This window comes from Dryobates pubescens, chromosome 9 (assembly GCF_014839835.1).
Source record: "Dryobates pubescens isolate bDryPub1 chromosome 9, bDryPub1.pri, whole genome shotgun sequence".
In the NCBI taxonomy this organism is placed as follows: domain Eukaryota; kingdom Metazoa; phylum Chordata; class Aves; order Piciformes; family Picidae; genus Dryobates; species Dryobates pubescens.
The window spans coordinates 19,958,251-20,030,339 of record NC_071620.1 but is presented as its reverse complement, the minus strand read 5'-3'; the positions used below and the strand labels follow the sequence as shown (position 1 = coordinate 20,030,339).

Here is a 72,089-nt window from a genome sequence, read left to right as displayed (position 1 = left end):
AGCTTTTAATGCAAATGCATGGGTAACATCAAAGACACTGAGGAGCTGCTGAAAGAAATAATAATAGAAGAGTAGATCAGTCTCCCAAGTTTTAACTGGCAACTTTTCCCCAGCCAGAGGGCCTGTTCCATTAAAACATGGCAAGTACTTAGCAGCAGAGAAAGAATAAAGAGATTTTTCAAGAGGTGGTTGCCAGATCAACACCACAAGAATTTATTGAGTCTGATAAAGAAATGAGACATCAAGGGTAGAGGGATTTCAGAGTTCTCTGTCCTCCATAATTAGCAGAGAGGAAAAACTGGGCTACAGGAGGATGGCATCCAGGGTAGCTTGCAGGCAGAGGACTGCTGAGGTTGCAGATTAAAGCCCTGATACTTACATTACATCCAGAGTAAGCTATCACAATATCCAACAAGATGAACCAAAGGTCCACCAAAAAAAGTAAAATAAAAGGAAGCATAAAGAAGCTAAACCAGCAGAAAGCTGCAGGTGAAGCCCAAGCCACCAGAGAGATGTTAAACATTTGTGGTGATGAGCTCACCAGATGAGATTCACAAACACAAGTCAATGCCAGCTGACATTTCCTGACATTTACTTGCTTCACTCAACTTTCTGATCTCAGGCTCCAAAATCTTGCACAAACTTTTGTCTTTCATGGTTTCTTATTTTCCTTTTTGGCCTCTTTAAAGACCTGCTTGGTAGAGCCTGATGGGATAAGTCCTGGGAGGGAAGAGAGGCCCAACATGGTGTGGCTCAGTTGGTAGCATGTAAGACCCTTAATGGGAAGCTTGTGAGTTCAAGCCTGCAGTGGGCACTATTGTCCTCCCTACTCTAGTCATGGGGTCTGTGGTGACAGGTTGGACTCGATGATCTTTGAGGTCTCTTCCAACCTTGGTAATACTGAAATACTGAAACATTGCCCAACCTTTCTGTTACTTACATAATACTCAGATAGCACTTGCTTTGATAAATTATTTTAAACCTTTTTACCTATTTATTCTGTGTTGCAAATATTTTCATTTTCATTGAAGATACTGATCTTCAGTTTTCAGTTTGTTTTGATCTTCCTGCTTATTTCAGGCCTTCTCAGGTGACTATACCAACTTCACCAGGGAAGTTGATGAAAATAAAGAAATAGCCCTGTGGCTAAAAAAAATTGTGTGGGTTTTTTTTCCCCACACAAAATCCTTATAAACTTGCCCTGCAGTTAAACTGCTCTGGCAAGCAATAACACTCCATCCACATCTATTATAACAGGAGGATCACCTGCAGTTTTATTGACTGGCAGGAAACAGTCCCAGTCTGTGAAACAATAAAAATCAAATGGAGTACAAATTCTTCCAAGATTGCAGCCTGTAACCTCACAACACCAGAGATGACAGCAGTAAGCCTTTTGTTTTGTTTTGGGTTGGTTTTGTCACTTCACACTCCAAAAGAAATGGTCGCTTTGGAGCCAGAAGGCAATGAGAGGAGCAGCAACAGAGAGGGGATTCTGCCCTTCTGCTGAGAGCCCACCTGCAGCACTGCCTCCAGTTCTGGTGCCCCCAGCACAAGAAGGACATGGAACTGCTGAAGACAGTCCAGAGGAGGCCACAAAGATGATCAGAGGGCTGGAGAACCTCCTTTGTGAAGACAGGCTGGGAAAGTTGGGGTTGTTAAGCCTAGAGAAGAGAACAGAATAAACCAGGTTGGAAAAGACCTTTGAGATCAAGTCCAACCTATCATCCAACACTATCTAATCAACTAAACCATGGCACAGGAAACCTTAGAGCAGCCTTCCAGTACCTGAAGGGAGCTACAAGAAAGCCGGGAAGGGACTTTTTACAAGCGTGATAAGAACGGATTGAAGCTTGAGGAGGGCAGATTTAGATGGAAGGTCAAAAAGAAATTTGGTACAGTGAGGGCGGTGAAACACTGGAAGAGGCTGTCCAGGGAGGCTGTGGATGTCCCCTCCCTTGAAGTGTTCAAGGTCAGGTTGCATGAGGCCTTCAAAAACTTGGTCTAGTGGAAGTCCCTAGCAATAGGCAGGGGATTGGAACTAGATGATCTTTAATTCCTAAACTTCTGGAAGCAAGCCTTCAGTTTCCATTAGGAGAAGTAACTACAGGGGAACAAAAATTCAGACTACCCACCTATTCCCCACCTGCCTTTTTTCAGTGTCCATTTTGAATGGAATAAGTAATGGAATAATAAAAATGCTTTTCAGGGCTTCCTAGATTCATAGAACAGTTTGAGTTGGAAGGACCTTGAAGATCACCTAGTTCCAAGCTTCCTGCCATAGGCAGGGATGCCTTCCACTAGCCCAGGCTGCTCAAGGCCTCATCCAACCTGGCCTTGAACACCTCCAGGTGAGGAAGCATCCACAACCTCCCTGGGCAACCTGTTCTAGCGTCTCCCTACCCTTACTGTCAGGAGTTTCTTCCTCACATTCACCCTAAATCCACTCTCCTCCTTCTACTTTTCTCTTACTTAAAGTCAATACAGTTTAGGATTCTTAACCAGAAAACTTTAGAATGCAGTATAATATGGAGCTGAATCAAAGGTTTAAATATGAATTTAACCATGCAGATGGGATCACTGACATAGTGCAGAGATCCTCCTTGGGAGCCCTTTCTTTTACATTTCAGAGCAGGCATGTTCCACTGCACTTCTTTTTAAGCCCCAGTAAGAGTTTTAAGGGACCTTGACCAGGCAACCAAATAAAAATAACTTGACACTGAAGACAGACTCACTTGTTTCACGCTGTGCATAAAGCAGGCTATCCAATTGCATGGCTGTCCAATTATCACTTGGGGTTTTCTTTTTCAGCCCAGCATGAGTTCAGATTTGAGTTTAGGTTGAGTAAATAGCAGCCTCAAAGAGCAGCTGAACAAGGTATCTTCATTAAAACTTTAGCTACAGAGAGCTTGAGTACTTAGGCCAGGAGGGAAAAAAAATAGGGGAGAGGAGAAAGTAAATGAGGAGCTGAGACTAAGAGGTCCCTTTCATCTAGGCAATGTAACACAAATCTTTTCTATTGTGTATTCTAAGATGTAAATTGGATTCAAGTTGATGTCCACCTGTCTTGAACCAGCAGGGGTTTCTTCCTCCTTTTATCAAAGCATCTTTCTGCCAATTACTGGTGGCTGTACCAGCTGGAGATTTTTCATGTGTGTGCAAGACTCTTACAAACACAAACTCATTAAAAGTAGCTCTTTCACCTTCTGATCCCAGGGAAAAAACTGTCACTGTGAAAAATATCAGGGATCAAGCGATCTGCACTGTTCAGATATATCCTAGAAGACCTAGATCCCATAGCTGGAGGCAAGACCCTCAACCAGCCAAGACACCACACAAAGGAGCTCAGCCCCAGTAAGGAGGCCCAGCCAGCACCCAACACCATCTAATCAATGAAACCATGGCACCAAGTGCTTCATCTAGGCTCTTCTTAAACACCTCCAGTGACAGTGACTACACGACATCCCTGGGCAGCCCTTTCCAATGGCAAATCACTCTTTCTCTGAAAAACTTCTTCCTCACCTTGAGAGAGGATTCTGGTTTGCCCAGGGAGGTGGTTGAGACCCTTTCCCTGGAGATGCTCAAAGTGAGGCTCAACAGGGTTCTGGGCAACCTGATCCAGTTGAGGATGTCCCCACTGACTGCAGAGGGGGTTGGACTGGATGACCTTTGGAGGCCCCTTCCAACCCAGACCATTCTATGTTTCCATAATTCTATGATTCTATGATTATGAAGAACGATGCTGCAGGAAAAAAGACACAAGGAGTGCTAAGCACAGGCCTTAACTTCCCACAGACCTGATTAATCCATGGAGGAGAATGCTTAGCCAGACCTTCAAAGGGAATTGCAGCCATGGCCTTGCACTGCTCTTAATGGGTGAGAACGACAGCTGCTACCTGTGGCCTGCAGCAGAGTCTTCATTCATGTTGTAACCATGCAACAAGGGCAGCATCCCTGCTTCCCTAGGCTCCCCAAGGGAGAAAATTCACTCCTAGAGAACTTTTTTTGCTGTTGTTAAAACTTGTTATTTTGATCTGAAAAGCACAGATTTTCCTGCCAAGCAACATGATAAGTATGGAAAGATTTCATTGTGATAGCCACCATTGTGCTTTCTTTTATGGAGTATGGATGGGTTTGTTCTCTGCTTTGCATGGAGGCAAAGCAAACCATGAACTGCAGTTGTGCATTAGGAAAGATTTATGGAAAAGAAAGTCATTTTTAAATCCCCTCAACTTTAAAGGGTTTACAGGATAAAGATGACTGCCTGGGCTTCCAGCAATCAGTTCTGTTATTAATAATGAAAGCATTCCCATGACTCCAGTTTTCAGGAATTAGTATGATCATGTGAATGTGCTTGCATGAGTTAGGAAGCAGTTCTTCACCATGAGGGTGGTGAGACACTGGAACAGGTGCCATTTGCCCCTGTTATCCCCCCAAATCCCAGAGCACCTGGGCTCTGTTGGAGTCTCCTCCCACCCCAGGTGTAGCCACTTTGCCCTCCCCACCCACTCCCCTTTATAATCCCCCCCAGGAAAGGCAGAAGCTCTAAGCTGAGCCCATCTGGGCTGAGGATCCTCCTCTCATCGCTGGTGAGTGCCCATGGTGCGCACTGGGTGATGGTGGTGGTGACAACAAAGGCCGGGGGGCCTGGTGGCCCCCCGGCTGTTAGGAATAGGATTGATGACTACTCCAATATTAACCATGGATGCTGGCTGGGCCTCCTTACTGGGGCTGAGCTCCTCACTGTGGTGTCTTGGCTGGTTGAGGGTCTTGCTTCTAGCTCTGGGATGAGTGCAAAAATGGTGGGGAGCAGGAGCTGCTTTGGGCAGATGTAGGGGTGGGGTGCAGGAACTGTTTGAGGAAGATAGAGAGGGGGTGGGCAAGGGCACCTCATACTAGATCAGGTCACCCAGAGTCACATCCAGCCTGGCCTTAAAAAATTCCAGGCATGGGGCTTCCACCCTCCAGTTTCCCCAGCCAGCTCCTGCTCCATTCTCCCACAACCTGACCATGGCAAGGGAGGTTGGAACTGGATGATCCTTGAGGATCACCCTTCCAACCCTGACAATTCTGTGATTTCAACTTTCATTTCATTGATCACAAACCAGAAATGACTATAGTTGTTTTGGATTTTCTAGCAGTGGAAAGGAGAAAATAAAAGGAGTTGATTTACTTTGTTTTTCATTTCTTCACAAGCTAAATGACTCCATTCCAAAATCTGGATGCAGGATCATTTGGCACTATATTCTTATGTTCTGTATTTGAAATTAACACTGTAGATCACAGAATGGCTCAGATTGGAAGGGACTTTAAAGATCATCTAATCCCCTTTAAATGAGGAAACCATGTTTGTAGATTGGTTTGGGTTGGAAGAGACCTCAGAGATTATCTACTCCGACCTCCTTGCCATGGGCAGGGACACCTCTGTCAAGGTAGGGCCACATGGAGCCAGCACAAACCCAGAAAGACCCTGTTGTGTCTAGACATGGCCTCCCTCTCCCTGCTTCTTCCTGTAGAAAGTCAGTGTAACATGGGAAAAGGAACAAAGGGGACAGCACTGTGTGTGTCTGGTAAGCACCCTTGCTTCTGGGGTAAGGGCACAGGTCCTGCCTGACCAGGCTTATGTTTCTGCCTTTTATGGCCACAGCCTGGCAGAAACCCTTTTCATTGGGTAATGACATGCTGGCTTTGGTTGCCCTATTGGCCCAATTGGATCTTGGGCAAAATATATATACAGGCTGATTTCTAGTCACCTTGCTTGAACCTACTTGGACCTATCTGGCTTGAAGTTGCCTCAAATGCCCCATCCAGAGCCTAGGAGAAAGCCATGAGCCTTGGAGCCAGAGTCAAGCCTTGCTTCCCCTTGCAACCAGGATTTTGCCATGCCTCAGTTTCCCCAGGACAAAGTGAGTGCCTGTCATGAAGAACACTTTGAAAACCACCTGCTGAAGCCAGACCAGCCTGAGACCTTGTGGCCTTCCTGCTAGCAGTCAGCCGTGCCTGGCACAAGAGAGTGCCCCAAAGCCTCAATACCTAATACACAGCAGCAGCACTCCCCACTTGGGTGAAATCAGCTAATTAATTCATTGCCTCTTTGGCTTAATGGTTCTTGTCAAGTCTTCCCACCCTGCCCCTCCCCCATGGTTAAGCACCATTGTGCTCCCAGGGGTTCTCTTTCTGTTATTTCCTCCTGTTTGCATGAAACTGTTGAAATTGTTGCATTTGCCTAAATGCTGTACATTCCTACTGTAAATATATATTCTAACTGTACATTGAACCTATTTAATGTTTTTGGTAACTCTTCATATTAATAAATATTTTTATTATTATCCATATTTGCCATATCATTTATATACTAAAACAATATTCCTGAACAACCTCTCAACTAGACTCAGCTGTTCAAGGCTTCATCCACCCTAGTCTTGAACAGCCCCAGGGAGGACCAACAACAGCCTTCCTGGGCAGCCTGTTCCAGAGTCTCACCACCCTTGTACTGAACTCTTTCCTCAGCTCCAGTCTAACCTTACTCTGCCTCAGCTTCAAACCATTCCCCCTTGGCCTGTCTCTAGACACACTCAGGAAAAGTCCCTCTGCAGCCTTCCTGGAGGATCCCTCTAGGTACTGGACGGCAGCTCTAAGGTCCCCCTGGAGTCTTCTCTTCTTCAGGCTGAACAACCCTAGCTCCCTCATCCTATTCTCATAGCAGAGGTGTTCCAGCCCTTGCATCATCTGGAATGACATGGACAGTTCTGTGTTGGGGAGATCAGGTGTAGACAAAACGACTTTTGAGGGTCCCTTCAAGCTGATGCAATCTGTGAAACTGGGAGTGAGATAACAAGAACAGGGGGAGGCAGAAGGCAGCAAGAAGTGCCACAGCCTTTAGAAGTTACAAATCATATTTAGAAAGTAGTTAGCACTGTTAGACTGGATTATGTCAGGGCAGTTCCAAGAACAACTTAGTCATATCAGAAATGGGCTACCTGTAGCTGATCCTCCCTGAAAGTAGGGAGATGTATTAGAAGATCTTTCAAGGTCCTGTGATCTTGATTTTGAGTCTGTTTCAGGCATAAATTTTTTGGTTACCAAAAGTTACTTTCCTACATCTGACCTAACTTCTAATTAAAATTGATCTTTGAGTAGCCCAAAGGCATTTCCCCCTGTCAATCACAGATCTCGGCATGACCACAATTCTACCTTTAAAACACATTGTGTCATGCTGAATTCTACATTTAGTTCCTGTCCTAATTTCAAAGCTTGCCACGATGCTTGTTCTTTCTGGTTTTCTGTTTCTGCAGGTTAAGGCTACATGGATTGAAATTCAAAATCTGAGGTTGGAGCTCTTTCATTACAGAACTAAAACCCACTGGTTTGCCATCTTGATTTCCTGTGTTTCCAGGTAGAGAGCTCTCCATTTTGATTTTTCCTGCACTTAAAATATTCAACAAGGGTTTTAACAAGCTGCAGTCATGACTTTGAACATGACTCTGACCATGCCATTACTAGAGGAGCTCTTCTGTTGGAAGAAATGCTACTACTGATCCCAGAAACACAGAGTTATTGAGGCTGGAATAGACCTCTGAGGTCATCGAATCCTGTCTATGACCTAACACCACCACATCAAATAGACATTGCTGTTGATTGCTTTTCCACTTTATGATAAAATTGGGCTAGGAATGTTTTATAGAGTTGAGAACTTGAGGAAAGGGAAGATGACCTGAAAGCCTTTACTTGTTAAATAATTAATCACTCAAATTTGAACCCTCTGGTGTTCCAGACATGAGGAAGAACTTTACTGTAAAGGTGACAGAGCACTGCAACAGGCTCCCCAGAGAGGCTCTGGAGTCTCCTTCTCTTGAGACCTTCTAGACCTGTCTGGCTGCATTTCTGTGCAACCTGCACTAGATTCTATGGTCCTGCTCTGACAGAGGGGTTGGACTCAAGGAGCTCCAGTGGTCCCTTCCAGCCCCTAACAGCCTCTGATCCTGTGATCTGGCAATTCAACAACCAATTTCAGCAGGATATATGTATTTTAGGGTTCCATTGAAGACAGATGAAACTTCTCTTCCTGGCTGAAAGATGCAGCCTCAGTTCCTTCTGTTGACCTTTCACTGTATTTACATGAATGGGATTTTTAACTTTGCAGGAAATGAGGCCCTTGAGAGATCCACTTAATTAGAAGGCATAAATGTGATTGAATTGTGCTATCATTTCTTTGTTAGGAAAAAAGGTCATCCTTCCCACACCTCAGAGTATTACAACAGCCTGCCTTGAACACAGCAGACATCAGTCTAGAAGAGATTCTTTTCTTGATGGTGCTTATGAGCTTCTTTTAGCTACCATCACAACAAGTCAAGAGTGATAAGTGACATATTTTGGGATGCCCTTCTGTCTTAGAATTTGTGTGCTGCTTTTCCCAGCTTGGCCCACTCTTTCCTAGCAACACCTGCCAAAGAATCCTCTATTTCTGGGCAATTTGGTGTTTTCATTGCATTTTTGAGATGAGAAAGAAGCTCTTGATGGACTATTGCAGTTTATTAAATGAAGACTGGTATTAAATCCCCATGCTTTGCACTAATAAAAAGTAAACTGGCTGTGGGAAATTGACTCTGTGACAACAGTTCCCATATTTTTCACAGCGTTTGGGTCCAATGGCTCAGCACATCCCATTTCCCAAGATAAAAAGATCTATAGCATCTGTGGAGGATTCCCAGCAGCATCTGAACTATTAGTAACAGTTCAACTGTTTATGTTGGTTCCCTGATAATAAATACCACCCTGGATGTCCAGAGAAGGGTGCCACCCAAAGCTTACACGTAACAAGAGGGCTGCGCTGGCTGCCCAGTGAATTCATAGATCCATAGAATGGTTTGGGATGGAAGGAACCTTAAAGATCATCTGATTCCAACCCCCTGCTGTGGGCAGGGACACCTCCCACCAGACCACATTGCTCAAGACCTCACCCAACCTGGCCTTGAACACTTCCAGGGAGGGGGCATTCACAACCTTCCTGGGCAACCTGTCAAGAATTTCTTTCTAGTCTTCTAAGTCTCTTCTCTTCAAGCTTCAATCCATTCCCTTTCATCCCTGTGTAAAAAGCCCCTCCCCAGTTTTCTTGTAGGCCCCTTTCAGGTACTGGAAGACCACCTTAAGGTCTCCCTGGAGCCTTCTCCAGGCTGAACAGTCTCAACATACCTTTGAAAATGTTCCTGTTTGTCACCTGGTTTTGGTTTAATTCATCTTTATACTTGACTTTCTGCTCCACTGTCACGAAAACAAATGAAGAACAGTAAGAGCCTCCTGCCTGAGAACCATAAATGAGGCTGTCTTGAATTTCCTGTCTTTGTATTTTAACCCCCCTCCCAGCATTCACCAAGCAAACTAGAGATGTGATTCAAGAAATGTCAGTTTTGTCCATTTCCCCTTTTTGTATGCCTAAAATAATTTTGAGAATTGAACTGTACATAGATTATTTTTTTCCCCACAGATTGCCTTTTTTAAAAGCTTCACCAAATTCTTGATCTTTTAATTTACATAAGAAAAATGATTCAAATCGCTTCAGTATGCCTGCTAAGGAAATAAAGTGTATCGCCACTAGAGGATGCTGATAGTAAACCAACAGAACTTCTTTTCCCGGCTGCGTGTCTTACCTGACTAATTTTTTTGTGCAAAAACTTCTGTTTCAGCATAAAACTTAATGCCAGAAGACAACAGGCCAGAGGTATTTGGTCAAATTTGGTCAGTGAAATACTGAAGAAAAAATATGGAAGTATTAGTTACATTGAGGGAAACAACGATGGTAACGGCTGAGAAGCTTCTTGTGAAATAGAATTCACTTAGTACTGTTTCTCAGAAATTCAAATTCATATTTATGTGGTTATCTGGGGAAAAAAATAAAAGGCCTTCTATTAGTTCTAGTGTCTTGCAGAGTGGGAGGTACAGAGGAGGTAGGAAAATGCAGGAAGAGTTTGCAGGGGGTGAGGGGAATGAAAAATTGAGTTTTATTTCTCCTGGAAATTTTAGTCTTGGAAGCTCTTTAATGCTAAAATTAGGTCAAAATCTAAATAATTGATGTAAGTGAGGGAGATAAAGTTAAGGGTTGTTTTTTTTAATGTTAACACAAAAACTTATCCACAAGGATTCAAGGAAAAAGAATATGGAAAATCTAATTTCTATGTAGTTACAGAATACACCTGGTTGGAAGAGACCTCAAAGGTATCATCCAATCCAACCTCAACCCAGCACTGAAGGGTCAACACTAAACCATGTTCCTGAGCAACAAGTCCACAGGTTGCTTGAACACGCTCAGAGATGGTGACTGGGCATCCCTGGGCAGCCTGTTCTAGGGCTTTTGGGAAGAAATTGTTCCTAAAATCCTACCTAAACCTCACCTGGCCCAACATAAGCCCATTTCCTCTCATCCTATCACTAGTGACTCAGGAGAAGAGACCCCCACCTCACTACAACCTCCTTTCAGAGAGACACAAGGTCTCCCTTGGTCCTTCTTCTCTCCATGCTAAACAACCCTAGTTCCCTCAGCTGCTCCTCACCAGCCTTGTTCTCCAGGCCCTTCACCAGCTTTGTTGCCCTTCTTTGGACCTGCTCCAGCACCTCAATGTCCTTCTTGTAGTGAGTGGCCCAAAACTGAACCCAGTATTTGGGGTGTGGCCTCCAGAGTGTCCAGTAAAGGGGCACAATCACTTTTCTAACTCCTACTGACCACACCATTGCTGATCCAGGCCAGGATGCTGGTGGCCTTCTTGGCCACCTGAGCACACTGCTGCCTCATGTTCAGATGCCAACACCTTTCCTGTTGGCAGCTTTCCAGTCACTCTTGCCCAAGCCTGTAGCACTGCATGGAGTTGTTGTGCCCCAAGGACAGGACCTGGCCCATAGTTTTGTTGAACCTCATACCACTGGCCTCAGCCCATTGATCCAGTCTGTCCAGGTTCCTCTAGAGAACCTCCCTACCTATAGATTTGCATCAGACTGCTTGATTCAAATCAATCTAACAGACCAGAGTGATCAGCAGTGCTTGAGAAGGTGCTATTCACAACTTAGTCACCTTTTTAGGGTGCCCAAAACAAAGCTACACAATTTCCATGTCAGCTAGAAGGTTGGGAAATAAAAATGAGTCATCAAAGATATCTGTGCAGCCCCACTCTCAGAAGGACTTTTTGATAGTTCTGACTAGGACCAGGTTTTGTAGTTAGCCTTAATGAGTGGGGAGCACAATTCTTGACTGGCTGCCAGAAGAAGAAAATGAAGATATACCATGAGAAGTTTTCATTTGAAATTATTACTGTGAGCCTGAGACAGAGTTTCAAAATAAAGGGTGAAAAAGAATTAGAGATGGGAAGGCCATATGTGAAACCTGAAGATCCTGGCAGAAATTAAGGAAAAATTAGAGTGGGAAATTTGTACCAGTAATAGCTGCCAGACCTTGCAAACCTGTGGAGTTTCACAACCAAATCTTACCTAGAAGGTTGTGTCTTTTGCTTAAACTCCTGTTCATACCTGATGGTCATGTAAGAGCTCTTTGATTTTTGAATCAAAGGACTCTTACCTTGATGGTCTGACAGCTTCAGGATACTACACCTAAATTATACCTATTCCACTGCAACTTTCATCCTTCTCCAACATGCTAAATTCACCCCAACTTCAGCTATCTTTTTTTAAGCCACCACATCTGGAGATTTAAGTGAATAAAAACTGCTTGCAGTACATGAAGAGTTTGATTCCTAGTGGCTCTGCCTTGCCAGAGGCTGCAAGGCACAGTTATATAAAGGATGTGTGAAATAATGTCCTCAGCCACCAGTTCAGGCTGCATCTCAGCAGCAGTCTCTCAAAGTTTTAGTGCCATGGCTAAAGTGGTTAAAAGAGAAGAGATTCCAATTTACACAAACTGTTTGAAAATGAAGGGGAAATGTAGCTGAGAATAAAAAAATAATAATAAAATAAAAAATAAAGAAAAGCAAAACAAGCATCAATTGCTTTCTGGTTTTAAAGTTAATGGAGATTTTTCCCAGCAGCCAAGAACAGGAAGCATCATCCCAAACCTTTTCTTCATCCTAGCTCTCTAGAGGAGTGACAAGAAAATACAGAAGTATTTCCAATATGGGATAAAACTTCCTTTTGTTAATGCAGTTTCTGTAAGCAGTTAATATCCCTGAACATATTCACTTAATTAAATGTATTTATTGCTTTAATTTACTCAGTAGAAGCTGGCAAGAATTATTTCATTTACTCTCTAGGCTGCACACCCACACACAACTTTGCTACAAGAATTTCAGATTTAATGTCTGAAACCTGAGATCTTTTTAATTGCAGAGGGTCATGAATATTGTTTCTCCCATTTAACTGGCTCCCACCATCAAAGAAGTGTTGAGGGAAGCAGCTGGGACTGGGAATTTCTCAGGAAAAGCAAAGCAGTGCTAGGGAATTATAGTAATTTACATCTCTGAGTGGTTTGGGGGTAATACAGACCTTTCTAGGAAGCTCCATCCTCTTCAAGTTTGCACACACACAAGAATGGGTTTGGTAGGAAAGGACTTCCAAGGTCACTTAGTCCAATCCCCCTATAGTCAGCAGGGACATCCTCCAGTGGATCAGGTTGCTCAGAGCCTTGTCCAGCCTCACCTTGAACATCTCCAGGGATGGGGCTGCAACTACTTCCCTGGGCAACCTGTTGCAGTGTTCCAGCACCCTCAGAACTTGTGGTGCAGAACTTGTTCCTCACATCCAATCTCTGCTCTTCTCACATTTCAAACCATTGTCCCTCATCCTGTCACTTCAGGCCTTTGGGAACAGTCCCTCTGCATCTTTCTTGTAGCCCCCTTCAAGCACTGGAAGCTGTTATTAGGTCTCCCTAGAGTCTTCTCCATGCTGAACAACCCCAGCTACCTCCAGTCAGAATTGGGGTTTTGAGCTAGATTTTTTCATGTCACAGTCATGATACATTTTCACTTCCACTATTTCAAGGCTACGGCACAAAAACTGTTCTGCTGTTGTGAGCATTTATTGCACAGATACTGCAAAGTCTGTCAACCACTGAAACAGGAATTTGCTTTGTTCTTGAGTATTGCCCTTAGTCTTTAGAAGTGAATTGATCAATGCTGTTCCACTTTACAGTTTGCATACAGAGAGTTTTGAGCTACAAAAATGATGGAGTGGAACATCTTCCTTATGAGGAGAGACTGTGGGAGCTGGGGCTCTTTAGCTTGGAGAAGAGGAGACTAAGCAGTGACCTCAGTAATGTTTATAAAGATGTAAAGGGTGAGGGCCAAGAGGATGGAGCCAGGCTCTGCTCAGTGATGGCCAATGACAGCCCAAGGGGCAATGGTGGAATCTGAGCCATAGGAAGTTCCATGGAAACGTAAGAAAAAACGTTTTCACTGTGAGGGTGACAGAACACTGGATCAGGCTGCTCAGAGGAGTTGTAGAGTCTCCTTCTCTGGAGATATTCAAGACCTGCCTGGATGTGTTCAAGTGTGATCTGGTCTAGGGGATCCTGCTCTGGCAGAGGGGGTAGACTGGATGATCTTTCAAGGTCCCTTCCAGCCCCTGACATTCTACGATTCTGTGATTAGTAGAACTTTCAACAATTTAACTCTGCCCATCCAAAAGGTATTTTAACAGCCTGTTTTGCAGAGCTGTGATACTGCATTTTTGCCTGTACTTTCTAGCAGGGGAAGAAAACTCCTATGAATCCTCAGATAATTTTAAAACATACCTGCTCAAATTCTTCATCCACCTGTAATTTAAAGTACTGGTTTGCAGCTAACAACAAGACAGGCCAGGTTACCTGTAAGTGCCCAATAAATAACTTTATTTCTCCCAGAGTAATACCTTTTACCAAAGAACCTTGAGAAGGAACTTTCAAAGGGTGACCTAGGGTGGATCTCCTCAGGCTGCATTTTGGTCAGTGCATGAGCAGAGCTGCTCCTGAGAAGCTGTGGAGTAACTGACAGAGAATTGAAAATAAAAGCAGCAATTTTTCTTCTCTTTTATGTGAAGTCACAATGGTCTATCAGACCAGAGTGTCTAAAGAGGGCCCATCTTTATTATTATTAGGTTTATCTTCAGACATCTTTTCCCTGTATCCATTCTTGGAGATTTCACTTTTATTTCTTCTCTTTAGGGTATCGTGGAGCTGAAGGTCCCACAAAAGCTTTAGCTAGGTGATCAGGAGGCAGAGGAGGTCTGTGGAAATGTCTCAAATTCTGGATAAAACACTTTCTATTAGGCAACTAAAGCTGAGTCTACCCACTCATGTGGAAGAAGGAGTCTGAAATTCAGAGAGATTTCATAGAGAAGAAGTCACCATTGGTTTAACAGTCTTTAACTGTAGAAAGTAGAGCAGGAGTTTCCTCCTCATGACAAACAAATTCAGAAAGGATGGTTTGAGTCATGGGACAAGACCATGGCTTCTTTAAGACAAGGAATGGTCAACATTTGGTCTACTCAAAGAGAGATTCAATTTTGGGACATGCTCCCTAGGCAAGGTGTTGAAAAGGAGAGATGTTGTACTGAGGGACATGATTCTATGATTCTACAGGATTGCTACTTCCTCCATGAGGAACACAGGTAATGAAGGAGTAGCCACCTCCTATTATTTTCCCAATTGCTCTAAATGAGGCTGGCTAAGGATTCAGGAAATATCTGCTATGGTCTTATGCCAGCACCTGATTGTGAAAGCCTGACTAGATTCAATTACCGACTGTATTTGTCTGCTCTGCCTAACACAACAAAGAAAGGTCACACCCTTGGCCTCATCCTATATGTGGTTTGAGGGCAGTGCTGCATTTCCACATTAAATAGAATTTCACTATTTCTGCTTCCATGTTCTACCCTTATTGGGTGTAGATGTAGGTTGTACTTTCAAAAGTGTGTCACCACATGAAGCATGACTCTTGCTTTAGTGCTATTTTCTTCAAGCCAGTCCTAGGGTTATCTACCCCCAAGCTAGTGTGTTTTTACACATCAGTGCACAATTTTCCACTGCATGGTATTTGTTAACTTGTATTAACAGTGTAAAACATAATTCTCCCAGCCCAGAGCAACAGACCTAGCTAAACCTCAGCCTTATTTTATCTTACTGTGACAATATTAATGACAGAATGCCAGGTTGGAAGGCACCCCAAGGACCCTCTGATCCAACTTTTCTAGGTGGTGGTGTAGTTGAAATGAGATGGCCCAGAGCCCTGTCAGGCTCTCAGTAAGACATTTTAGTTTCACCATATATGAGGAAGTCAGAAATAAACTGTGAAATACTCAAAAGACTTTCCCACTGGTTGCTTTCAGTCTCTCATTGTCTTTCAGAACATATTTTCACAGGTGGGTTTCTTACTTGGACTCAGGTACCTGTGAATATACTGCACCAATTATTGCAGACCTATCTCTCATAGATTCATGGAATGGTTTGGGTTACAAGGTCCAAATCCCCTATCATGGGCAAAGACACCTTCCACTAGACCAAGCTGCTCAAGGCTTCATCCAATCCAGCCTTGAACACCACCAGGGAGGGGGCATCTACAGCCTCCCTGGACAACCTGTTCCAGTGTCTCACCACCCTCACTGGAAAGAATTTCTTCCTAATCTCTTGTCTAAATCTGCCCTTCTCAAGCTTCAATCCATTCCCTCACAGGCTATGATAAGCTCACTAAAAACCAAATCTCCTTTGAGAGCCAGTTGTAATTAACTCCCAGTTTCCAGGGTAATGGAGGAATTAGGTGCCCAAGGGAAAAGCACAGATAAGACAAACCTATGTAAATGAAGTTTAGAGAACACAGGGTCTGTTCACAGCCCATGCAGCCCACTGCCATGTATACAGTGTGTTACTGCTTCCAGTCCTGAGCCAATGTGTGTTAACTGTAACTGAATCACTGAGAAGGTTTATTGCCAAAGATACAAACATGGGAAGATTTCCAGCGTAGCAGGGGGAACTACAATACACTCTGTAATTTTTCAAACATGGGACTTGATGGCATTAATGCACACACACCCCCAAGAAAAAAAAAAATCCTAGAAGAGTGTCCAGAGTCCTCAGATTCTGTGTGGACAGAAGAGGACACACCTGAAGGGATCCACACAGAAGGTAGTAGCCTAATAATGTCTTCTGAAAGAAAGAGAAAATGGATGAACCTTTGCTGTGTCCATTCCCACATAACTGAAAGCAGGATCTTGGCCAGGAGCTTAAAGAATCATAGAATGGCTTAGGTGAGAAGGCACCTCAGAGATCATCTACTTCAACATCCCCACCATGGGCTGGAACACTTCTCAGCTTGATTGCTAGACTTCATTCCTCCAGGCTTCATCCAACCTGGTCTTCAACACCCCCAGGGAGGAGGCATCTACAACTTCCCTGGGCAACCTATTCCAGAGCTTCACCACTCTTGTACTCAAGAATTTCTTCCTCAGATCCAGTCTAACCCTGCTCTCCCTCAGCTTCAAACCTTTCCCCCTTGTCCCGTCTCTAGACACCCTCATGAAAAGTTCCTCTGCAGACTTCCTGAAGGATCCCTTCAGGTACTAGAAGGCAGCTCCAAGGTCCCCATTAACTCTTCTCCAGGCTGAACAAACCCAGCTCTCTCAGCCTATGCTCACAGCAAATGTGCTCCAGCCCTTGGATCATCTTTGTGGCCTCCTCTGAACTCTCTCCAACAGCTCTGTGTGCTCCTGCTGGGGACACCAGAACTGGGCATTAAACGAAGTTAAACCACTTGAAAACTCCAGTTACATGCTTTAGGTCACTTTTAGAGCATGAAAATTAACAAGTCAGCAAAATTCAGATGGAACCTCCTGGTCTTTCTACACCAAAAAGTGATGCTGGAAAATGTGATAATTTCAGGTGTCCTCTAAGAAAAGAATGGATTTTCAAGTGCCTTCTTTTAGATCCTATTGTGTTACAGATTACTGAGCTTGAGCCTTATTAATTCCTTCTCTGAAACTTGTTCCACACTTTCTGCTGTGATCATGTAGCCTTAGGACAAGAGATACTTCTGCATCTGATGATAAGCCCTGGAGATGGTAGTTTCCAGTAAGTAATGTGTCCTGAAATTGAGAGTGATTGGTAGGAAACCCTGGGATGTGTTTTTCTAGTCTAAAAGAAATCTAAGATACAGCCAGATCCAACCTTTGGGGGTGAACTTAGTTAGAGGTTATTTTACTAAAAATTTTATTCTTTCACTGTGTTATTTTCTTCACCTTGCAATAAATCTTTAGAAACCTTACTTACATGAGGAGCTCAGTGTGTGACATGGCTAACACCAAGTCATTGCACAATAACACACCTGATGGATATTTCACACAATCACAAGAATCACAGGATTGTTTGGGTTGGAGAAGAACTCAAAGATCATCCAGTCCAGCTATCAGCCCAATACCACCATGGCCATCAAACCATGTCTCCAGGTGCTATGGTTACTCATTTCTTGAACACCTCTCTAGGCAGCCTGTGCCAATCCCTGACCACTCCTGCAGCAGAGAAATTTTTTCCTAATCTCCAACTTAAACCTCCCCTGGCACAATTTCAGGCTATTTCCTCTCCTTCTATCAGCTGCTACTTACTCTCAGGGAGCTGTAGAGAGCAATGAGATCTCCCCTCAACCTCTGCTTCTCCAGACTAAACAGCCTCAGTTCCTTCAGCTGGTCCTCCCCAGCCCTGTTCTCCAGATCCTTCCCCAGCTTTGTTGCCCTTCTCTGGACCTCTTCTAGCCCCTCAATGTCCTTCTTGGGCTGAGAGGCCCAGAACTGCACCTGGTACTTGAGGTGTGGCCTTAGCAGTACAGGGGCACAATCACTTCCCTATTCCTGCTGGCCACACTGTTGCTGATCCAGGCCAGGATGGAGACTCTCTTGAGTCTCACAGCAGGTCTGCTGCATACAAAACAGGCATTTGAACTTATTAATTTGGGCTAATTAATTCCTTTCATCACATCTGCAACCAACTCCAGAGCCTTCTTCAGCCGTTCTTCACTCCACTTTTATATTTAGAGAGAGAGCTCAAATCCAAATCCAAGCTCCATCTTTTCACTTAAATTTTACCTTTATTACTAAATCTTTTAAGGATTAGTGCCTCTGAAGAAAATTTGAAAATCAGTTCATACATTTTGCAGCACTTGTTTTAACACCATCTTTGCTCACATAAATTTGCATCAAGGATGATACTTCAGCAGAGAAGTAAAAAAACAAAAGAAAACAACCCCCAAAATCCCAATCCCAAACCAAAAACCAGATGGTGTAAGATTTCTAGCTCTGTTTTCAAGAATTCTGAATCTGGCATGTAGTTTCTGTCTGAAAAACGCTGTGGCAGAGGGGAAGAAATTCAGAGTGGAAAAACATTTGGTGTCGCTCTTCTCCAAATGAGATTTTTTTTCACCATCTCATTTTGAAACTTATTTTGGTGCTGTTTTGAAAATAGAGGGATAGCACATTCAGGGAGGTGTTAGGGAAGCATCAGATACTCACAGTCGTAGAACGGTTTGGTTGTAAAGAGACCTTAAAGGTCATCTAGCTCCAATCCCACAGCCATGGGCAGCCACACCATCCACTAGCCCAGGTTGCTCAAGGTCCCATTCCACCTGGTCTTGAATATCCCCAGGGAGGGGGCATCCACAAATGATCCTGTGATTCTTCCCAGGTTTGTGTAATCTGATCTCATGAACTCTACTGTACCCTTACAAACTTTGCACCAGGATGCTAGAAGCTGATTATCCTGGAAGTTATGAGTTTGGACCTTAGAAACGGGTCTTGTGTGGTAACTGCAGTCCATACATACACACAAAATAAACAAGGAAACTGATTCTATTGCATACCTGACTGATGGCAGATGACACCAATCCCATTTGCTCTCCTCCTTCCCTGATGTAATTTGGATGCTATCAGCCTTCATTACAGGAGCTCCTGGTTTTACAGTTGTGACAACTTCTCCTCTGCAAAGTTTCTCACACTGGTTTGATTCTGTCCTGTGGAACTGACAGAATGACCTCAGTGCCCCAGACCACATCATTCTTCTGTTCACACCACCGGATTTTCTTCCTGTCTCCATCCATTCATCTCTTTTGCTGCTGTCTTCCATAAATGACTGAGTCTGTGGTACTTTCTCCAGAAGGCTGCATCTTCCCAGCTCTATTTGGCATTTGTCTTCAACCTACATAAAGCAGAGCATGCTTGAAATCCACAGTTTAACACTTGCACCTGCCATTTCCTCAGGCTTTGATGATGAACCACAGATTTTGAAAATAAATCACTACACATTGAGGTTTCTTCATTGTTTCACAAATGTGTTATCACAGCAGACAGAGCTCTGCCTTTATGAGGCGGGAAGCAAGAAACATTGCACAAGCCAGAGACAAAAGCAGCAGCTCCACTGGAGCAGTGCTGCATGCTACAGCAGTAACTACTAACAGGCCACTGTATTCATCAGGACGGGAGATTCAGGCTGGACATTAGGAGGAAGTTCTTCACCATGAGAGTGGTGAAGCCCTGGAATGGGTTGTCCAGGGAGGTGGTTGAGGCCCCGTCCCTTGGAGGTGTTTAAGACCAGGCTGGATGAGGCTCTGGCCAACCTGATCTAGTGTGAGGTGTCCCTACCCATGGCAGGGGGGTTGGAACTAGATGATCCTTGTGGTCCCTTCCAACCCTGACTGATACTATGATACTATGAAGATGGCTGAGAGGTTGATGTCCCAAAAAGCACCATTTTTAATCCACAGTCCAACTCCCTAGAATCACAGAATCATAGCTCAGGAGCTTATTTACAAGGGATTGTAGTGATAGTTTGCTGGACCTGCAAGATTTCTGCCATATTAAAACCTTTGCTGTGCTTCTCATATTGTAGCAGGCGGCAATTACCAGGACAGGTAAGCAGAGGGAAAGGGAAGGAGGAGACCTGTGTCCCAAAATATAAAACTATGGAAGTGGTGCTTGAAAGAACCAGAACTAGAAGCTAGAGGAGGATAGATTTAGACTGGACATTAGGAAGAAGTTCTTCACCATGAGGGTGGTGAGACACTGGAACAGGTTGCCCAAAGAGGTGGTAGAAGCCTGATCCCTGGAGGTTTTTAAGGCCAGGCTGGACGTGGCTCTGGGCACATGAAAGGGGGGGGTGGAACTAGATAATCTTTGAGGTCCCTTCCAACACTGACAATTCTATGATTTGTCTTTCTCAATGTACTACTTTAAAAAAATAATAATTAAAAAGAGTAGCTAAAACCAAAACTAAACTAACTTGTAGCCAAGTCCTTTGCTTCTGGTTTTGCAGTTAGGCTTCCATATTCTCCCTGAATAAAAGCTGTACAAAGAACCCCATAAAACCCTAACACGGTCTTTGGTGGAAGCAGTTATGAATTATAATTAATAATTATGAAGCATATTCAGAAGTAGATGGAAGGTTTTATGCACACAATCACAGCAGAATACCAACAAGGTAGTTATTAAGGCTTTATTTCACTTGATGTTTTCATTAAGCACTTCAGAGGGAGAGTGCAGCCCAGTGGGTTAGCTAAAGGCCCATTTAATAAAAAATTCTGGGGAAAGTGATCCAAACAGCAAAATTACCTTGCTTCCAAAGAAGGAGTGAGAATAAATCATGCTGAGCAAATATAAGATTTACCAAAACCTTCTATGACCCTTTCCTGATTTGAACCTCATCAAGCCTGGAGAAGAGAAGGCCCCAGGGAGGCCTTAAAGCAGCCTTCCAGTACCTGGAGGGGCCTACAAGAAAGCCAGGAATGGACTTTGCACAAGGGCTTGTACTGATAGGATGAGAGGGAATGGATTGAAGCTTGAGGAGGGCAGATTGAGACTGGAGATTAGGAAGAAATTCTTTGCAGTGAGGGTGGAGAGACACTGGAACAGGTTGCCCAGGGAGGCTGTGGATGTCCCCTTCCTGGAGGTGTCCAAAGCCAGGCTGGATGAGGCCTTGAGCAACCTGGGCTAGAGGGAGGTGTCCCTGCCCATGGCAAGGGGTAGGAACTGGATGATTTTTGAGGTTCCTTTCAGCCCAAACCATGCTATGAGCCAATTAATCTAATACATCCCTATATATTTTTGGGGAGAATGTGACATGTTCCTGATGTAACCGAATGCACAGGCACAGGCAGAGGAGATCCCAGAATCAACAAAGAACCAAGCTGATGGTTAGGGTCTGGTTGGGCTGGTTTGAATCAGAGAGCAGAGAACTGAGTGGAGATTTCAATCAGAATTAGTAATAAAACATGTGGAAGATCAAAGGGGGATGGGAACAGACTCAAATATCTGGGGACTGCTATAATAGCTTTCATTCTAGTGTGTATTGAAAAGGAGCAAGTCAGTTGATAACAAGAAAATATATTCTCATCTTCTTATTGTTGTTGAATATTGCAGTGGGAATAAACTAGGTAAGCCTGTCTCAACCTTCCCATTTTGTGCCATCTTAATATGTCAAAGACAGGAGAATTAAAGGCTTGTCCTTGAATAAATTTCCTCTTCTGCACACACAGAAATGCTGTATCGGTTTCTGTCTCTCTCATTATCTCTTCCAACCATTCTTCACCACAGTCACAAATCTATGGCTAAATGGTATCCTCCATGAGTAATTAAGTTTAACTATCAGGGAAGCTAACATGCCCAGAAATCAAATATTTGATGGGGTGTTTCTTTCCACCTCACACTCAAACAGCCTGTTATAAATGGATGAGACCACAGCTGACTTTTCCTACAAATGCCAAAGCCTTTCCTATGCAATAGCATGAGAATTCTAAGTAGGAAGACATTATCCTTTATGAACTGTTTCACTGCAACATCATAAATCACTCTTCTAAATGATTTCTCTGTGTTGCACCAGCAAAATGCTGAACCTATCAATCCCTCTTGCTTTATGAGTCTCAGGACAGCACAGAGGCGTGAAAGCTGCAGGAGGATGCATTAATCCTTCTGAAAACTCAAGACTCAGCTAATGTGAAGAAGCAACTGTGCCTGACATGGCTCATCTGAAAACCACAATGTGAAGAAGTTGAACAAGAAAGATATTGTTGTTGCATTCTCACAGTGGCATGCTGATGAGCGTCTATCAGGATCTGATCATGCTGGTAAATGCATCTGTGCTGCAGCCTCAAGTGCAGGGGAGACATGGACTGGTTGGAGTGGGTCCACAAAAACGGTCAGAGGGCTGGAGCACTTCTCTGAGGAAAGGCTGAGAGAGAGATGGGGTTGTTCAGCCAGGAGAAAGGAAAGCTCCAGGGAGGTCTCACAGTGACCTTTCTGTGCTTAAAGAGAGCCTAAAAGAAAGATGAGGACAACCTCTGTAGCAGGGCCTATTGTGACAGGACAAAGGGTGATGATTTAAAACTAAAACAGGGGGGATTTAGACTGCATAGAAGGAATAAATTTTTTACAGTGAGGGTTATGAATCACTGGCAGAGGTTGCCCAGAGAGGCTGTAGAAGCCCCATCCCTGGAAATATTAAAGGTCAGGCTAGACATGGCTCTGAGCAGCCTGATCTGGTTAAAGATATGCCTGTTCACTTCAGGGGGGGTGGGCTAGATGACCTTTAAAAGTCCCTTCCAAGCCAAACCAGATTATGATTCTATGATCTTCCTTACTCAATTTCAATGGATTTTGCTCTTTCTGCTAACTGGTAATTGTACACTGCTGTCAGGGCCTACAGGATTTGCAAGCGATGATTAAATCATGGGCTTTAAAATGTTAAAATGAGAGCAGTATGACTAAAATTTAATTAATTATCCCATGAATTCCTTACTATAGGAAAATTATGACAATACATAGATTCATTCACCTGCCAGTAACCTTTTATAGTGACCAGCCTCGAGGTTTTGTGTCAAAAGATGGTTACAGAGGTGATAGAAGGAGATGGATCTGCCACGACAGCACCGCTGCCTGACTGGAGAGTCCTTGTTGAGGTTTCAAGAGCATCCCTGCATTACTTGCTACACCTAAACCGAGTGTAAGTGATAGAAACCAGACTTCTTCAGCTGGTAACTGCTAATACATAGAATACATAGAATACATAGAATAAACCAGGTTGGAAGAGACCTTCAAGATCATCGCGTCCAACCCATCACCAATCCAACACCGCCCAAGCAACTAACCCATGGCACCAAGCACCCTGTCAAGTCTTCTCCTAAAAACCTCCAGTGATGGCGACTCCACCACCTCCCCAGGCAGCCCATTCCAATGTGCAATCACTCTTTCTGTATAGAACTTTTTTCTAACATCCAGCCTGAACCTCCCCTGGCGCAGCCTGAGACTGTGTCCTCTTGGTTAGCATGCTTTTAAAATTGATTTTAAATGTGCCCCTATTTTCCTTCACAGAGCATCCAAGGTTGAGTGAAAGGTTTGGCTTTTAAAAGTTATTATCTTTAACATCCTGAGTGGCGGAATCAGCATTTGGCTGACTGCCAGCCAGCTTCACAAAGCAGCCCCATTGGCATGCATTTCAGTACTAGGAGAATATGAATTTTTCACATTTCCAAGTTTGAAAGAATCATGATCCTGGCACCACTTACCTGAAAGAAAGAGAAGACAGAGCTGGCATCTAGTTTGGTTCATTATGTTCAATAAAATATCAATGAAATAGATAAATAAAGAAATCAATGACACAAACAGAGATTTCTCTTTGTACACCACAAGGTCTGACTGGAGCACTCCACAGCCACAGAAGTGTCTGACATCCCTGGGAGGGCAGCAGCTTTGGTTTGACAGTTTAATTGCCAACTGGCAGAGACAGTCCTTGTGCCTACTGACCAGCAGCAAACTGATAACCTGGTAAAGCAGCTGCCCTTATGATGCTGCCTGTTCCGGCTGCTAAGTGACATAATGAAAATAAAATAGTTTTCATGGTGAAACTTGGAAAACTCTTCATTGATACTCTAATGTCTCTGAAGGCAACGTGCTTTTGATTTTGGTGCAAGCAGAAGGTGGATTGCCTCCATAATTCTTTCCAAGAATACACCACAGTGAAGTAATAAATTCAGCTACAAAAGAGTGTTTATCATTAGACAATTTATAAAACACGCCCTCACTTACTATCCGTGCCCCTCTAGTAAGGGACAAGACTGTCTTAGACTTTTTAGGGGTTTAGGCTATTTTCTTGCCAGGAAAAGCTAAAATTCATAGATTCATAGAATGGGTTGGAAGAGATCTTAAAGATCATTTAGCTCCAACCCCCTGCCATGGGCAGGGACACCTTCCACTCGACCAGGTTGCTCAAGGTCTCATCCAGCCTGGCTTAAACACTGCCAGGGAGGGGGCATCAACAACCTCCCTGAGCAACCTGTTCCAGTGTCTCACCACCCTCCCTCTAAAGAATTTCTTCCTAATATCCAGTCTCAATCTATCCTCCTCAAGCTTCAATCCATTCCCTCTCATTCTATTACTTGTAACAAGTCCCTCCCCAGCTTTCTGGTGGGTCCCTCTGAAATACTGGAAGGCCACTACATATAGTATATATAGAGATGATTGTGCCATACAACTACCTTTTCATACAGAAAGAAGGTTCATCACGGTTTTTCTCTTCTTGCACCACTTCTGATGCACAGCATGGAGAAATGTGCAGTGGAATATCAGAGAGAATGCACTGGGTTGGAAGGGACCTCTAGAAGTCGTCTAGTCCAATACCCCTGTGGTAGGCAGGAACATCCCAAACCAGAACAGGTTGCTCAGAGCCACATCAGGCCTGACCTTGAATGTCTCCAGGTATGGGGCCCCCACCACCTCCCTGGGCAGCCTGTTCCAGTGTCTCACCACCCTCAGAATACAGAACTTCCAACCTAAATCTCCCCTGCTCCAGTTGCAAACCATGGTCCCTTGTCCTGGTGCTGCCTGCCCTTGGAAGAAGCCCCTGCCCAGCTCTCCTGTACCCCCTTTAGGTAATGGAAGGCTGTTCTAAGGTCTCCCTGGAGTCTTTTCTTCTCCAGGCTGAACAGCCCCAATTCTCTCAGCCTGTTCTAGTAGCAGAGGTGCTCCAACCCTTGGGTCCTTTTTGTGGCCTATTCTGGACCCACTCCATATCCAGTTCTTAAAAAGGAAAATGTATTAGCAGCTGCTGCTGGACAGGAGAGCCCCACTATTTGTGTTGTCTTTCCTGCAAGCTGGGAGAAAAGCAGGACAACCCTCCTTTACAGCTAAGAAAATTACTTCCTTTGTCTGTCCTGATCTTTACACTTTCACCTTTTATGCCTGCAGATAATTGGTTTGAAGAGGCTGGGTGACATAACAAGACAAAGGATTTTCTCAGGTTATGAGATGTTGTCTGCATCAGTATTACTGTGATCTGAAGGAGAGAAATAAGAGATTTGAAACAATGCAAGTAGGGTCAGTGCTTGGGTCAGTGCTGTGAGGCAGGCAAAAGCTTCAGCTTGGCTAAGGAGGTGTTGAGAGACAGTTCCAAACCACAGCATGCATTAGAATTAAGAATATATGAAGATCTAGTAATATACTGACTTACAACTCAAGATAGATGAGATTTTAATAATATATAACCCCTAGATATGATAGGAAGGTTTTTAGCACTTGTCACCCTCCAACTCCATCATGAGCATGGATGTTCAAACTTGTAAAAGGTCTGAAGAGGAGAAAAAATTCATCTTCAGTCTTTTTTATTTTTTTTCTTCCCCTCCCCAATATAATTTGTGCATAAAATGAAACTTTATCACCACCAAGCAAAAGCATCTGCTCCCAACAGATCCCTAGAGGAAGGCAAGTCTTGCAGCTGATTACCACATTTTCATAATACCCAACTTCTCAAATTAGAATTTGAGATTGAGAAGAAAAAAACCATAATAATAATAATAATAATAATAATAATAATAATAATAATAATAATAATAATAATAATAATAATAATAATAATAATAATTCTTTCTTCTATTGTGTAAAATAATCTGACTTTTTTTTCTCTGCAATACTATTGACAGGCTGGGGTCCAAACATGAAACATTTTCAGATGAAGTCTTGAAAAAGAACAGATGATTCCCAAGCATTTCTGCCCAGGCGGCTGCAGCCAGAGAATTGTGGACAGCAGGGGAAGAGAGGGGATTCTGCCCCTTTACTCTGCTCTGCTGAGATCTCACCTCCAATCCTGCCTTTAATTCTGGTGTCCCCAGCAGAAGGATGACACAGAACTGCTGGAGTGAGTCCAGAGGAGGCCACAAAGATGATCCAAGGGCTGCAGCACCTCTGCTGTGAGGATAGGCTGAGGGAGCTGGGGTGTTCAGCCTGGAGAAGACCAGAGGGACCTTAAAGGCCCCTTCCAACAGCTGAAGAGATCCTACAGGAAGGCTGCAGAGGGATTTTCATGAGGGTGTCTAGAGAAAGGCCAAGGGGGAAAGGTTTGATGCTGAGGCAGAGCAGGTTTAGACTGGAGCTGAGGAAGTTCTTCAGTACAAGGGTGGTGAGACTCTGGAATAGGCTGTCCAGTAAAGCTGTGGATGCCTCCTCCCTGGGGGTGTTCAGAGCCAGGTTGGATGAAGCCTTGAGCAGCTGATTCTAGTTGAGAGGTGTCCCTACCCATGGTGTGGAGGTTGGAGCTGATGATCTCTGAGGTCCCTTCCAACCGAAGCCATTCAATGATTCTGTGATTCTTTGATCCTCTGATTCTATGATTCTGGCTCTATATGCATGAGACCCCAAGTTTCCTCATACCTCCCAGTCTTGCAGATCCTTCTGACACCCCGTTAGAGTTCAGAAACCAATTATTATGCACTTACTTCTTTTAATTACTTCCCACCATTAAAAAATAAGAAATTGTGGGGCAAAATCCTTTGTGGTTTTCAGGTCCTCTCCTAGAGGAAAAAAACCAAAGACCTTACAGTATTTGACATGCCCTTCAGCATTATACTTTTGGAATAAAATACATCTTCCCTTTATTCCTTATCAAAATCTATTTATAAATTTCCACTGGGAAATAGCTGAGGTTCATAAAGCAAGGAGGAAAAGCACTAATCCATTCATTAGCTGAGTATTTGATCTTTTCCAAGACTATCCAGGACAGGAAAAAAATTAGACTTTGCTATTTTCTCCTACAGTAATATAACCTTTAAGAGAAGAACAACAACAACAAAACCAAAAAAAAACCCTAGAAGTTGTTGTTTTTTTACAGGGCTTTGAACACAGAATCTCTGAAACATCTCCAGAAGCCAGCTATAAAATGCTTCAGAGAAGAAATAGGCATGAAATTCTGAAGCCTAGGTGGTATTTGTATGGATAGTAGAATCAAACTCAGCTACACACACGCACAAAGAATAGGCAAAAACTCTGTGATGTATTGCTGAGAGTTAACTTTATTTGAGATGTCTCCCATCTCATAGAGTCATAGAATAGTTTGAGTTGGAAGGGACGTTAAAGATCATGTAGGTTCCATACTCCTGCCATGGGCAGGGACACCTTCCACTAGACCAGGCTGCTCAAGGCTTCATCCAGCCTGGCCTTGAACACCTCCAGGGAGGGAGCAGCAAAAATCTCCCTGGGCAACCTGTTTCAGTGTCTCACCACCCTCACTGTAAATAATTTCTTCCTAATCTCCAGTGTAAATCTACCTTCCTTGAACTTCAATCCATTCCCTCTCATCCTTTCCCTGCAGGCCTTTGGAAACAGTCTCTCTCCATCCTTCTTGTAGCCCCCTTCAGGTACTGGAAGGCTGCTCTATGGTCTCCCTGGAGACTTCTTCTGCAGGGTGAAAGTGTATTACTTGCATATAAAACCAGAAAGATGAACAAATTTTTCTTCATTTCTTTCATTGTTCGCTTCTTTCTGCCCCCCTTTCCCTGCCCCCCCCCACCCCCCCGCTATTTCTTCACCTCTGCAACCAAACCAACCAAGCTAGAATACAACAATTAGAATCTAAGATTAAATAAACACATCAGTGTGTTTCCATTCAGTTCTAAGGATGAGCAGGTCAGGGTTTCTTCTGCTGCAAACTGCTACACCAAGAATTCTTCCATTTCCTTGGCAGATAAACACCCTGGTGGAAGATCTGCTCTGGCAAGAACAGGAATAAAAAACCTTATTTCAGATTTGTTCTTCCTCCTCTTCCTATCCACTGAAATATTTATACTACACAGATTTGATGTTGGTTCACATACAAATCTCTCTCTCAGAAATGATGTTTTTCAAAGCTTCCAGGGCTGGAAGGAATCTGAAGCATAGCTCAACTTAATTTTAACACAGGTTGTGCCCTAAAAGTACAGAAGAGCTTCATGAAAAATCTGTTAGCTGCTGCAGCTGGGAGCAAACCTTCGCCTTGCTTTCTCTTCTCTTTAATAAATAGATGAAAGTTGCTCTTTCCACAATGCTCAAGAATGTGCTCCTCCTCTAAAATCCTACTGGCCCCAAAATATAGAAACTGGAACTATTAGGTATGATTTCAAGATTTACAATTCCTCATTCCATGCAAAAATTGAAGCACAGCTACGGAGTCAGGCAATGGACTTCTACTGCTCAGTACTGTTCTTGTCCAATCAGAACACAGTTCTAGAATAACCAGAACAGCAAAAGCATAAATGATCTGCCTTAGGATTGTAGATAGTTTGGGGTTGGAAGGGACCATTGGAAATCATCCAGTACAACCCCCTTGCAGGGAGCAGCTACATCTTCAACTAGATCATCAGAGCCCCATCCACCTTGAATGTTTCCAGTGATGGGGTAGCTACCACCTCTCTTGGCAATCTGTTCCAGTGTCTTGCTGCCCTCACTGTAACACATTTTTTCCTCACATCTAGGCTAAATCTACCCTCCTGTAGTTTAAAACCACCATGCCTTGTCATATATCAACAGGCTTTCTTTCTCAGAATGTTTACCCCTGTCTTCCCCTTGAAATACCACAAGGCTGCCATGAGATCTCCCAGGAGCCTTCCCTTCTCTAAGCTGAGGTGTTCCAGCCCTCTGATCATCTTTGTGGCCCTTTAGATGCCCTCCTCACAATGCTGCACTGTCTTTGCACAGCAGAACTACAACTGTTTCTAACATATGGACTTACCCTGGTTTTGCTAACGTACCTACTTAGCACCTAAAACATCCCACAAAAAGGATCTTCATACCTCAAGACTGGCTCTTAGGAAGCAGCTCCTCCTCTTCTTCTTTTTGAACCTTTCCCTCCTGCTTTCTTTTTTTATCTCTCTGGATGCTATTTTAGGAAAGACAGTGAGACACTGATCCCAGTTTACACTCCAAACATTGACTACCTGAAATCATTTCACTGCCTCTGGCCCAGCAATCTGACTGTTAATTCAGCAGTGGGCCTGAGCAGCAAGGCTTCTGTATCTGACAGTGTCTTAGTGTTACTTTTCTGCTCTCACAGCCGTGAAGCTGAGTGGGAAATTATGAAATTCCCAGAAGATCTGTAGAAAAGACCTTGGGGGTGCTGGTGGATGAGAAATTGCTCATGAGCCAACAATGGCATCCTGGGCTGCATCAAAAGCAGCATAGCCAGAGGTGGACAGAGGTGATTCTGTCACTCTGCTGTGCTGAGACCTCACCCAGAGTACTGTGTCTTTAACATCTTTATTGATGATCTGGACGAGGGCATCGAGTCCATCATCAGTAAATTTGCTGACGACACCAAGCTGGGCGCAGGAGTTGATCTGCTGGAGGGTAGAGAGGCTCTGCAGAGGGACCTCGACAGGCTGGGCAGATGGGCAGAGTCCAACGGCATGAGATTTAACACATCCAAGTGCCGGGTTCTGCACATTGGCCACAGCAACCCCATGCAGAGCTACAGGCTGGGGGCAGAGTGGCTGGAGAGCAGTCAGGCTGAGAGGGACCTGGGGGTGCTGGTCGACGGTAGACTGAACATGAGCCTGCAGTGTGCCCAGGCAGCTAAGAGGGCCAATGGCATCCTGGCCTGCATCAGGAACAGTGTGGCCAGCAGGAGCAGGGAGGTCATTCTGCCCCTGTACACTGCACTGGTTAGGCCGCACCTCGAGTACTGTGTCCAGTTCTGGGCCCCTCAGTTTAGGAAGGATGTTGACTTGCTGGAACGAGTCCAGAGAAGAGCAACAAAGTTGGTGAGGGGTTTGGAACATAAGCCCTACGAGGAGAGGCTGAGGGAGCTGGGGTTGCTTAGCCTGGAGAAGAGGAGACTCAGGGGTGACCTTATTACTCTCTACAACTACCTGAAGGGAGGTTGTAGACAGACGGATGTTGGTCTCTTCTCCCAGGCAAGCAGTACCAGAACAAGAGGACACAGTCTCAGGCTGCGCCAGGGGAGATACAGGCTGGATGTTAGAAAAAAGTTCTATACAGAAAGAGTGATTGCACATTGGAATGGGCTGCCTGGGGAGGTGGTGGAGTCACCATCACTGGAGGTTTTTAGGAGAAGACTTGACGGGGTACTTGGTGCTGTGGGTTAGTTGCTTGGGCGGAGTTGGATTGGTTGATGGGTTGGACGCGATGATCTTGAAGGTCTCTTCCAACCTGGTTTATTCTATGTATTCTATGTATTCTATGTCTTGCTCTGGAGCCCCCAGTGCAAGAGGGGCATGGACCTGATGGACGGGGTCCAGAGGAAGGCCACAAAGATGACTAGTGGGCTGGAGCACCTCTACTATGACTTAAAGAACTGGGGCTTTTCAGCCTGGAGCAGAGAAGGCCCCACAGAGACCTTAGAGCTGCATTTCAGTATCTCAAGAGACCTACAGGAACGCTGAGGGACTGTTTAGAAGGGCTTGGAGTGATAGGACGAGGGATAATGGTTTGAAACTGGAGCAGGGTAGATTTAGGTTGGACATCAGGAGGAAGTTCTTCACAGTGAGGGTGGTGAAATACTGGAACAGGCCTCATCCAGTCTGGCCTTGAACACCTCCAGGGAGGGGACATCCATGCCTTCCCTGGGCAAGCTGTTCATGTCTCATCACCCTCACTGTAAAGACTTTCTTCCTAATCTCCAGCCTAAATTTGCCCTCCTCAAGCTTCAATCCATGGCCACTCCTCCTATCACTAAAAGCCCTTGTAAAAAGTCCCCTCCTGGCTTTCTTGTAGCCCTCTTCAGACACTGGAAGGCTGCTCTAAGGTCTCTTTGGAGCCTTCTCTTCTCCAGGCTGAACAGAAGTCAGATACCCAAATGTTACGCTGTCCAAGGCTTGCTTGCTTGTTTGTTTTGAGATTGCCACTAAGTTATAGAAGACGCCACAAACCTTTTTCTGTGAATGAAATTTTTATTTACACACTGTATCCAGAAGCAGATACATAAATCCTTATACAATTATTTTTCAAAAAAATGTGCAAGAAATTACTAGAATTTGTTTGTTTGTTTGTTTACAAACCAAAACACATTAAAATCAATGGACTTTGGATAATTCACTCTGCGGTGTGCTCGGCACAAACAGTGCACACCAGGTCTGAAACAGAGAGAAAGGAAAGGAAAAAAAAATAGAAGTGTAAACTACAGCAATCTGGATTGCAAGTGTTAACTTCATGGCACTCCACCATCACTATAAAACTCCTTTAACCCAACAGGTATTGATACAAAATTCTTTAGGATTTTGTGTTTTCCTTCTCATTATCTTGTGTGGAATTTAGACCACTTTGCAGATAACGCAACGCCACGTTTCCCTCAGTAAGAGCTATCATTTAGCCCGTTGGTTAGTTAGCAACAACGCTCGTATTCAGGTTGGTGGTTTGGTGGTGGTTTGGTTTTTTTTTTTTTTGCAGTCATAAAAGGATTTTAAGAAATTAAATCATTAACTTATCTGTAGCTTAGCTCAAGAGTCGGCAAGTTCAGTAACAGAGAAATGCTTCTCAACAGGATTCATAGCCCATGTATTGCTGGTATGCTGTTTGAAAGTTCGAACTCCAGCTATTCGCCTCGATGAAATGCAGTCAAAATAAATAATAACAATAAAAATAATAATAGTTTTTTAAAAATTAAAAACTCAAAAGGAAAAAAAGAAAAAAAAAAACCACAAACCCTGCAGAGATTTCACTCAGCCCAGCAGTCAATATTCACAGAAAGGAAACTGGCTGTAACACAAACGTGAAGTCAGCTCGTCTGAGAACAAAGTGTTTTAATTAACAATCGCAGCTCTGATCCTTCCGACAGAAAAAGAAGAGATGGTGATGAGATGGCATTCAGTATGTCAACAGCAGGGTAAGTGCTATATCCTTCAGACAGATCAAAGAACACAAATCACTGGCAGTCGTTTTCTTAACACTGGCTTACAACAACAGAAAAAAACCCCAACAAAACAAAACCAACCCAAAAACCCAGAGGAAATTGTGCAAATTGATGATTATTTTTCTCCTGTTTCCAAACACAAGGCGTTGGTTCAACTCTTCCAATTGGCAAATCTCTCAGCAAGGTCAATCATTTCAGATGCTCAGAAAAATAAAGTTTTAATTCCAAGTCACGTTTTCAAATCCTTTTTTCCCCCACACAGCTGCATAACATAAAGAGCAGACCTTTTGAACCTTTCAACTCTTGTGCTGGATAAAGAGCCAGATCACAGGCAGGTAACTTTTATTCCTAGTGTATCTGTTTCTAAAAGGTCCCCAAAATAGCCTGAATCATTTACCTTTTATTTCTCAAGGATACTTTGTTCCTCCAATTTTCATGAATTTTATGAATTCAGAAGTCAACACAATGTTTGTGGCTACTTCCAGAACTTCTAAATTGCCCACTAAATAAATGTTACTGTGTTTCTTTTATGTTTATCTTTAGGATAAGAAAATGCTAAGTATCTTTACATGTTTTCAGTCCTTTTTTTCTGGCTTCCTTCTTCTGGTGGGCCAGCAAACTCAGAATGAAAAAACACTGTGAGGTTCTGCCTAACGAAACCTGCAAAAACAAGATTTGTGTCTACTTAAAGTCTTTTGAGCTTAGTAGAAACATCACCACCAGTTTTTATCTAGAAACAAAGTGCTGTTAGGGTTCACACATCCTAGGCCTCAACCACTTCACCATGTTCCTTTTAAGGAGACTTTATTGTGGGACTTGGAAACATAATGAATCTGATTGATAGAATCATAGAATGGTTTGGGTTGGAAGGGACCAACCAAGGGCATCTAGTCCAACCCCCCTGCAGTCAGCAGGGGCATCCTCAACTAGATCAGGTTGCTCAGAGCCTTGTCAAGCCTCACCTTGAATAGCTCCAGAGATGGGGCTTCAACTACCTCTCTGGGCAACCTGTTTGAGTGCTCCAGCACCCTCGTGGTGCAGAACTTGTTCCTAACATCCAATCTAATCCTGCTCTTCCGTAATTTCAAACCATTTCCCCTTGTCCTATCACTGCAGGCCTCTGGAAACAGTCCCTCTGCAGCCTTCTTGTAGTCCCTTCAGGTCCTGGAAGGCTGTTCTAAGGTCTCCCTGGAGCCTTCTATTCTCCAGGCTGAACAACCACAGCTCCCTCAGCCTGACCTCATAGCAGAGGTGTTCCAGCCTCTTGATCATTTTTGTGGCCCACCACAGGTGAAGAACACAGCAAGGCAGGCAATTAAAAAAAAAAAAACCAAAAACAAACATCAGGAAAAAAAAAGCCAACCAACAACCAAAAAAAAAACCAAAAAAAAAGCCTGGAGAGCTGAACCAAAGCTTAAAATGGGGGTAGAGGGGGAGAAATAAAGCATCAGCAGGTATGAGTGAGCAAACTGAAATTTGTGAAGGCACGGGCAATAAATTCAGCATCTGTGTGGTGTGTTCTTGCACGTTCTTCAGTTCAGCAACAAGACCAGGAATGTTCTAGCTTCAAATGTTGAAGTTTCAATGCAGTGACTGCTAAATTAATGCATGTGGCATAGTATAAGCATGTGTTTAATGCATTCAATTGTGGTGTTAAACAGCAAAGAATTTTTTTTTTTAAATATACTATTAATCTTTCAAAGACTCTAATGCATAGGCCCTCTAGCTTGGATGGGAGGGAGGAAGGGGGGAGAATTTTTCAAATGAAGACAATGCCAGAGGTTTTCTTCCAAAAGCATGTGTCTGAAATGCAGAGAAGTTGGTTTTCTTTTGTCCAGGGAGAGAATCAGAACACTGTACCATATGATACAAAGGTTATTGTGCCTTTCTGAATCAAGTTAGTGATCCTGATTCGGGGGGCGTGGTGGTGTGGAGCTGGAAGGGTTAAGTCAGTAGAGAGGAAAAAAACCCAAACCAAACCAGAATTCACACTTCCATATATATACCTCAATGGCAGAGCCAACAAATTACACATATAGACTGCTCTAGATTTAAGTTTAAAACTTTATTAGGCTGAAGAAGAAATCCTTATTCTCCCGCCCTTAAAAGCAAAGGCAGCTTTGTATCTACCTTTGATTTTCTTTTACTATTATTATTATTTTAAGTAATTTTTTTTTGTTAAACATTATGGTCAAAAAAATAAATTAAAAAAATATAAATTTTGTCTATCAATTCAGGCAACCCAAGATGCAGTGCTACTGCACCACCTTGCAGCAATACTGTATTCATTACTAAAGACTCATTTGGGGGATAAAAGGCAAGATTAAACAAGAAGAAAACAACCTAGTCACGTATCAAAGCTGGACAGCCTCTTCTAACCTGATGGTTAATGACTAGCAACTCCTGTCAGAGATGGAGAAGATGACATGCTAACACAAAGTAGAGGAGCAGAGGCAGACCAGGCAAGCATCCCTCCCAAGCTAGCTATGACTTCTCGAACAAGTAATTCATAGAAATGATAGAACCATGGGGGAAACAAACCAAATGAACCCAAAACACGAAACAAACAGCAAAATGACTTTGCATAAAGAAAATGTTAGTGTAGAACCTGGCCTCCCCACTCAAAGTCTTTTTTTTTTTCCCCTAGGGAAGGTTAGAATACCTGTAAGCTTTTCACATGCCAGAATCTTTGACAGATATCATAAACATTTACTTAATTGATTCAACATTTCATATGTCAAAACACATTTCATGACCGTGAAGGGAAATGTTTTCCTGTGGTCAGAGTATATCCAAACCTCTTTTCCCCACAATTTGAAAGGCTACGACAACAGAGCTTTAGAGACACAATTTTCAACGTCTTCCATCTGAAATGTTATCAAGTCCTGTTCCTTCCTCCCCAAAAGACAACCAAAAAAAAAAAAAAATTAAAATAAAGGACATTAGTGTATTACTACATTTCAGAAATGGAAAAGCAAAAAACAACGCAGAAAATGGACAATAATATGATTCCAAGTGGCTTAAATACAGATGTAGAAATCGCCCTATTAGAAGTTTTACCCCAGCCTTAAAACCTTACAATGGCTTAGCAATGTCTGTTCCCATAATAACAATTCTTAAGTTTTCCTACAAAGCCAGGAAATTCCCACCCCTCAAGTGGAGGTAGGAGGGAATAGGACAGCAAGAAGGGCCCCCGGTAGATTTTCATTATTTAACTGATGGCATTTAACAAACTCCCAATACCACAATTTCCTTACAGGTGCTAGACATTGACTTCCACATACTTCTTCTTTTTTAATAAAGGCCATTTTTGGAAGGACAAAATAATGAGGCAAGAAGAGGGCTGACCCAACCTTCTCAAACACAAGACAACAGAAGGCTTAGGAGATGGGTGGGTTTTCTTCCCAAGGATACACTGCATAACCATGACCTTATCACACAGCTCTGCTTCTACCTTAGGGCACATCTCTATGGAAATTCCTAGTTAGGATACCAGGAAAGCGGTTTTAAAATAGATCTAAATTCCATAATTTAGAATACCAATGGTTTTTATCCACGACCATTTCATTCGAACAGCCTATTTTAAGGGGAGGGGAGAGGAGGGGGGGAAGGGGGAAGAAGAATAATAATCCATTCAACAAGTTTCATTTGACTTTTACTTCTGGTTGAATACACATGAAATGTGCTTTCAATGCATAAAAATCACAGTGGATAGCAGCAAAGGACTTGGGGGGAAAATTAAGGAGAATTTGATCATTCACATTGTGATTAATCTGCACATTGATGAAAGATAGCTAGTTCACACTTTTAAAAAAAAAAAAAAACCAAAACAAAACAAAAACAGAAACTTGAGATCATCCTTTCAAAAAAAAAAAAGCAATTAAAGAACAAAGCCTCCCCCCCCAAATACACAAAAAAAACCCCAACAAACCCCAAACCAAACATAACTCCAAATGCATTACTTTTACAGACCCCTGGAAAACAAAACGAGACCCAAAAATAAACCCCAAAAGAAATATTTTTATGGCAGCAAAAAAGATTTTTGATAATAATAATAAGTCTGTAAACTGTAATTCAATCTCTTTTTTGTTGTTGTTGTCGTCGTCGTCGTTCCCAAAGTGCAAGATGCAAGATTCCCATAAGCTTTCAGTAGTGCTTTTCCTGTAAATAATCCTTCATTTTGTTTGGCAAAGGCAGTTTCTGAATCAGGTCTATCCTGGTGTACTGGCGGATGACAAACCGGCAGAGGTACTGCAAGGAGCGCACCTGCATGAAACGCGACACAGGGTTTGTCAGCCTCACCGGGTAGGTGGCAGAGCCGGGCAGCCGCGATCTGGAGTAGCAAAAAGCTCCGTTTTCAGAGTCCCTGATTGAATGTTCGATTAAGTCAACTATAGATGTATGTCCCTCCACATCTGGTTGTTCGTAAAAGCTAAACCTACCGTTTGAGTGTTCAATTCGAGTGTGAAGAGTTTTGCCGTGGGAACGAAAACTCAAGCTCAGAAGGTAGCGATCGTCGGAACTGTCTCGAACGAGGAAGGAGCCATCAGGCACATTAGCTAATTTTCCCTCTGCCTCCCAGCGGGTGATGGGGCCCCAGTACCAGCCTTGCTTTGCAAGCTTTTTCAGTTCTTCTGTGAGACTTGTCACCACCATAGGACCACTGTTCTGTACAGAATCATAAACTCTTCCAACTCCGGGGGCACTGTTAGGATCGAAATTCAAATGGCAGCGCATACTCTCAGCCACGTGGGCGTCCGTGCCGCTCAAGCCGGTGAAGTTCCTTTGGATTTGATTATTCTGCATTGGAGGTAGCAAAGGTGAGAGCGGAGGGACGTCGCTGTGAGTAACTCTTGGGCTTTGCAACATGACTCCTGTGGTACCAATCAACAAACCGTTCACCGTCTGGTCCACAAAGATCTCTGGTGCAACGACTACATCCTGATCCACCTGGCTCTCTTCCTCGTGGAAAGCACTTCCTCCCACTTGAGAAGAAACCGTTGAAACTTCCATGGGTGAGGAACCATCCAGACAGTAACTACGTGATCCTTCCAAAGGATACATTCCCTCATCTAAAGGCACAGTATACTGAATGTAGTCCTGAGGCATTAATCCGATAACTACAGGCACATGTTCATCGAGATGAAGATGCAAGTCCCCATTCTGAGATTCCGTGGGTTTTAACGTGCTGGTCTGCTCCTGGAACACGCTGTCCGACTGCAAGTCGTGGAAGTCCTTTCGAACGCCATTCAGTGCTGGGCTTGGATTGGAGGAATGGACCAAGGCCTTGACTTTCACTTCCATTTTGATGCAAGTCTCTTCCGAATTTGTAGGACGAAGGGGCCACGGAGTTGGACTGTAATGGTGGTTACGGAGGGAAGTGGATCTCAGAGGTCTTTGAGCTCGCACATCTTTGAAGGTTATTGGAGCAGATGAGGAAGAGAAGGTGTCATCATCTGCAGAGCTTACAGAGGGTGTGCTGCCTTTGCCTTTCTGCTTTTGCTTCGCCGAAAGCCTCCTTTTTAACGTACCCATTAAGCTTTCGCTTTTCGATCTGTTTTTGCCTCCTTTTTCATCTTCGCTATTGACTTCACAGCTAGCCAAATCTTTACCATAGCAGCTGCCAAACAAGGAGTCATCTTTTCCAAAATCACTTAAGGATGGCTGCTGAACCACTACAAAGTCGCTTTCATCTTTACTTTTATTCAAGTTAAAGGACTTGCGAATTGTTTTGAGACTAATTTTCTTCATTCTGACAAGTTCCCAAGTCTGGCTGATCAGCAGTGCTCGTGGTGATGTAGCCCTAACACATGCAGAGCAGCTTCTGCTTCATTTATGTCTTTCAGCCAGCCTCATTTAACTTCAAGAGCCATTTCCTGGAAAGAAATGAAAAAAACCCAATTAATTTCAAAAAAGAGATAGTTTTTTGTTAATTATCCATCATGACTGGGTAGTGAGGTGCATTGAGAAGTCAGGGAGTCGTGGTCAGTGGGAGAGAGTCTAGTTGGAGGCTTGTATCTAGTGGAGTTCCTCAGGGGTCAGTAATGGGACCAGTACTATTCAATGTACGGGACCAGTACTATTCATCAGCAACCTGGGTAAGGGCACAGAGGGCACTGTCATCAAGTTTGCTGAAGACACCAAACTGGGAGCAGTGGCTGACACCCTCCCAGGCTGTGCTGCTGTTCAGCCAGACATAGACAGGCATAGACATAGACAGAGTTGGGTGGAGAGAAAATGAATTAAATACAACAAGGACAAGAGTAGAGACTTGCATCTGGGAAAGAACAGCCCCACGTTGTTGGGCTACTACAGGCTGGGCATGGGCCTGTTGGAGAGCAGTGTAGGGAAAAGGGAGCTGGGGGTCCTGGTGGACAGAAAAATGAGACAGCAGTGTCCCTTTGTGGACAAGAAGGTCCATGGTATGATGTAGTTAGGAGGTCAAGAGAGTTTCTTCTTCCCCTCTACTCTGCCCTGGTGAGGACACATCTGTGTCCAGGCCTGGGCCCCTCAGATCAAGAAGGATGTCAGAGAACTGCTTGAAAGAGACCAGCACAGAGACATAAAGATGCCAAAGGGAGTGGAACATCTCCCTGATGAGGACAGGCTGAGGGAGCTGGGGCTCTTGAGCTTGGAGCAGAGGAGCCTGAGGGGTGACCTCATTCATGTTTATAAAGATGTTCAGGGCAGTGTCAATGATAGGATGCTCAATAATAGGACAAGGGGCAATTGGTGCAAGCTGGAGCAAAAGAGGTTCTATGTGGACATGAGGAAAAGATTTTTTGCTGTGAGGGTGACAGAGCCCTGGAGCAGGCTGCCCAGAGAGGTTGTGGAGGTCTGGAAATATTCAGAACCCACCTGGATGTACTCCTGTGTGACCTACTCTAGGTGACCCTGCTCTGGCAGGGGAGGTTGGACTGGATGATCTTTCAATGTTCCTTCTAAACCCTAACATTCTGTGATTCTGTGGTAAGAGCTTCCCCCTCTCCAAACAAAACAGAAATTGCTGCACTTCAGTAGCAGGCATCAAATAAAAATAAATACAGAGATGACTTGGAAACCAATCAGGCTCCAAAAACTGAAGGTGCTACACGTGGCTTGGAGATTGCCACAACTTCTTCCTGCTTTCAGCCTGCCATTTTTTAAGTAAACACACAGATTACATCATGCTCATGAGCACACTGATATTGATGCACATACAGAACATTTTCAAGCGGAGAAACATCCCTCTCTTTCAGAAGCCTCCTAAAGAATCCCCACAGAAACACAAGACAGCTTCATCCGCTTCTAACTGAGTTGGTCTGGCTAAAAGTTAGTGCTGAGGGAAAACTTCAACCCACCCCACACAACTACCGAAGATACCCATCAGGATTCCTGCACAGAGGTTAAAATCTGCTTAGTTCAGAAAACACAGCATGACAAAGTCATATTCTCTTTACACAGAAAGGCTGAGCAATATTCAAATTGTTACATAACTATAAAGAACTAACTCTAGTGGAAAAAAAAAAGACATTAACAGCAAAGTAACATCTGGGTTTAGCAAGTTCTGGAAGACCCCTCCTGAATTTCTACACAAGAAAAGATGTTTTCCAAACTCTGTTGCAGGCATAGAGGAGGTCAGACCCCAGGCTTTCCTTGCCCAGTACTATTACAGCTTGTTTTCCTCCAGTGCTTGCTGCAAGACTTAAGAGTGCACATCTGCTCGAGTTCCATTTAACCTACCTAGCACATTCCAGAGTCATAGAATCACAGAATCACTATGGCTGGAAAAGACCTTCAAGATTATTGAGTCCAAGCCAACTACCATGACCGCTATACTATATCCTGAAGCACCACATCTACAGCTTTTTGAACACCTCCAGGGATGTTGACTCCACCACCTCCCTGGGCAGCCTGTTCCAACCCCTCACCACTCTTGCAGCAAAGAAATTTTTTGTAATCTCAAACCTAAACCTCCCCTGGCACAACTTCAGCCCATTTCTTCTTGAAACTATTACTGGTTACTTGGGAGAAGACATGCCTCACTCCAACCTCCTTTCAGGTAGTTGTAGAGGGCAATGAGGTCTCCCCTCAGCCTGCACTTCTCCAGACTAGACAACCCCAGCCCCTCAGCTGCATCTCATATGACACCCTCCAAACCTCTCACCAGTGTCATTGTTCTTTTCTAGACCCCCTCCAGGACCTAAATGCCTTTCCTGTCCTGTGGCACCCAGAACTGAACCCAGTACTCAAGCCGCGGCCTCACCAGGGCAGAGTACAGGAGCACCATCACTTCCCCACTCCTGCTGGACATGCTGGTTTTAATCCAGGCCAGGATGCCTCCCACCCCTCCATAAATTTGACTTTTAAGCTTGATTCTTTTTGTTTGTTTGTTTGAACTTTGTTTCAAGTTTTTGTTTGGTTTGGGTTTTTTAATGTTAGACTTTCCAAACCAAGCAGCTCTTAAGAGCAGGCAAGAACAAGAAGTGAAAGAGCAGAGGGAAGTTGTTGTTGCCACAGGAGCAGGGACATCCATCAGTAGCCATTATTCACATACCTCCAAATATGTGTGGTGTTAGTAGTGCAAGCCTGGCTCCAGGCTAAGCATGGCAAACTAGAGGAGGCTAAGAGCCTTTCAAGAAATCTTCCAGGCTTGGGGGACTGTGGGGAAAGCAAAACAGTCCTGATGTGTGCACTTCCCACTTTTCTCCTGTGGTATCACTATGCAAGGACTGAGAAAAACAGTGCCATGAACTGAAATGTCAGTTTTACCAACTAAGCAGGGTGATTTTCCCCAGTAACTGTTCAAAAATAGCATGAAAGCAGGTAAGGAGCATGATTACTACAATCAAACAGCAGTCCACTGACAAACTAAAGACTAAGAACCTACTCCTGCTATAAACCAATAATAAAACCTTTAAAACAGGACCAGTGTTTTATTATGTGCTGATTTCCCACTTTTAATACAACTCCTCAGGTATCAGGAGTCCAAACACCTTAAAAACTCCTTTCACTTACACAATTTGAATGATGCTGTTACACAGAGTTTACCAGACTGAAAACACATCAAAGAGCAATGATATTTAAGAGAATAACAGAAATGTTTGGGGTTGGAAGGGACCTCCAAAGATCATCCAGCCCAACATCACTGCCAAAGCAGAGTTACCTAGAGTAGGTCACACAGAAACACATCCAGGTGGGTTTGGAAAGTCTCTACAAAAGGAGACTCCACAACCTCTCTGGGTAGCCTGCTCCAAGGCTCTGTCACTCTCACAGCAAAAAATCTTTTCCTCAGATCCACATGGAACCTCCTCTGCTCCAGTTTGCACCCATTGCCCCTTGTCCTATCACTGGACATCACTGAGCAAAGCCAGCAGGTCTAGGGAGGTTCTGCTCTGCCCTGGTGAGACCACACCTGCAATACTGTGTCCAGTTTGGGGCTTCCCAGTTCAAGAGACAAGGATCTACTAGCAGAAGTCCAAAGGAGAGCTGTAAGAATGACAGAGGGATGTGACCACCTCTCCTGTGAAGAAAGACTGAGAACCCTGGGGCTGCTTAGTCTGGAGAAGGCTGAGAGGAGATCTGATCAGTGTCTCTAAATATCTGAGGGGTGGGTGTCCAGATGAAGGTGCCAGGCTCTTTGTGGTGGTGCCCAGTAATAGGACAATGGAGATAAGCTGGGGCACAGGAGGTTCTACCTTAATGTGAGGAGAAACTTCTTTGCTGTGACGGCAACAAAGCTGTGGAACAGGCTGCCCAGAGAGGTTGTGGAGCCTCCTTCTCTGGAGAAACTACAAAGCTGCCCAGCCATTGTGATCCTCGGCAACCCGCTGTGGGTGACCCTGCTTTGGGTAAGGGGGCTGGACTGGATGATCTCCAAAGATCCCTTCCAACCCTTAACATTCTGTGATTTTCTGAATATCATCAGTCCTGCATTGCATGCTAAGGAACAGCCTTCAGTACACCACAAACTCTCACACTTTCAAGTGTAAAATTTTCCACTGCCTGCAACGAGAAGAGCTGGAGCAGAAGAGCCCATCATGCCACCTCTTCCTGATACACATTGAAGTGAGCTACACAACTCTTCACAACCCTTGGCACTGCAACAGCTTTGCTACTATTTTGTACAAATGATGGCAGTGCTGAAGTCTCCCACTGCTGTGCTCTTCCAGTGCCATCTGCTGTACAGCAAAGACATTAATAGGATCACCTCTCAGCCTTCTCTTCTCCAGACTAAACAGTCCCAGGTCTCTTAGTCTTTCTTCATAGCAAAGAAATTCAAGTGGATTCTCTACAGCTGATGCCTGTCTCTCCTGAATTGGAGAGCCCAAAACTGGACACAGTATTGCAGGTGTGGTCCCACCAGGGTAAAGAAGGGGGGGGAAGAGAAGCTCCCCAGACCTGAAACTTTAGACATGCCGTTTCTCAACTTAAAACATACACCAGAAGAACAGAAATGATAAACCAGGCTGCTTTCCCATGGTGATTTTTGGGATCACCTTTTCATATTCATGACTAAACATAACTGTGAGAAACAGTTTTGCAGCCCTTCCCAAAAAAAAGGAAAGATACACTTGGCAGACATGTAGCAGCTGAATAGTGCCACTTGAAATTGACCTTTATTGATGTTGGTTTCACTTTCAAAGAGGAAGGAAGAAAACACAGGAAAAGTAACAGGAAGAGAAACCTTCTACCCTATTTCTGCCGAAAATTATAGATGTTTACACAAGATCACCACAGATTTCACTAATACTTGTGATATAAACACTTCTTAAAAATGTTACTGTTCTCCCTAAATGACAAGCTGTTAATTTGTAATCATCACAACGTGAGATTCTCTCTTCTGGAGGAGCAGAAATGGGAAACATAAGCAACGCAGCAGGAGAGCTCTAAAGTCACATTCATAGGAAATAAGATAAAAAAAGAGTTAACCCTAACTTCTATTTTAAACCCCTCACTAGCCACACCAGCCAGCCAACGGGAGGCTTCATAGAACAGGTTTGTAAAATTGGTATCCTGACCAGTAGGCTGTAAACTTCCCATTTTCCCACTTCACAGAATCACAGAATAGTAGGGGCTAGAAGGGACTTCTAGAGATCACCCAGTCCAACTCCCCTGTCAGGGCAGGATCACCTAGGGCAGGCCACAGAGGAACTCATCCAGGTAGATTTTGAGTGTATCCAGAGAAGGAGACTCCACAACCTCTCTGGACAGCCTGCTCCAGGGCTCTGTAACCCTTACACTGAAAGCTTTTCCTTCTGTTCCTGTGGAACCTCCTCTGCTCCACCTCACCCCCATTGCTCCTTGTTCTGTCACTGGATGTCCCTGAACAGAGCATGGCTTCATCCTCCTGACACTGGCATTCACATCTGTATCACTATGAATGAGGTCACCTCTCAGGCTCCTCTGCTCCAAGCTAAAGAGCATCAGCTCCCTAAGCCTGTCTTCAGCAGGAAGATATTCCACTGCCTTCAGCATCCTTGTGGCTCTGTGCTGGACTCTCTCAAGCAGTTCCCTGAGGTCCTTCTTGAACTCAGGGGCCCAGAGCTGGACAAAATATTCCAGATGTGGTCTCACTTTCATTTGTGCTTATCTGACAGACAACCAGCAATACGTCATTGGCTTTTGTTCCTAAAAACCCCATTCACCTGGTATCAAAGATGTCCAAAATCAGAAAAAAAATATATATTCTGTGCAAAATATTTCAAGGTAGTAGAGTTATTTTCAAATTATTCAGGGGAAAAGAAAAAGAAATCTTTTTAAAACCCCTCAATTTTTTATTGGGAACATGCTTTCCTTCAAGCAAGAAATCCACTTTAGGTCTCTAATCTATTCCACTCCTAACGACAGAAAAAATGTTAAAGTAAGATAAATTTGACACAGATTTGTCTAACACACAGAGGGCTGGAAAAAGCCTTCAAAATAAACAGTTTGGTTTGAAAAATCACTGTACAGATAAAGAGGATTCTACTTTTCCACTGGATCAAGCACAGTCCTCTTCTAGGATTGGAGCTGTGCTTGATGCATGATTATCTTTCCTGTTTTTCAGCCTGAATGTAAGGCAGTAACTGCATGCTGATGCTGCTCTGGTACCCTCCACTCTGCCTTGAGCCTCACACTGCTGATGGCTGGACCTGCAGCTTCAAGTAAACCTCAGCTGGGTTCTGACTGCAGCTGAATTACCCTTTAAAAGCATATGACCAGCTAGGATGTTGGAAGTCTTTGCAGCTATCACTCTGACCACGCCGACCGTGCCATTTTCAATAACAATAAAAGCTTTCTTTCATTAAAAGGTAACACTCTGGCCTCTTCATTTAAGCTAAGACGCAGCAATCCCTTATAAAGCAGTTAACCCTCTACATACCCCCAGCATAAGAAGGACATTGAACTGCTGGAGTGGGTCCAGAGGAGGGCCACAAAGATGATCACAGGGCTGGAGAACCTCCCCTATGGGGACAAGCTGAGAGTTGGGGCTGCGCAGCCTGAGAAGAGAAGGCTCTGGGGAGACCTTAGAGCAGCCTTCCAGTACCTGAAGAGGGCCACAAGAAAGCTGGGAAGGGACCTTTTACAAGGGCTTGTAGTGATAGGATACGGGGCAATAGACTGAAACGTGGGGAGGGCAGATTTAGATTGGAGATTAGGAAGAAATTCTTTACAGTGAGGGTGGTGAGACACTGGAACAGGCTGCCCAGAGAGTTTGTTGATCCTTCCTCCATGGAGGTGTTCGAGGCCAGGCTGAATGAGGCCTTGAGCAACCTGGGCTAGGGGAAGGTGTCCCTGCCCATGGAAGGAGGGGTTGGAACTAGATGATCTTCAAGGTCCATTCCAACCCAAACCATTCAATGAGTCTATAACTGGAAGGATTAAGTCAACCCATTTAAGGTCTGAGGGGAAAGAAAGCACAGTGCCTTGATTAAGGAAAAACAAAAATGGAAAGATCTTTCCTACATGGAGAGAAATCTCCAAGCATGCTGAGAAGCAGCAGCAGTTAATAAGGACATTTCTCAGAACCATGGGGAGGAAGGGACTGACTTCTGTTTTGAGACTGTTTTTACCAAATTATCAGAGAGAATGACAATGTGTTTGCTACACAGATACCACGAGGATCCCACCATTCTCCTCCAGACCACACAAACTGGATTGAATGTCAGTACTGCATAATGCTTGCTTTGTATCAAGGCATTCAGTTGCCATGCCCCTCGAAGACACTAAACCAGTTGGTACCTTTAATTTCTAACAGTGGAAAATTGTGACAGAATACAGACACCCTCACTCCTCAGATGTGCAGCCTGAAAGAAATAATCTTTTTTTTTCCCTAGCAATTCACAGATCTTGTTTTGTTGTTTTTTTTATTAAGGGCAGCAACATTTTTCCAAAGTAATAACCATACTAATGCATAGCACCAACACAAATATAAATGTGTACAGATTCATAGAATGGTTTGGGTTGGAAGGGACCTTGAAGATCATCCAGCTCCAACACCCCTGGCATGGGCAGAAATGTCTCTCAATTAGACTTGGTTGCTCAAGGCCTCATCCAGCCTGGTCTTGAACAGAGAGAGTGATTGCCCATTGGAATGGGCTGCCTGGGGAGGTGGTGGAATCACCGTCATTGGTGGTTTTGAGGAGGAGACTTGATGGGGTGCTTGGTGCCATGGGTTAGTTGTTTAGGTGGGTTGGATTGGTTGAGGGGTTGGACACGATGATCTTGAAGGTCTCTTCCAACCCAGTTTATTCTATACTATTCTATACTATTCTATCTCATGGGAGGAAACATCCTACCATTTACCTCCAACCATTAAGACATCACCTATGACTATTAGAAGTTGAAGTGGTTTGTTACTGTGATTTGTTGTTAATTTCTGATTAGCAGTTAAAAGGAGAAAGGTTTAGGTGATGCTTTTTAATAATTATTAAGATCACTAAAAAAAAAAAACAAACCCAAACCATCAAAACCATTTTCTAGGTGTCATATTAATTCAAAATTGGAGAGCCTTCATTCCAGAAATGATGAGTTCCACCAGCAGTTTTGCTTTCTTGAATATTTAAAATATAACCACTAAAATAATCATAGACAACTTCTTTCATTAAGCAAACCCCTTTGTTTTCCCTTCTGAATAATGACATACTCAGAAAAATAGTTTGCTGTCCTTTATCTGAACTATTTATATAGAAAACATAGTAGGCAATTTCATGAAGGTTCAAAGTTCAAGATCTCAGAAGTTGAGAAAAGCCAGAAGAGCTGCCTGAGCAATTCTCTTCACTTTCTTGCTTCACATATGGGACAAGAATGTTTACATTAATTCCACTTTCCACTACCCTTTAAAATGTATGGTCCTATCATTGCCTTACAGTACACTAATTAAACTCCAAATTCCAGAGTTCAGAGACAGAATTATTGGCTTCATTAAGGAATTTTTCTGCTGTCTGTACATCTGACCCTGAAATGTTACTGCACAGGCATTCAGTGTTTTTTATTCAACACTTTGTGAGCTCAACTTTCACTATTTTAGCTGGATTAATAAACTGAATAAAAGGCACCATCAGGCCAAACTAACATCAGTTAATTCTGAAACCTCAATTCTGAATTTTCATAATGTGGATTGATGGGAGGGCAGAGGTGTGACCCAGGGGGGGTTTAAGTAAATGCATGCCTACCTACTCACACCTGACATAACTCCCATCTCTCCATCTAACACAGCAACAAATCACAATGAGTTGACTGCCACTGCAAATTGTCACCCACTGAAGGGGATTAGCCAAAGCTTGTGGTCCCTTTCAGAGGTCTGCTGACAGTGAAGGAATGAACAAACATAAACAAAACCTTGGGTTTTGCCTTCCTGCAAAGACATTCCCAACCTTTCAGGATATCTTTTATCACTGTTCTCTACTTAATCATGATTCAACTTCCTGACTTTCTTTAAAACTTTCCAATTTAACAGAGATTTTACAAAGCTTTTCAGACCCACTGCTTCATTTATCAAAGCAGTGAGTGAGTGAATGGCCCACCCTACAGTACAAAGAAGTATCAAGCAGCTGGATGAGAAGGAAAAGATTCACCAGTGATACAACTCTGAGTTTAAAAGCCAGAGGAGGGAGAGGTAAGAGACCAAATTATAGAGATGGGTAATAAACAAATCAAAATCAATTCCCACCCTCAAAAACCCCCAAACTTCAAGGTTCGTTCTAAACCACTAAAGAAAGTGCAACAAGCAAGGAAAGTGAAGTCAAAGTAACAAACAGGCCAACAGTATTTCTGCTCAGAGTTTAAGCTTAGTATGACAAACTCCGAGTCTGCTGAAGCAGTCTCTGCAGCAAGGCACGAGTGTTCCCCCTACCATGCTCTGTCTGCAACACAACAGATCTGAGGCTGATGGCCTGCTTTCCAAAAATACAGTTCAAAGCAAAGTACATTCTGACAAACTACAAAGGTCAGAACTACATCCAGCTTTACCTAAAATAGATAAAACGTTATTGTCCAAGATTTTTTCTCCCCAGTACCTAAGCACAAGCAACTCCTCTAAAAATCAACAGGAATTGCAAGTACTTAGGGCATACTGGAAGAGTCAGGTTCCTTAAGAATCCACAGATCTGAGGACTTCATACTCAATGTTCATCAAAACAAGAGTCTCACCTATGACACTATCTCCAGTAAGTGACAGTGACAACTTCACTCACACTTAGGAATCCATTTTAAAGGCAAAAGAGCATTTAATACATACATTTAATACATAAAGAATTCACTCTTGCATAGTTGCATTTATGTCTGATTTCTATTCTGGAACACCTATGCTTCTGCAATTCAACTGAGATAAACATTGGCTTGGTTGAGGTTCTGATAGGATTTAATAGAAGGGAAAATTCAATCCATGGCAAAAAGTTTGCATAAACAATATTTTTCTAAATGTTATTAATAACTTCAAAGTGAATGGACTTCTTTCTCTTTGCCACTGTTAGTAGTAAGGCTTTATCCATAAATAGCTACAAAACAGATTCCAAAATCCATCCCCATCATGTACCTATAGTTAATGCTTCAAAGAACCACCTAACCCACGAAAATAAAAGTGTTCCACACAACCTTGTTAGCTAGATGAAAATCATAACATTAGTTTAAATATTCTAAGAGGTGGCCTGAATAACTTTTTTGTCTTGTTTAAACCAAAGTTGATTTTTTTCCCTTTTGCTGAAATAAAACTGAAGATTTCAAGTGACTTAGTGCCTCATACTGAGGAGGAAAGCATACCATTTCCCTTTACTGCTACATAAACCGGCTGCATTTTGAAAGAGACAAAGTAAGAAACGCTGAGTCTTTCAAACAGTGGCAGTCAAAAGTTAGTACAACACAGAAGCAACTTAATCTCCAAAGATTAAAAAAAAAAATTCTGAAAAAACTAATAGTACATGGAAAGTGATTTATTAGGTGGTATTTATTTGGCATACTCCAAAGTGAGAAAAAAATCAAGTAACTTTTGAGGGACAGAACACAACTTCTATTGCTCTTCAAAAATTACACTGAAACGAAATCCAAGTATTCCTTTTGTTTCAAAAGTCTATTTGTACTACTATTCTATACTAGTCTACTATTTGTACTTAAACAAGTGCTTATTATAAAGCTACCAGCTCCGATAATATTTGACAAGTACACAAGCTCCCTAATGCCTGCATCTTCATTTGTAAGCCAGCTAATCATTATTTTAAGCTCTTCTAAATACAGTCAGATTTGGAGGGGCTGGGAAGACACACGAATAGAAGTCTCACTTACTCTTCCAGATCTCTGGAAAGACAGATTGTTTAAAACAGAGCTGCACACGTTCACCCTGATGAACCAAAAGACTTATAGAATGTTAGGGGCTGAAAGGGACTTCTAGAAATCATCCAGTCCAGCCCCTCTGACAGAGCAGGATCACCTAGGGCAGGTCACACAGAAATACATCTAGGTGGGTTTGGAAAGTCTCCAGACTGGAGACTCCACAACATCTCTGGCCAGCCTGTTCCAGGGCTTTGTCACCCTAACAGAAGTCTCTCCTCACTTTAAGGAGTGTCCTGTGTCCCAGCTTATCCCCGTTGTTCCTTGTTCTATCACTGGGCACCACCACAAAAAGCCTGGCACCTTCATCTTGACACCCACCCCCCAGCTATTTAGAGACATTGATCAGATTCCCTCTCAGCTTTCTCTTCTCCAGACTAAACACCCCCAGGGCTCTCAGACTTTCTTCATAGCAGAGATGTTCAAGTCCTGCCATCATCCTTGCAGCTCTCTGTTTGACTCTCTCCAGTAGAGCCCTGTCTCTCTAACTGGGGAGCCCCAAACTGGACACAGTATTGCAGGTAAAACAAACATACAATATCTCAAGTTTCACTACTGACTCTGAAATCAGGTTCAGAATCTTGAGAATCAGAAAATGTGCTTCACACAAGACTGCTACAGAACAGTCAGGGATTATCAAGTTTCTTAGGAGCACAGCACACACACACAAAAGACTGAAGAAGGCTGCTAATTCTGTTATTTTTTCCACTCTTGCAACTCCAAATTAATTTTATTGCAATCCTTATTTCAATGTATTCTGTTTTGATAGCTTCAGCATTTTATTTCCTCCCTTGGATTCTGTGTGATTCATAAGCTAGCCTGTCAAATGCTAAATAAAGTTAAGAGAGTTTTAAAGCTTTCTAAGGGGATACATCCTTAAGAACAAGACAGTTGGAAATGATCTTTCTGAACTGTTGTGATTCTTTTAAGTGAATATTCTTCACTTAAAGTTGGTACATCTATCAAATCACACATGGGAAGATTAGGTTAGGATCACTGTCAATCTAAAATCCAACCATTTTATACATGGAATATCAAACAGTACTGGCTGAAGATCAGTCTTTCATGGTCAGTAAAACAGATCCAATCAGTGAAAAAGAAAGCAGGGTTTCTTTTACAGACAAGCCAGTGCAACACAACAAACCAGAAGGGGAAAAGTCCCCAGACTTACTACTTTCCCTTTAAAGATTAGAAGATCTTCAGTCAGGTGCATGCCCAAGGGGAAATCATCTTCTTTTGTAATTAAGCATGCCCCCCTGGGACACACTCCAGCAGCAGAACCTGGACCAGCAGAGCAGAAGTCACACCTGGCATGTGCTGCTGGCCCCCCATGCCTTGGGCCTGGCTGCTCCTCTGAGCTCTTAGGATCCACAACAGAGAGTAATCCAAGCTCTGCACTTGGGAAGGTGAGAATGCAAAGCAGAGCTTATTTAAAATACTTCCCAATTTCACTGGCAAGAGGCCCAATAAGAATAAAGAGGGAATTAATTATCTTTATGGTGCAGAGTTGATCCATATATGGTAAACGGGAGCCGTGGCTGTGCTCAAAGCACTGTCAGATCCAGAGGGTAAACACACCTGGACAGAGAGGACAAGCTCTGGCTCATCTCACAGGAATACTCTAACATTGTTTCCCTTCAAATAGAAGGTGAAACATCAAAAATAGGTTTTCTAAGTTGCCAGTCCTTTTCAATCCAAGGGGGGCTTTTAAGAAGTCACACACAATGTCACTGCATAACTAGCAGCACGCTGGCCAGAATGGGAACAGAATTTTGACTGCATAGGCAAAGCTGCTCAGCCATCTTTTTCAAGAAGTCAAATTTATCAGAATAAAACATTTTTACAGGACTACACCAATCTTGACAAAGCTTATTCTACATGCAGATTCTTTAATTTTGGGTCAAAACTAGAAAGACTTTTAATTATTCATGATTAAGATTGGGAAGTGCTTCTTTCCCCTCCTACACCCACACTCTAACCACCTGCAGACAGAAATGTCTCACTACCCCAACCAGCAAATCTAACAAAGACTATATGAAAGATTTAAAACAAACACTGTTTTGTCCTGATGCACACCGGAAGGCTTTTTGGGTTGTTTTGATTTGTTTGGTTTTTTTACTAATGTTCCACAGAAGCAGAAAATAATTTTCCATGCAGCCCTAAACAATCTGATTTTGATAATATTCAGTCCTGACCCAGCAAAGAATAATTAACTCTGAGCAGACATTTAAATTAATGGGACTACTCCTTGTATATTAGATGTAACTTGCACATGAAGAATTCATAGATTGTCAGAATGGTTTGGGTTGGAAGGGACCTTAAAGATCACCTAGTTCCAGGTAGGGAGAGGGCCTTACAGTGAGCAACTTCACATCAGTGTAGGAATTCTTGCATGCAGGATCAAAGATGAAATTTTAACTGTCTCTATGAAGTAATATGCTTTATGAGACTTACACAAGCTCATAGCTCTCCAGATAGCTATCTGCAGAGCAAGGTCAAATTTCTGCAGAGCCAGGAGTATAGGAGCCCAGATGCAAAAGCCATAACTAAGCTTCAAAGGTCAAGCATGAGAGAATTAATAATTTTTTAAAATCATATATTTGCACATGGCTTATTTTTTTTTCTCCTGGTTTCTGCTATACATTTAAATTTACATACACTATAGATAAAATGAAAAATTCATTAGCCCAGGTTAAAAATAATTAAAGTAATTGAGGAAAAAAAAACAACAGAAAAACAAAAAAAAAGGATGCATACTTTTTAATGCTGATACACAGAATTTCTGTTCCTGTTTTCTCTGTCAAACAACATTTAGAACACTGCAGATTCAAAAAAGTCCTTCTTTTTTAATATACAGGACATACAAGTCAGTGCTGAGGTAATAACTTCCCTTCATGGTATTCTTTTGACCATCACTAGATGAGCCTGCAATTAGACCAGGGCATTGGTCAGTACAGACTCTTTTACCCCTTCAGACTGCAAAATATTTACATTTACAGATAAGTATTTTCCCAAGTAACTACATTTTCTGTACAAAATCATCCCAAAGACCTATGGCTAATCCTTTCTTCCTTCTCACCACTACTAACTACTAATCAACAGCTCTCTTCCTTGAAAAAGCCAAGGAGAGAGAAATCAGTGTTTCAGAGGGTGCTCAATGGGTCAGCATTGGGTTTAGCCTCTGTTTTCCACTGAAGAGAGAACAGGGAAGGGAATTAAAAAAGCAGCCACCAGGCATCTACCTCACACAAACTCAGATTTATGATCTTATACATAACTTAGTGACTTGTACCTTTGAATGCACAAACCATCTATTCTGGAGTCGGTCTCCTTGGGTTGACCAAAATTCCAGCCTAGAAAACCTCCCAGTGCAGGGTTCACCCAAACCAATATGCCTGCACAAACAGCTTCTGTTCAGTGAATATTCCTCACTTGCCCAGTTCCCACCAGATCCTGAACAGAGTGGACCCAAAAAGATGCCTATCCTGTTTTTGGAGTAGAGCTTCCAAAAAGCTCATCTTAGAAGACACACCTGAAATCAAAGACTTCTGCCTTAATGCCATTCACCTCTATTTCACTAAGCCTCCTAATTTGATACCTGATTACCAACCAAAACAAGTTGCAAGGGTATTTTTAATACTGATGCTAAAATCACTCAACACAGCTTGTAGCTGCCCAGTCTTGTAGCACTGAGACAAAGTCTGGAGAGATAAAACTCCTTAAAACAGAAGGTAGAAAGCAAGCTTGACCACTGCAACAGAGATCTTGGGATGAAAAAACCCCATGCTTTGGAAATGTTTGGAGTAGCCTACTAATTTGTTCTCAACTTATTTGAGGAATGCAGACTGCTTTGGAGAAGGAAAAACAATCACCTACTCAAGACTCCTACAAACTGCTGTTTTAGCACATTTACCAGAGAACGTCAGATTAATTAAGAGTAAAACTACTCACCAAACCCAGAAATCACATGCTGTAAAAACCAAGCCTGACTGCAACCCCTTTCCAGCAACTCTAGCAGCAAGAGTAGCATTCTCTGCATTGTTTTAACTAGCATGGAACATCCTTGAGGAACAATACCAAAGGTATAAAGCCTACAATCTCAAATCCTGAAATTAATTAATCTGCCAGCTGCATTCATCCACGTTTACTTGAGACCACCAAAGCCTAACACAAGTCCTCTTACAGATCAGTATCTTAAGACTATCCTAGTTAGGTAATACAAATACAGTTGCTGATGACACCAGCAAGCACAAAACCACAATACCATGTATCTGTGTGATTTACCTAACCATACACATATGTTCATTCCCATTGTTTAGATTTTTTTAACTAGAGACCACTTAATGAACTCTGAAAAAACTCTGCCATTGACTACTTATACCTTCCCTGCCAGATAAAATGGCTTTCATCCAAAACTGGTTTACAGCAGTTTACAGCAAAATTATTGTGTGTTTATAACAAAAACCCCCTACATATTTTACAAACATCAGAGTCTTTTAAAACTGCCAGCCTAGTGCACTTGGCAGATTACAGAAGAAAAGCATGTTTCACAGAGGACAAGAAGCCTCTCATACTTCGTGTGCCCTGTACATAAAGAGGAAGCAAAGTTTGGAGAGCAGCACCTGCACAGTAATGTATCCTGGTGGCCAAGAGAGCCAATGGGATCCTGGGGTGCATCAAAAGGGTTTTCAGCAGGTCTAAAGAGGTTCTCTTCCCCTTCCTCTGCCCTACTGAGACCACATCTGCAATACTGTATTCAGTTTTGAGCCCCCCAGTTCAAGAGAGACAGGGATCTGCTGGAGAGATTTCAAAGGAGAGTTAAAAGGACATGAGCAGGAGTGAGAGACCTGGGGCTGTTTAGTGTGCAGAAGGCTGAGAGGGGATCTTATGAGTGTCTCTAAATATCTGAGGGGTAGGTATCAGGATGAAGGTGCCAGGCTCTTTGTGGTGGTGCCCAGAGACAGGACAAGAAACATTTGGTACAAGCTGGAACACAGGAATATCCACCTCAACATGAGGAGAAACAACTTTACTGCGAGGTGACAGAGCCCTGAAATAAGATGTCCAGAGAGGTTGTGGAGTCTCCTTCTCTGGAGACTTTCCAAATCCTCCTGGATGCGTTCCTTTGTGGCCTGCCCTGGGTGATCATGCTTTGGCAGTGGGGCTGGACTGGATGATCTCTGGAGGTCCCTTTCAACCCCTACCATTCTGTGATTCCATGCTGAACAAATAAAAACTTGTATTTAACTTGCATGGTTCTCTTGGTAATATAGCAACCAAGGAACAAATTTTTAGGTAACATGGAGCTTACATCCTTGCCATAAACAAAGCTGAGTTCCTCAGTCCAAACTGTTATGTGCATGCTTGAGGATGCAGAAAAGGGACAGTGATTTCCAGAGCATTTTATCTTAATATTTTCCAGAAGGACATTTCATAACAGTTAATAGTTTAATTGATATTTTTATTTAAAAAAAAAAAAATAATCTAAAGATAGGTCCTTAAATACACATCACAGACTCTAATGAATAGCAGTCAGACTTGCAAAGCCATGCACCTCAAAACTCGCTGAAGCTATCTGGAAATGCAGATGCTTGCCATTTGCATGCCTTTACATGACAGAAGTAGGAGTCAGAAGACCACAAAACTGGTAGAAGAAAAAAAATGGAACAACTTTTATTTAAGTAAGATTAAGAAATTAGAAAGCTAAGACTTTGATCTGAGACTTTTAATGCTCATAATAAGCAGACTAAGTCAGATTCTGAATCAAGCTGTCTTTGCACATGCAGCCTGTGTAGACTCTAGCAAGGTTTGTGTGACCTTCTTTGTATGTAAAATGTTGTCTGATACTTCAGATATATATAGTCAGCTTTCCATTTGCATCCAGGGCAAGCATTCAAGGCCAGCTTGGTTTGCTTCTGGTTTTAACCACCAGGAGAGGCTGAAGTAGGTGACATGTTTTTGCTTCAATAGCTTTAAGATCATTCAGCTACAGTGGGAAAAAGGCAAGACTGCAACAAAAAAGGCAAAGCTACCAGGTTTTAAATGTTTGTTTCAAACCTATTGTAACTACTTTTCACACACAAATTTGTGCAACTTACATAGCACAGGGGGCTAATTCAGAAAACAATTATTTCTAGAGGGAAAAGAAAAAGTATCACTAAAAGAAGGAATTCACTCTGTGTTACAAATCTTTAATTTCTGCTGTTTCAGAAGCATATTTGAGTGGTATGAAGCTGCTTTTTAAACACAGACAATAAATATTCCATTACAAGCACAGTCGTCTTGTTTTCCAAAAGAACATTACTGCTATATGTAACTTGCCATCTGAAACTACCAAGGAAAATTTTCAGGACTGCTTTTTTCCCAAGTGTTACCTCCTTGTCTACTACTAGAAAAGTACTGGAAAGCAGTGGGACAGACGCTGTCCCGTTAGCATCAAGTCTATCCTCTTCTGAAGACTGATACCTGCTTCCAGAAAAACAGGTGTACACTATAATTGAATGAAATTGAATTTTGGCACAAACATAAGGAAAATTACCAGATACTGTCAATTTTCTTTAAGCAAAAAGAAGAAACTCAAAGTTCTGTATTTCTTTTCAGCTTCATATTTTACGTTACAAAAATATACTCCTGAATTGGGTAAGAAAGCCTTATTCTGCTTTTCCATCCAAACCCGCTCCAATTTATGCTCAATACATCTTATTGCATTCCTAAATTAATTTCATTTACTTTTATACTACTTGTATATTATCTTCCTCCTTGGAGCATCACAACCTCTTGAGCTACCCCCTCTAATTTGCTGCTAAAACACATATAAAGCACTGTCAACAAAATGCTGAGACACACACCAGCAGAGAACAGTCTCTTCTCTACCTACTTTGTGTTATCACTCCCCTCCCTACAGCACATTGTACTACCCAAACACTACCAAAATAGTGCTGTGTAGGCCCAGGAGGGCAGTAAAGCATCAGCAAATAAGGCACTTGAGTGCACTTGATTACCCTGGACTGTGGCCTCGGTTTTGCCAGCAACAGTGAAGCAAAATGCAGTGAACTTAAGGCAATGCTACTAGATGAAATCTTTCAAATGTTCCAGCTATTGTATAACTATAGAAGATTTCATAAGACAGAACAGAAAGAAGTAACTTGCTTCCTAAGAAGAACTCTTAATTAAGAGTTCACTTTCTCACTCCACAACTTCAATGCACTGAAGAGAGTTAGGTGGTGTAATCCACTTGCAGAACAATGCAGACTAATTACCACTTCTTCAAGCCATCTCTAAGTGACCCAAGGTGTATTGGCATCACAGTCTAGGATCAGAGAAGGTAACAGCATGGTAGAAATTAATATACATCTTTTTTACATTTCTGTTACATCACCTACTTGAGAAGTTTAGAATTATCCACCACATCTCCTGAATTCACACAAATACTTTGATGCTGCAGACATGCAGTGTGATGAAGTGATAGCCACAAAAGTTCTGGAAACACCATAGGGCTTCTTCCTTGCTATTCTATAACCTTGCAGCTTCCTAGGGAGTTTGCAAATGCAGGCACTTTTGTAAAACACTACACTGTGATCAGCCATACTTTTATGTGATAAGGCTTCATTTCATTGACTATATTAGATTTTTTTTTTTAATCTACTTAAATATCAGACTTCAGGATATAGGGAATCTGTGCCACACTAAGCATACAACAGGTGAACCTGCTTTAGGTAAAAGCTCAGTTCCAAACACAGTGCAATTCCACAAACCCAAGAAATACAGAATAGCAAGAGAAGACTCCGTTCCAGCACTGCTTAACACTTCATGAAAACAAGCATTTTGAAAGAGCTGAAATTTGCCTTTCATAAGACACACATAAAACTGTGAGCTACAATTACTGCCTTGCTGCAGAAGACTCCAAAAATACCTACACATTCTCCAGTGGTTTAAAGTCTTACAGCTAAGCTAAGTAATTTATTTCGTAAGTATCATGAAGCTTCTGCATTTTCTACAACCCAAGGATGCGTTTATTAGCATGAAACAAAAAGAGTGCTGTTTTTTCCACCCAGAGCAGACATGAAGATTCATTATTCCTCAAGCAGCTAAGACAAGAGGCCTGCAGCAGGCATTTTTAAACTACAGGTTTATTAAGAGATTGGACGTGATGTAAATGTTCCTGGCAGGTAGGAAAGAGGAGTTTGGACTTAACAGTAAAAGGGCACAAGAATTGGGACTAAGTGGAAGAGAAGCTTTCCCTCCCTTCAACAAACCTCTTTAACAGAGCAGCCTACTCCACTGAAAAACCTGCTCCAAACTAAGGTGATATTTGAAAACACAGCAAGACAAAAGAATAAAGGAGACAGAAAGAGACAGCCAAAGGACCTCACATCACAGAGGCTCCATCCTTTTGCACCTCTTAAAACCTCAGTGTTTTCCAAAGGCTTTTTTTTCCTTAAGTAAATGGGTAGGCACGGGGCCGGACTCATCGTTTTCTGAGAGAAGTGGCACCATTAGGGAAAGAGAGTGAAAGAAGCAGCTTGAAGAACAATGAAAGCCAGCACAGTTCGTGGGGCTGGTGTAATTTTTTTGTGAAAGTCAAGTTTTGAAGTGCCGCCTGTCACGGAACGCAGCCCTCCTCTCGCTCGCCCCTTCGGGAGCCCGTGGCGCACCCTCACCTCACGACAACGCGACACCCGCCGCACGACTCCCCGCCGCGGCCACCCAGACCGTCACCTCCAGACACCCGCCCAGCTGGAGACGGGGACACCCCCCACAAAGCCCGAAATTGAAAGCGGCTCTCAGGGTGGGGTGCAGCCTAATTCGACTGCCCCAGTAGAAGCGGGGTGCACTTGGGCAGCGGCCCAGGGGAGGTGGGGAAAAGGACAGCGGGCCCCACTGCCGCGGCGGGTCGGGGCGAGAGGCCGGTACCGGCCCCCTCCTGTCACGGTGGGGGCTGGGCATCGCTTCAGCGGCCCGGGCCCGGCGCTGCTACCCCGCCTGCTCGCCCGCCTTGCAGGCCGCGCCGCGGCCCCGGTGTCTCCGCAGGGCCTGGAGCCGCCAGGCTCGAAAAGCCGAGCAAACAAAGGGAGAGAAGGCCGGGGCCGCGGCTCGGCAGAGGACGGTGGGCAAGCCGCAGACCGTGCTCTCCCTTCGCCTCACTAGCTCTCCGCGGACACCGTGGGGAGATGGGCCGCGGCCCGTTGCCCCGGGGACGCTCACCCAGCTGAGGCCGCGGTGTCCCGCTCCCGGCGCGGGCCTCTCCCCGGGCACCTCGGCAGCGCGGCCCGGCCTGCGCCGGCATCCAGGCTCGGCGACGAGCAGCCTCCCGGGACGTCGGAACGGGACTCACCGAGGAGGAGGAGCTGGCGCTGCTGTAGCTCTTGCGGGGCCCGGCCCGGCTTCGGCTCCAGCTCCCTCCCTCCCGTGCCGCCGCCTCCCTGTTCCTGGCGCCGCCGCCGCTTCCTCCGCCTCCTCTGCCCCCACCCCTCTGTCCTCGGAGGGGCGCACGGGGGTGGCGAGCCCGCGATGGCCGCCGCTTGCCGCAGGCAGGGCTGCGGCGCCCGCGCAGAGCCTGGCAGAGGCAGCAGGGCCCGGGACACCCCGGCTCCGTCCACCCGCGTTCCCGAGACTGTCCCCGGAGCCGTCACCAGCCCTGTGCGGCCCGCATGTCCCGCAGCACCCAGCTGGGGTGGTGGGACTCCTTCCCCCACCTAGGTCTCGGCGTCTTACCCTGGGGTCGGCCCTGCTCCACGGCCGCGGGAGACCTGCCGAAGGCGGCCGGCAATCGCGCTGGGAGGGAAGGAGGTGGTTCGGCTTTGTTAGCCCAGGCTCCTTCCTGTCTCCCTCAGCCCGCTCCGGTTTTTGACCGCTCCCCTTGGCATTCACAGGGACCTACTTCTCTCCCCATGTCTTTGGGTGAGGGGCATTGCCTCCCTGGTAGCGTGTTACCGAGTGGGGGTTCCCTGAGCCAGCCCCCGCCGTTCCCCGCCGCGGGCCGGGGCCTGCTGCTGGCCGGCCGTGAGGTGCCGGCGATGGGCGCTCCCCTGCAGGCCCGCGCCCTCCTTGGGAGGGAGGTGGGCTCCCTTCCACTCTCCTCCGCTTCATCTTCCCTAAGAGTGAACTCGATGCGCCGGAAAAATTGCGCTTCAAACTACACAGATTTCGAAGGCGTAAGGAAACGAGAAGAGGCATTATTTTTGTGTTCAGCTTTGCCTCACAGATCGCCGCGAGAAAAGTGCCGCTAAACTTGAGCTACATCAGCTATGCTGCAGCGACTTCAGCCAGACAGGCTGCTTGCTTCCTTGTTTGCCGGTCCCTTTTTTAAGGGAAAGGAAAAAAAAAAAACAAAACCAACAACACGCTGAATGAAGAGCGACAAAACAATTCTTAAATTAGAATGTGTGAGACTGACTGAAGCGACTAGCAGGGTGGTGAAGAATTAAAATCTGTGGACAATATGGGTCTTAAAAAGTTGGCACAAGTCTCGTATTTGCCAGAGCTAGTAAAATGCTCTCTCGGTTTCCTACTTGAGGCACACAAGCGATGCAAATCAGGAGCCCGATGTGCGCAGATACGCGTGATGTGCTTACCTGGGTAATGGCAGCAGAGCCGGTGAAATTCTGTGTCTGACTCTTTATGTAACTACTTCACTGATTTCAAAGTTAAAAAGAAATTGCTGAAACTCACAAGATTGGGAGAATGTTCATCCACATTCTGCCTGAATTCCTCTGCTGAGATCAAAGGTATTTCTGGGTTGAGGTCGGTGAATTGCTTAATTGGCAAAGTTATTTGAGGTCAGAATGTGTCCTGACTGCATTTACATTTTTATATCTCAGGCATTTATTGAGAGGTAAAGGGTTTTCTTGATTCTCATCCAAGGGTCATACGCTTTATGTGCCTGTCTGATTGACCTTACTTACTGGCAGGCCAAGACCATTTCAGGAGACTCCCAGACTGCATTAGGTTAGAAGGGACCCTCACGGGTCATCTTGCCCAATGCCCCTGCAGTCAGCGGGGACACCTTTAGCTACAGCAGGCTGCCCAGGGCCACTGCAAGTCTGATATTGAATGTTTCCAGGGACAGTGCCTCAACCACATCCCTGGGCAACCTGTTCCTGTATTTTGTCTCATTGTGAAGAACCTCCTCCTGATGTCCAGCCTAAATCTCCCCTACTCCAGTTTTAAACTATTGCTCCTTGTCCTGTCACTACAAAGCCCTTCATAAGCAGTCCCTCCCCAGCTTTCCCGTTCAGATACTGGAATGTAGTGATATGGTTTCCTGGAGCCTTCCCCAGGCCATCCTGGTCTGTCTTGCTGACACCACACCTGCAATACTGTATCCAGTTTTGGGCTTCTCAGTTCAAGAGAGACAGGGATCTGCTGGAAAGAGTCCAATGAAGAACTGTGAGGATGACTAAGGGACTTGCACATCTCTGCTAGGAAGGAAGTTTGAGAGCCCTGAGGCTGTTTAGTCTGGAGAGAAGGCTGAGAAAGGATCTTATGAGTGTCTCTAAATATCTGAGGGGTGGGTGTCAAGATGAAGGTGCCAGGTCCTTGTGATGGTGCCCAGTGATAGGACAAGGAAAACAGGTACAAGCTGGAACACAGGATGTTCCACTGCAACATGAGGAGAAACTTCCTTGCTGTGAGGGTGACAGAGCCCTGGAGCAGGCTGCCCAGAGAGGTTGTGGATTCTCCTCTGGAGACTTTCCAAACCCATCTGGATGTGTTCCTGTGTGACCTGCCCTAGGTGACCCTGCTTTGGCAGGGGCATTGGACTGGATGATCTCTAGAGCTCCCTTCCAACTCCTAAGATTCTGTGATTCTGTGACTGGGGACTGCAATCTTCTCCGTAGGCTACCAGTGTGCTCTTGGCTTGTCTCAGCCTTAACATGTAGCCTCACGTTAGGGATGGCTTTTTTCTAATCCAGATGTGTCACAGTTTATCACCAAGTGTGAACTCACCTCAGTGGGTAACTTCTGTTGCCACTTGGCTGGCAGATGAAGAGGGTGTTAGCAGGATAATTCAAATTACTGTGTTCTTGGCTTAAAAACATGTATTGAACTAAATTGGGCACTCCATAAATTTAGACATATTCTTTCAATGTTCTCTGCATAGATTACCTATTAGACTTGCCTCACAGCTGCTAGCTTTATTTCCAAATGATCAGGGCCAGAAATTTCTTTCAGACTTTTCCAGACTTTCATATCCAATCTCCTTATAGGTGTAAGCTTATAACTTTAGGAGCTCTAGATCCAGTTATAATTACTTTGACTGAGATCTGAATATTGATGAGTTCCCTGTTCTGATATGCTTCTCCTTTTTTTAAACTGAGAAGTATGTTTGCAAATTATTTAATAACTTTTTAGTCTGATCTGTGTATATACAAATCTGGAGGTCAGAGAGATGGGTCAGAAACCTGAATTCTGAGTGTTCATTGACAACAAAACTGATGTTTCATAGATTCATGGAATGGTTTGGGTTGGAAGGGACCTTGATCATCATCTAGTTCCAACTCCCCTGCCATGGGCAGGGACACCTTCCACTAGGCCAGGCTGAGCAAGGCCTTATCCAGCCTGGCCTTGAACACCTCCAGGGAGGGGGCATCCATGACCTTCCTGGGCAACCTGTTCCAGTGTCTCACCACCCTCATTGTAAAAGATTTCTTCCTGCTGTCCAGTCTAAATCTGCCCTTCTCAAGCTTAAATACATTTCTTTGTGTCCTATCACTGTTAAAAGTCTCTCCCCAGCTCTCCTGCAGGCCCCCTTCAGGTATTGGAAGACTGCTCTAAGGTCTCCCTGGAGCCTTCTCCAGGCTGAAGAGCCCCAGCTCTCTCAGCCTGTCCCCATAGGGGAGGTTCTCCACCCCCATCATCTTTGTGGCCCTCCTCTGGACCCTCTGCAGTGTTTTGATGTTCTTCTTATGCTGGGGTCACCAGAACTGGAGGCAGTGCTGCAGGTGGGGTCTGAGCAGAGGGCCAGAATCCCCTCCCTGTCCTGCTGCTCTCCCTCCTCTGGATGCAGCCCAGCACAGAGTTGCCTTCTGAGCTGCAAGTGCACACTGCAGGCTCATGGTGAGATTTTCATCAGCAAACACACCCAAGTCCTTCTCTTTGAGACTGCTCTCAAGCCACTTCTCACCCAGCCTGTATTTGTGCTTAGTATTGCCCCAGCCCAGGTGTAGAACCTTGCACTTGGCCTTGTTGAACTTCATGAGGTTGTCTCCAGCCTGTCCAAGTCCCTCTGGATGGAGGGTTCTATCCACCACATCCCCTTTGTGTCTTACAGCTGCCTACTTGCCTGGCACAGGTCCCTATCACATTCTAACAACTCTCTCCTCCCATCTCTTTGGCCTGAATTGTGGTGGGAGGTTAATGCCTCTGTGTTCTTACTGCTCTTTGCAGGCAGCTAACTCTAAGTGACTATATTTTAAGGAGGCAAATGCCTGCTTTTCCACTTCTGTTAAGTATCATTCAGAAAAGCCACTTTGCAATGATTGTAATGCTTTACAGGAACTTGATCTATTAGATGGCAAATATTCAAATGGCCTTGCAAATGGCCTTCCAGAGGGACCTTGACAGGCTGGAGAGGTGGGCATAAGCCAACCTCATGAGGTTCAACAAGACCAAGTGCAGGGTCCTGCATCTGGGTCGAGGCAATCCCAGGCACAAATACAGACTGGGCAGTGACTGGCTGGAAAGCAGCCCAGAGGAGAGAATCTTGGGGGTGCTGGTGGATGAGAAGCTCAACATGAGCTCTCAGTGTGCACTTGCAGCCCGGAAAGCCAATCAGATCCTGGGCTGCATCAAGAGAAGGGTGGTCAGCAGGTCAAGGGAGGTGATTCTCCCCCTCTGCTCAGCTCTGGTGAGACTCCACCTGGAGTGCTGCATCCATTTCTGGAGCCCCTATTACAAGAGGAATATGGACGTGCTGGAGCATGTCCAGAGAAGGGCCACAAGGATGATCAGAGGGCTGGAGCACCTCTCCTATGAGGACAGACTGAAGGAGTTGGGGCTGTTCAGTCTGGAGAAGAGAAGGCTCCCAGGTGACTTAATTGTGGCCTTCCAGTATCTGAAGGAGGCCTACAAGAAGGCTGGGGAGGGACTTCTCAGGATATCAGGTAGTGATAGGACTAGGGGGAATGGAATGAAGCTGGAGGTGGGGAGATTCAGGCTGGATGTGAGGAGGAAGTTCTTCACCATGAGAGTGGTGAAGCCCTGGAATGGGTTGTCCAGGGAAGTGGTTGAGGCCCCATCCCTGGAGGTGTTTAAGCCCAGGCTGGATGAGGCTCTGGCCAGCCTGATCTGGTGTGGGGTGTCCCTGCCCATGGCAGGGGGGTTGGAACTAGATGATCCTTGTGGTCCCTTCCAACCTTGACTGATACTATGATGCTACGAAAATCATAACCTTTTAAGGAAGGCAATATACACAGAATCACCGTTAGGTTGCTGCGCATTTTTGGTACCTGTGGCCTCATTTTCTCATTGTTCAATTCTCGTAGTGCTTTCTTATGACATGCATTTTATTTATTCCTGCATTTTTAGATCATATTTTAAAATTATATTCCTCTATTAGAGTATGTATTACAAACCCTGATCACACCTCCTCGCCACATATGGGTTTTAGACACTGTAGGTTGATTGTTCCACTTTATTTTATCACAGCTTCTTGCACAGTTTCTGTTAGTAGATTCCATTTCCATTTCAGCAATAAATGTTGTTTTCTTTTTTAAGACTTTTTTTTTTTCTTTCTTTTTTTTTTTTTTTTTTTGGAGGCACTTCCCTCCACCCAATTACTGTTAAAAAAAAGAGCCACACCAAAGTGAAGTATGCAGGAAGTTCTATCCCACCCCTCTTTGTCTCAGCCTAGGGTTAAATTTGCATTGTTTTCTGACACCGCTGAAATCAGTGGAAGGTATAAATGGTGTTAAGCCCTCATAACAGCTACTAAGGATAGTTTATCCACAACACACACACATAAATCATGGCTCACATTTTAATCAGAGCAGTGTTATTGCTTCTACTTTATAACATAGCTATGTTGTGATACTCTCTGTTATGCTTATGCCTAAAAAAAGGCCGTGTGTATTTATTTTTTTCCAATATTTATGTATTTTTGAGTGCTAGCCTCACCTGTTTCATTTAATTTCAAGAAGAAACAAACTTCAACATGACTGATGAGCACTTGTGAAATGAAGTTTTCTGTTAATGGTAGGGGTGTTCATTTTTTAGCAACAGCATAGCTCAATGTTTTCTAAAATCAGCGTTCTCTAACTATTATATTGTGGAAGACAACAGAGTACAGCAAAATGACCAGGGTCCAGAGGAGGGCCATGAAAATGATCAAGGGGCTGAGGACAGGCTGAGGGCACTGGGGTTGTTCAGCCTGGAGAAGAGCAGACTCCAGGGAGACCTAATAGCAGCCTGCCAGTACCTTGAAGGGGGCTACAAGAAGGTTGCAGAGGGACTGTTTGCAAAGGCCTGCAGTGATAGGATGAGGGGCAATGGTTTGAAATTGGAGAAGAACAGATTTAGATTGGGTGTTAGGAGCAAGCTCTGCACCATGATGGTGATGGAACACTGGAACGGGTTGCCAGGGAAGTAGTTGAGGTCCCATCCCTGGAGAGAATCAAGGTTAGGCTTGAGAAGGCTCTGTGTAAGATATTTCTGCTCACTGCAGGGGTTTGGTCTAGATGACCTTTGGAGGTTCTTTCCAACCTGAACCATTCTATGATTCTAAGACATTTCTAATAAAAGCAGAAGACTATCTTCTATCCTGCTGAGTAATGGAGAAAGGGAGGAGACACAATAAATCATGCCAAGAGTTGCTGTGAGTGCCTCTACATGGTTAGGTTTGCCTGTACATCTTATGCATTGATTGTCTATATTGTCTCTCAACTAGACTCAGCCACTCAAGGCCTCATCCAATTTGGCCTTGAACACTCCCAGACAGGAGGCATCCACAGCCTCTCCGGGCAGCTTATTCCAGAGTCTCACCACCCTTGTACTGAACTTCTTCCTAAGATCCAGTCTAACCCTACTCTCACTCAGCTTCATTTCTCCTTGTCCTGTCTCTAGACACCCTCATGAAAATTCCCTCTGCAACCTTCCTGTAGGATCCAGTTCTGGGCCCCTCAGTTTAGGAAGGATGTTGAGTTGCTGGAAGGTGTCCAGAGAAGGGCAACAAAGCTGGGGAAGGGTTTGTAGCACAAGCCCTGTGAGGAGAGGCTGAGGGAGCTGGGGTTGCTTAGCTTGGAGAAGAGGAGGCTCAGGGCAGACCTTATTGCTGTCTACAACTACCTGAAGAGAGGTTGTAGCCAGGTAGGGGTTGGTCTCTTCTCCCAGGCAACCAGCACCAGAACAAGAGGACACAGTCTCAAGCTGTGCCAGTGGAGGTTTAGGCTGGATGTTAGGAAGAAGTTCTTCATAGAAAGAGTGATTGGCCATTGGAATGGGCTGCCCAGGGAGGTGGTGGAGTCACCATCACTGGAGATGTTTAGCAAGAGACTGGATGGGGTGCTTTGTGCCATGGTTTAGTTGATTAGTTGGTGGTGGATGATAGGTTGGACTTGATGATCTCAAAGGTCTTTTCCAACCTGGTTAATTCTACTCCTATTCTATTCTATTCTATTCTATTCTATTCTATTCTATTCTATTCTATTCTATTCTATTCTATTCTATTCTATTCTATTCTATTCTATTCTATCCCTTCAGCTATTGGAAGGCAGCTCTTAGGTCCCCCCAGAGCCTTCTCCAGGCTGAACAACCCCAGTTCTCTCAGCCTATCCTCAGAGCAGAGCTGTTCCAGCCCTTGGATCATCTGTGGCCCTCCTGTTTGTTATGTTACAGCTAACTGCTCCTCTTGGATTTAAGTGTTGCAGAGCATTTCCTTAGTTAAGAAAAGGAAGGTCAAATGGGTTCTTTCCAGCCTTCTTAAGAATATACTTTTAATAACATGCATATAAGCATAAAAAATATTCAATTTATGAGCAGAAGCATCTTAAAAATAAAAACCTCACTGCTCCCTAAAATGGATCTATGGTTACAAGATGTCAGCAGATTTCACAGTGCTAAGTGAGCAGTTCTTGTCTGGCCTTGATTGTCCTTTCCTTCCAGTTCACAGAGGAGATCCACATTTACTTCAGCACTGTAAGGCTGTGCCTGGAATGCCACAAGCAATTTCTCTTGATTTCTGAACTCCCACTGACTTCAGCTAGATCCAGGGCTGCCCCAGGATTTTAATTGCTCTGGGGCTTATCGTTACGCTGTGTACCTTCAGCTATATCAGCAGTCACCCAATACTCTTGATTCTCAAGAGGGTCTATCTCCAGCTGCTAGTTTTAATTGAACACAGTTTGTAAATAATTTAAACACATACTTACATCACAGTATCACAGTATATCAGAGGTTGGAAGGGACCTCAAGAGATCATTGGATCCACTCCCCCACCAGCTAAAGTAGGATCACTTAGGGTAGTCCTCACAGGAATGGCCTTGGCCTTCCTTGTCGCATCTCTACATTCTCTGGCTATATCTCTATAATCCTCCCAATTGATTAGTCCTTTTTTCCACATATTGTAAACCTCCTTTTTGTTTTTGAGTTGTACTAAGATTTCTTTGCTTACCCATGCAGGCCTTCTGCTTGCCTTACTTGATTTTTGTTTTTTTCCCAAGGGAATATATTTGTATTGAGCTTGGAAGAGATAATGTGTGAATATTAGCTGGCTGTCTTGTACCCCTCTTCCTTCCAGAGCCCTAGTCCACTGGATATTTCTAAGTAGAGTCTTGAAGAGGGGAAAGTTTGCCCTCTTAAAGTCCAGGGTTGAAATTTTAATTACCATCCTGCTTCTTTATCTGTAAAGCACAGATTAAAAACTAGCAAAACCACACAGGATCACAGAATCATTTGGTTGGAAAAGGCCTCTAAGATCATTGAGTCCAATCATCAGCCTAACACAACCATGGCCACTACACCTTGTCCCCACATGCCATGGCCATATGTTTCTTGAACATCTCCAGGGACGGTGACTCCATCACCTCCATGGGCAGCCTGTTCCAGTCCCTGACCACTCCTGCAGCAAAGAAAGTGTTCCTAATCTCCAACCTGAACCTCCCCTGGCACAATTTCAGGCCATTTCTTCTCATCATGTAACCTGATACTAGGGAGAAGAGACCAACCCCCAACCTCACTCTAGCCTCCTTTCAGGGAGCTGTAGAGAGCAATGAGGTCCCTCCTCAGCCTCCTCTTCTCTGGGCTAAACAACCGCAGGTCCCTCAGCTGCTCTCACCAGCCTTGTTCTCCAGACCCTGCACCAGCTTTGTTGCCCTTCTCTGGACACAGTCCAACCCCTCAATGTCCTTCTTGGAGTGAGGGGCCCAAAACTGAGCCCAGTAATCAAGGTGGAGCCTCACCAAGGCTGAGTACAGGGGCACAATCACTTCCCTACTCCTGCTGGCCACACCATGGCTGACCCAGGCCAGGATGCTGGTGGCCTTCTTGGCCACCTGGGCACACTGCTGACTCATGTTCAGACAGCTGTCAACCAGCACTCCTAGGTCCTTTTCTGCCAGGCACATTTTCAGCCACTCTGCCCCAAACCTGTACCGTTGTCTGGGGTTGCTGAGACTGAAGTGCAGACTTGGCACTTGGCTGTGTTAAATCTCACACAACTGACCTCAGCTCCCTGATCCAGTCTGGCCAGACCTCTTCCTACCCTCAGTTGGGCTGCATCAGTCAAGCAATGCAGTTGACACCTCTCAATATAAAATGTCCTATTGTTGAAGAACCAGCATTTAAATCTAGATGGCTCACAGGAGTACATATGGAACTTCTTACATTTAGGTCACGAGTTCAAACGTGGTGTTCATTACCTGCAAATGAGAACAATCAATAACTGACACAGATGTTACATGGCTAGTAGAAAATGATCAGCTTTTTAAAGTGGCCAGCACAGAGGGTGTGATTGGTGAATGTACTCTAGACATGCACATTTACAGATCTTTCTTCTCAAAAATGAAAACCTTTGCCCACCAAAAAGAAGCCAATTTCTACACTTTTGTAAAACATTGCTTTATTACTGTTCTCCCAACAAGTAGTAAAATGCTTGGCTTTAAAGGCTCTGTTGTACCTGAACCCTACATTCTCACTGAAGTTGGAGCTTTCAGCTCCAGCCTTCAGCTTTCATGTCCCTCACATATGTGCTGATCTGTCAGTAGAGGTGAAGCTCAGTACAAGGATGGTGAGACTCTAGAATAGGCTGCCTAGAGTGGTTGTGGATGCCAACCTACCTGGAGGTGTTCCAGGCCAGGTTGGATAAGGCCTTGAGCAGCGGAGTCTAGTTGAGAGTTCTCCCTACCCATGCCAGGGAGCTTGGAGTAGATGATCTCTAAGGTCCCTTCCAACCTGAGTCATTCTATGATTGTATGATTCTGTGCTATGTAATGTGTTGTACTAAAGCTGGAAGTCTTACTGATGCAAAATAACATTGCAGCATCTTCACTGCAAATACAGTGAATTTCAATATGCTCTTCAATGCACCACTCCAATCTACATCAGTGAAGACAACACTGTGGAAGATGTAATCTTAGACCCCAGGACTGAGGGCTTTCAGATGAAACTGATAAATAAAGCTGTTCTTTTAGGGAAAGGGGGTTGATAATGTTTGCAAAATGTTCTTGCATAGAGAATCCACAACCACAGTCTTTTTTGTGGGTAAAAGTCAGTCTTGAGCTGGCTATCAAATTCAGTTCCAGAAAAGAAAATGCTTCCTTTGATGGGAGCAATGTCATCCTCTTATGGAGCGTGTATCCAGGGGAGATTTTCAAAGACAGAAAGGGCACTGCTAGACATCACTTAGGTGCCTCATGGATCTTCATCCCTTTGAAAAGAATGTCCTCCCTTGTTCTGTTAGAATTTTAAAGCAAAACTCCTTCTCTTTTATGACTCATCTCTATCATGTCTTTGCTGTAAATAAAACATCCTCTTGATTTTATAAATATGTTGATAGGCAACATGGAAACCATTAATCACTGTGAAGCTGAAGGACACTTAGCAAAAGTGAAGAGCATGAACTGAGGGGTGTTGATTTAAATAGTATTCAACAGCTACAAAAAAAATGCTTTTCAGCCTCACTATGATCACACCAGAAAGGCTATTTTGTCCCAATGAGAAATAATAAACCTCCTCGTAGTCTAAGCTGAAACAAAAAGCTCATGAAACAATGTTATTCCAAACCAGATTATGTAATACTAATATTAAGTGGTTGTAGAACAGGCTGACAGATACAGACTATTATTTTTTTTTCATGATGAAAAAAATGTTAAAGCTCTGAAAGAATAAAATGAGTCAGAAAACATCAGGACAGGAAAAACTTCTAGAGAAATTTCCTCTCCTTTTTCAAGCTGTGAGGGAGCTACTTTAAAAAAACAAAACAAATCCCAACATAAATTACACATAAATGAAAAAAAATAGGAAAATTCACAGCCTCACAGATTGCATTGGGTTGGAAGGGATCCTCAAAGATCATCTTGTCCAACCCCCCTGCACTCAGCAGGGACACTTCCAACTAGATCAGGCTGACCAGGGCCACAGCAAGTCTGACCTTGAGTATCTCCAAGGATGAGGCCTCAACCACATCCCTGGACAACCTGTTCCAGGATGTCACTGCTCTCATTGTGCAGAACTTCCTCCTGACATCCAACCTAAATTTCCCCTGCTCCAGTTTCAAGTCATTGCCACTTGTCCCTACACCACAAGCCCTTCTGAAAAGTCCTTCCTCAGCCTTCCTGTAGGTCTCCTTCAGATATTGAAATGCTGCTCTAAGGTCTCCCTGGAGCCTTCTCTTCCTCAGGCTGAACAGCCCCAATTCTTTCAGTCTGTCTTTGTAGGAGAGGTGCTCCAGCCCTTTGATCATCTTGGTGGCCCTCCACTGAACCCACTCCAGTAGGTCCCTCTTGTGTTGGGCTCCCATTGCTGGACACAGTACTCCAGTACTAATCTGCAAATATCTCTTCATTCTTCTGGCAAAGTGTCCCTGATGCTTCCCTTGAACTCAGCCAGGAGATTTTGGTGCTGGAAAAGAGAATTGACTCAATCCCTTAACCACACAGAGGCACCACAGGGAAGGTGGTGGGTTAGGTTTCTGACAGATCAACAAGCTGATCCAACTCTTAGTGACCTCTACCTTGTGATTGCTATATCTGATACAAAGTCAGGCAGGAAAGGGGAAGAGCAGGGTCACCCTTTATCTGCAACCCACAGTCACACCAGATGAGCTGTGAGCTGAGACTGCATCCTTAGGCTGAGGTTTCCCAGTTGGCAAATCTGCTGTTACCCGGTTGAGGAGCCCTGCAGCTTCTCCTGGGGCTGCTCACTTCCAGCCCTGCACTGCCTCTTCTTGGGCAATGGTTTCTGCAGCTGCACAGGGAACAGGGAATAATCTAGGTTACAATATAAAAAATAAGAAACAATTGATTGTCTGCAGAAGTTCTGTCCCCTGCAGATCATTTATCAGCTTGGTCCCCAGTGCTGCTCTACTGCTCATAATATAGGAGGTGATATGGGGTCACACATGAGAGAAGAGGCAGCTGCTCCTGAAAACAGTCTGATGTGGATTACAGGTGATCCCACCTCTACAACAGTAACAAATGGGGCTGGGGAGTTCCCAGCCTGGTAGCCACTTCATAGAGTCATGGAATTGTTTAGGGTGCAAACAACTTTTTAAGTCCAACCCCTAACCAACCCACCACTAAAACATGTCCCTAAGTATCACATCCTCATTTCTTCTAAACACCACCAGGGATGGTGACTCCACCAATCCCCTGGGCAGCCCAGTGGTTGCTTGACAGCCCTTCCAATGAGCAAATTTTTCTTAATGTTGAGTTTAAACTTGCTCTTACTGCCTTTACTCTTACTTAGCAGCAATGCAGACCTGCTCTGCTTCAGCTTCAAACCATTCTCCTTTGTTCTGTCTCTAGACACCCTTATGAAAAGTCCCTCTGCATCCTTCCTGTAGAATCCCTTTGGGTATTGTAAGGCATATAAGTTACCCCCAGAGTCTTCTTTTCTCTAGGATGAATAAGCCTAGCCTCAGCCTAGCCTCATAGAAGAGGTACTCCAGCCCTTGGATCATCTTTGTGGCCCTTCTCTGGACTTGCTCCAACAGCTCTGTGTCTTTCTTATGAAGGGGACACCAGAACTGGAGGTAGTATTGGAGGTGAGGTCTCAGCAGAGCAGAGCCAAGTGTTTTTTAGGGAGATTGCCCTGAGCAAACAGGTGATGCATCTGGAAAGGGTCATTTTCCTCTAAGAATAAAATTTAATGGAGTGTTACTTACACATCAGTATTCATCTAAAATCAAAACATATTTCATCCTTCTTATTTTTAGATATCATTAATTCACAGGGGAAACTTAGCTGCTTTTCCTGGTCTATGACTCTCTTATGCAGATTGGAAAGACAAAAGCTGTATTGTCTGCTTCTAAGGAAATAGTGCTGGAGGCAATTCTTTTGTGTTTCTAATGAACACCAGATGCAAATAGGCTTAGAACAACTATTTACCTACATGCAGCTGTCTACAAGAGTCTCATACATGGGCTGCTTGCTTTGCCATGACACCACACATAGTACATTAGTCAGTCTCTGCAAGACATTTTTCCTTTCCTTTCTTTTTTTGCAAGGCAACAATTTCTGTCTTACTCTGCCCCAAATTGGTAATGATGGTGCCCTGCATAAGGGTGAAAAGGATACTGTTACAGAGAGATTTCCAGACTTATACACATCAAAGAGCAATAAAATTTAAGAGAATCAGAGAATCATAGAATGGTAGGGGATGGAAGGGATCTCTAGAGATCATCCAGTCTATCCCCCCTGCCAAAGCAGGATCATCCAGGGCAGGCCACACAGGAATGCATCCAGTGGGTTTGGAAAGTCTCTGGAGAAGGTGACTCCACAACCTGTCTGGGCAGCTTGATCCAGTGTTCCAGCAGTCTCATGGAGAGGAACTTGTTTCTAACATCCAATCTAAATCTGCTCTTCTCTGCTTTGAAGCCATTGCCCCTCATCCTGTCACTGCAGGCCTTTGGAAAAAGTCCCTCTGCAGCCTTCTTGTAGCCCCCTTCAGGTATTGGGAGGCCACTATTAGGTCTCCCCAGAGCCTTCTCTTCTCCAGCTCTATAAAGAAAGTATTCCTTTGCAAATGGAATACAAGTATAGAAATA

At 44.0% G+C, this 72,089-nt stretch overlaps 1 protein-coding gene across 2 annotated transcripts; it reads right to left on the bottom strand.

The window, feature by feature from the left end:
- Positions 1-36,026: 36,026 nt before the first annotated feature.
- SOCS6 (suppressor of cytokine signaling 6) lies at positions 36,027-58,328 on the bottom strand. Of its 2 annotated transcripts, none has more exons than XM_054164179.1 (2): positions 58,094-58,328; positions 36,027-37,980 (listed from the first exon to the last, which is right to left on the bottom strand). In XM_054164179.1, exon 2 carries the CDS (start codon positions 37,853-37,855, stop codon positions 36,251-36,253), a length of 1,605 nt encoding a protein of 534 aa, XP_054020154.1. In that variant the 5' UTR covers positions 37,856-37,980; positions 58,094-58,328; the 3' UTR covers positions 36,027-36,250. The 2 variants fall into 2 exon arrangements, with proteins under 2 accessions (XP_054020154.1, XP_054020155.1); XM_054164180.1 differs by having other exon boundaries at positions 58,224-58,324.
- Positions 58,329-72,089: the final 13,761 nt, after the last annotated feature.

Coding starts and splice junctions, on each gene's coding strand:
- SOCS6 (XM_054164179.1), bottom strand. CDS start 37,855: ATGAAGAAAATTAGTCTCAAAACAATTCGCAAGTCCTTTAACTTGAAT.